The sequence below is a fragment of the Malania oleifera genome, chromosome 5, assembly GCF_029873635.1.
Source record: "Malania oleifera isolate guangnan ecotype guangnan chromosome 5, ASM2987363v1, whole genome shotgun sequence".
Lineage (NCBI taxonomy): Eukaryota > Viridiplantae > Streptophyta > Magnoliopsida > Santalales > Ximeniaceae > Malania > Malania oleifera.
In genome coordinates this window covers 14,304,271-14,375,152 of record NC_080421.1, presented here as the reverse complement: position 1 = coordinate 14,375,152, position 70,882 = coordinate 14,304,271, and the positions used below count along the sequence as shown (strand labels likewise).

General features: G+C 36.5%; 1 protein-coding gene across 1 annotated transcript; it reads right to left on the bottom strand.

The window, feature by feature from the left end:
- Nucleotides 1-27,532: 27,532 nt before the first annotated feature.
- LOC131155324 (la-related protein 6C) lies at nucleotides 27,533-37,529 on the bottom strand. The gene is made up of 10 exons (XM_058108376.1): nucleotides 36,888-37,529; nucleotides 29,880-29,961; nucleotides 29,693-29,787; nucleotides 29,491-29,562; nucleotides 29,287-29,366; nucleotides 29,110-29,188; nucleotides 28,949-28,996; nucleotides 28,788-28,856; nucleotides 28,553-28,681; nucleotides 27,533-28,059 (listed from the first exon to the last, which is right to left on the bottom strand). Exons 1-10 carry the CDS (start codon nucleotides 37,176-37,178, stop codon nucleotides 27,808-27,810), a joined length of 1,197 nt encoding a protein of 398 aa, XP_057964359.1. The 5' UTR covers nucleotides 37,179-37,529; the 3' UTR covers nucleotides 27,533-27,807.
- Between the last annotated feature and the right edge of the window lie 33,353 nt (nucleotides 37,530-70,882).

The following is a 70,882-nucleotide window of genomic DNA, read 5'->3' as shown; positions in this document are numbered from 1 at the left end:
TATACAATACCAAAAATCTATAAATCCCAATATATATATATATATATATATATTGATGATGTCATTTATATATATATATCTCGAAAATACCCAGTGACGTCATCAAAATCCTGGGATCTACCCCAAACCACTAACACCACAAAAACACCTACCCTTCCAGTAAGGGCAGCGCAAGAAGTCCTCTACCTGTGAGCCTGATCTGCTCACCTAACTAGATCACCTGAAAAATGGTAAGTCACTGGGATGAGACAACGCTCAGTAAGAGGAAATATGCTAATACTAGTGTGTGGCGGCTGAGTTACACATTCAATATACAGATATAATACTGATACTGTAAAATAGGTAGGCTGGTATATTGTACAAATCACATGTATTATAATTTAAAATGTAACTGTGTATTTGAGTTTTATAATCACATATACTTCTAATATTATAATATAACTACTATTGTATGGTATATCTGTATATATATATAAACTTCTGTGATATTACCCTGGGATCTGAATGTCATGATTTAACCCCTCATGATAGGGTTGTGCGGCCCGTAGGCAGGACTTACTCTGGTTGGCCTACCAGGTAAGTCAATATGAATCTCTATCAATCAACAATCTAGCCCACTGCAGTCTCTCTGGGCATGCTACTACTTTACTGCATCTAACCGACCATCTCAACCCAGCTTGCTGGGGAGACTGCAATCTCTCCTAGCGCGGTTAGATGAAATCCACATACTATCTGAAATAGCAACGGTACTGTGCTCTGCTGTCTGAATCTGACTGAAAATTTCCTTTGGGATCTGATACAGTGTAATACTAATATATACATACATACATATATATATATATATATATATATATATATTTATATTTATATTTATCTTGCTATTTTATCATGATTTCAAAATAACCATAACACTATAAATCTGATCTGAAATACTGTGATATCTGACCGTAATATCTGACTGAAATATTTGTAATGTCTGAGTGTTATGATTTTAGAAATCATGTCATACTGAAAAATACTATAAATCATATTTTCTGCTAATATACTATATAACAGGATATCTGTAAAATTGTATAGTCACCATACTAGACTGTAATGAACTCATGCCACACAATTGAGTATTTAAAATCTCATGCTCTAAAATCTGTATTGAAATTAGGAATAGCTTCCCAAGAGGGGGGGTGAATTGGCTTTTAAAAATTTCTTTTAATTCCTTTTGAGATACCTTAAACTTCCTTTATTTCTTTTAACCAATTCTTGACTTGTTTGTTTAATTCTTTAATCAATTGAGAACTTAGTTCCTTTATCCAATCAATAACACAATTAAACAACCAATCAATTAAACAATATCTTCAAGCCAAACAATCAATTTATTTGCCAAGTTCAAGTTAAACAACAAACAACCAAACCAAGATATAAAGTATTCAGCACTTTGGTAATATAACAACTCAAGATGGTTGTTTGTGTATATTTGTCAAATTTGAACCAAGCCCTGTAGTGAATGAAAATTTATGCTTGCTGATGTAAAGCCCTGTATAGATGAATCAAATCACTCTTTCCAAATATTTAGAACTCAAATAAACTCTTGGTAAATTTATCTTTGGGATGTTAACCAAGTAACGTACTCCCTTAAGGTTTCCGCAAGATATGGTGTAACCAACGTACTCCCTTTCGATTTCCGCAACCCGAATCAAAATTAAACCTTAAGTTTGTTTGATTTCCAAATATATGTAGTTTATATGACTTTCAAATTTTAAACCATCCACACAATTTAAATATACTGAAAATAAAGAGTAAGGGAAAGAGAGAATGAGACGGAGATTTTTACGAGGTTCGGCTTATACCCAGCCTACGTCCTCACCTTTGGCAAACCACTAAAGGATTCACTAGTTCAGTTCTGTTGACGAGTGGAACAATACTGATTACAACACTCCTTGGTTAAGGCTAGAGACCGCCTTCTCCAAACGATATCCCCTCGTTCGGTCACTCCTTACATAGGCTAGAGCCCGCCTCTCTAAGCGATATCCCCTTGCTTAGCCAACGATCCAAACACCTTGGAACGTCAATGAACTACAAGAAACACAAGATAAAATCTTCGTACAAGTATACTCTCTCAAAGAGCAAGTTAGTACAATTTCAGCACTATATACTTTGAATGTAAAATATCAATATGAAATACAATGAAGCACAAGTGTAGAATTCACCAATATCCTTCTTAGAAGAGGATTAACGGTAGGAACTCAAAGAAAGAAGGATCAGCATTTCAAAATTCTCAGCAAAATAATTTTTCAATGAGTGAACAAAAGAGCTTTGGAAGAACAAGAATACTTTCAGCTTTACAAGCAAAATTTTCAATTCTTGGATGTATTTTGATTTGCAAAAACATGTATTTATAGGCTTTCAAACTTGTTTCCATATTGAAAAAGTTTCCTTTGAGAGTTTCCCAAAATTTTAGAAAGTTTAGAGCTCAAATGGCTATATTTTAAAAACAAGAGTTTTAAAATTTTTGCCCGTTGAACAGTGTTCAGTCATCTGAAGTGTCGAGGTCAGTCGACTGAAGTTTCTTAACCCCTTAAAAAAATAGAATTGGATACAAGGTCAGTTGACTGAAATCAGGGTTCATTCAAATGATGTCGCAAGTTCAGTTGACTGAAGTTGCAAGTTCAGTCGTCTGAACTTGCTGCTGTAACTCTCTGCCTATTCTGTCTTGTTCTTTGTCAACAGTGACCCCACTTCAATATTTTGGCCATAACTTTTTTTATATAACTCCAAATTAGGTGTTCTTGGTGTCAAATGAAAGCTAAGATAAAATAGTACAACTTTTATGTTGACTACTTTTAAAAATAATGAGGTTTTGATAGTTAAAAATGCACCTTAATGTGACTATATAAAAACTGACAGCAAATAGAAAAACCCTTTTTGGTGCTTTTTATTCCAAAAATGATTCTAACCCTTTTAAAATAATTTTTAGTCTTAAAAATATTTTTCAGGTATTTTAAAAAGTATCTAGGTCTAAGTTAACCTAAGAGTTTCAAAATATTTCAAACGATATTTTAAACATTAAAAGTACTTACATGAAAACTTCTAAAATTTTTCTCATTCTTAAGTCTTCATGTTTTGTCCTTGAATTGAGTCCATCTTTTCTTCAAGCTTCCATATTCTTTGAGCTTTCTCACTTTTCCTTTCTTGGCTCTTTGGACTTTAATATGCCTTGACTTTCAACAACTCATTCATGTCCTCATATTCTTCAAGATTTCATATATCATCTTTAAATCCATGCTTTGACTCTTTTAAGCTTCATTTGATCATTGTGAGCACTTTGACCTTACTTTCTCATACATAAGCCCTGAAATATCATTACTCACACAAATACATTAAATTCCACTTGTTTGTTAGCATCAAAACACGATAACAAGATTTTAAGCCTTGTAAGACCAACATGTATTTCTACTGTAATAATAATAATATTCTAGAAAAAATTGAATAATAAGCTGATATATATATAAACATAACCTTCTGATATATTTTTTAAAATCCCTAACATAGCATATTTTCCTTACCTAATTATTGAAAAGCCCCTACTATGTCTGATCCAACACCCGCAGGGTTCCCCGCTCAACACCCTGAAAACAATATCTCTCAGAACAAAACTTCAGTATTTCTCCATGTACTACATTTCTTATAACTATAGAAAATCCAAATATTGAATAAAAAGTCTTACCTTGAAATTGGGATGAAATCCAAGGCAGTCCCACCAACGATCCACTCCAGCAGACTTGAAGAGAACTTCCCTGGGAATATCGTGGTGGCCTCGAATAGTCGAATCAACAAGAAATCGGCCCGAAATCCTGGAAAGAAGGGGGAAGGGGCGAACATGAGAGAGAAAGGAGAGTTTTTGCGTGAGAAATCTGTAGAAAATTTGAGTTTAGGTTATTTATACATTGGGCTTCATCGATGAACCACGTCACTTCATCGATGAGGTCAAGAAGGAAGTTCGTCGACGAATGCCTACTCCTCATCGACGAAATTCAGAACTGAAATATAGTCTCTCAGTATCTTCTTGTCAATGAGACATGTGTCCCCGTCGACGAACCCCTCAAGTGTCCCCGTCGACGAACCCCTCAAGTGTGCTCGTCGACGAACCCCTCAAGTGTGCTCGTCGACGAACTCCCTGTGTTCATCGACGAGACCCTATTAAAATTCCTTCTTTTCTCTCCTCCTCCTATTATTAAATTACGATAATTATTTGAGTCTCTACATTCTCCCCTCCTTATAAAATTTCTTCCTCGAAATTTACTATTTGTACCATACAATATTCTCTAAAGAAAATTGTCTACTTATTTTATTATTTACCCTCACTTATGGTAGAGAAATACTTTGGTTACATTCAAGGTCCTGGGAGATTACAAATATACCCAAAAATAAAATTCTCCCAAAACCAAAACATTACCTATCCTATAATCTAAAGTACAACATATAAATATCACTCTACATTAAACAAACTTTATCTTACTAATCATACTGACTAATACTATAATTCATTAAATAAATGTGGACATTTCTGTTTAATTTCTTCTTCATGTTCCTACAAAGCTTCTTCTATAGCATCATTTTTCCACAAAACTTTCACCAGCTAAATTTCTTTGGTGCACAATTCTTGTGTCTTTCGGTCTAAGATCTGTACTGGTGCTTCCTTGTAGGCTAATGAATCTTTAAGCTCTATTTCTGCATAACTAATAATGTGGGGCGGGTCTAGGACATATTTCCTTAGCATAGCAATATGGAACACATCATGTGTTCTAGACAAAGGTAGCGGCAAAGCTAGCCTGTAGGCAACTGAACCCACTCTCTCTAGTATCTCAAAAGGGCCAACAAACCTAGGGCTCAGCTTGCCCTTCTTCCCAAACCTCATAACCCCTCTCAGAGAAGCGACCTTCAAGAATACCCGATCCCCCACATCAAATTTTAACTCCCAGCGGCGAGTGTTCGCGTAGCTTTTCTACAGACTCTACAAGGTACTGATTCTTTCTTTAATTAGTCGGACCTTATCATACGCCTGTTGTACTATCTCTGGACCCAAAACTCATCTCTTGCTTACTTTATCCCAGAAAAGGGGAGAACGACACCTTCTACCATACAGTGCCTCGCAAGGTGCCATACCGATGTTAGCCTGATAGCTGTTATTGTAAGCAAACTCAACTAGCGGCATAAACTGGGTCCAACTACCCCCAAAATCTAACACGCATGCCCGAAGCATATCTTCTAATGTCTGGATCTTCCTCTCAGTCTGACCATCCATCTGAGGGTGAAAAGCAGTGCTGAATGCTAACTGTGTGCCCATAGCCTCCTGAAAGCTTTTCCAAAATCGTGAAGTAAATCGAGGATCTTGGTCTGAGACTATGGATATCGGTACACCATGGACGCGAACTATTTCCTGAACATATATTTCCACCAATCTGTCCATGGAATATCCTACTTTAATAGGGATGAAATGAGCGGTCTTTGTCAAACGATCAATAATCACCCAAATAGCATTCAATCCCTATCGCACTGGTGGTAACCCTGTGATAAAATCCATAGAGATGTTGTTAGCTTTGGTGCAATCCTAAGAGGGGGGGGGGGGGTGAATTGGTATTTTAAAATTTATTACCTTAGTTCAAACCACTAACAACAGTATTACACAAGCTTAAGGTCAATCTAGTGCATGTAACATAAATCAATGTAAATATACAATGGAATTTAAACTGCAATAAACGTTTAACCAGGCATGCACAATAAAGCAATAAAAGAGACGACACCCAAAAATGTTATCGAGGTTCAGCCAAATTGCTTACGTCCCCGCCTTGGCCAACAAGCACAAGGATTACCACTATAGGCTCACTTAACGGGTGGAGTGGCACCTAAACAACCAGATCAATTAGCACAGGGCTGACCTCAACCTTTACAACTAGGTCAATTAGCGGGGCTGACCTTAACCTACACGCCTTAGTAGGACGACGCACCTAACTTTCCTAACCGGGTCTAAGCCAATCCGGGACTATTCCAGGGCTAGTCTCCCTCTTCAGGACCGTGCCTGGATATACAATAGATTTGAAATACAACAAATGGTACAGTGATTGTGCTTTCGTGTAAAGTAGATATGTACCCAGTTACGCACAGTATAATCAATACACTACCAAAAGATAGGATTTGATAAGCTCGATGTAGTCTAAGTGTCTACTCTCAAATATTTATGCAAATATAGCAATCAGTGCATGAGAGTGTAAATGATAGGATCTTTGTGTCAAAATAATATTTTAATCACAATGCACCAACGAAGATCACAAGCACACTTCAAATATCTCAACAAATAATATTTCTCAATATAAACCACAAGAGATATTTAAAAATGATTTGCAAAAATTTATTTGATCTTTATATCAAGATAAAAAGATATAACAACAAAGATCTTCAATATGCTAACAAATATCTCAAAATATTTTTCTCAAGATAAATCACAAGAGATATTTGAAATTTGTTTGTAAAATATTTGATCTTTGTGTCAAGATAATATTATCAATCAAAAGGTGCAATAACAAAGATCTTCACAAGCAAAATATCCCAAAAGTTTTTTTCTCAAAAATAAGCACGCAGGATAGTTGAGAATGGTTCGTAAAAATTTATTTCACAAACAAGAAGCAATAAGAACTCTTGAGTATTGCAATGATTATGAAAAACTCACAAGCTCTACGAAGTTTTCTTACAAAAGACTTATTAATGAAGTCTCCTAGAAAAACTTCAAGCTTACTCTCGGATAAAAATATATATCAAAGATTCTAAAACTAGCGAGAGTGTAAGCTTTACTAGATACTCACAATAGCACTCTTACTTAGCAAGATTTGCAATAAGGATGAGTAAGAATGAAGAAATAAGGCTTGGATGTGAGAAATAGAGCTTTTGAGAATCAGATGATTTTTTGCTAATTGTTTTTCTAATCTTCTTGCTAATTTTTGCAAATGAAGCCCTATATATAGAGATAGGAAAAATTATAACTGTTAGGACATGTAGGGTATTATTAATATAGTTTTAAACCAATTTAACCCTAAATAACCCTGTTTTAAAAAGTTAACTGCGGTAAAAAATATGGGGCAACCCGAGAGGTCCGGTCGACCAGAACAAGTTCGGTCGACCAGGTCTCATCTGGTTCGGTCGACTAGGGGACTTTTGAACTGAGGTCTTGATCAACCAGGAGAAGAAGATTTCTCAATTTTCTAAGGTTCGGTCGACTAGGCCATTTTGAACTGGCTGGTTCGGTTGACCAGACCGCTGGGAGTTCTCCCGATGACCCTTCGGTCGACTAGGTAGTTGGAGTACAAAAAGGGTTGGTCGACCAGATGGTCAAACTTTTGACCCTAGGGGGTTTTGGTCGACCAGGGCCTTTTGAACTACCTGATTCGGTCGACCAGGTGGTCAAATGTTGACTAAAAAGGGTTTCGGTCGACCAGGGATCTGTGAACAAACTGGTTCGATCGACCAAATGGTCAAACTTTGACCCAGGGAGGTTTCGTTCGACTGAAAATTTTGAACTATAACAGTTCGGTCGACCGTACTGTGGTCAAACAGTTGACCAGGTCCGGGTTCAGTCGACCGAGAATATTTATACTGTGAAGTACGATCGACCGAAAGTACCCATTTAGAGCATTTTGGTCCCATTTAATCATGCAAACACCCTATTTAAATGACCATTCAAATATATGCATGAGTGAGTGTCCTAGGGTCATTTCTAGGCCTTTTTCAAGACACCAAAAAAAGCCGGTGTCGGTCGACCGAAGAGTGTTCCCTAAAGTCCATCTATGGTCTTGAGCTTATCGATCATTCCATGCAGGTAAGGCATTAATTATTAGACACCATGTTCTCCTAATTACTATTACAGACCCAAATGAATGATTAAATTACAATACAACATAAATAGGGTTTTCAGGTCTTCACTTCATGTGTCGTGTGCGTGCACCATATTATACGTTCGATCGGTCCTGCACACAAACTCATCAACTCATTAAATACCGTATTTTTCATAATCAAAACAGGGTATGACCCATAGGGTCAACAGACGTGATCCCATTTTCACTCTAGAATAAAGAGTGACTGCAACTGCCCCGCGGGTCTCTCGTGCTCAGCCTTTATTTGCTGGCACGTCAAACGCTGCTTTACAATTTTAGCAACATCCCTCTTCATACCACTCCACCAAAAGGATTCCCGTTGATCCCGATACATTTTAGTACTACTCGGATGTATGATGTATAGGGATCAGTGAGCCTCCTCCAATATAGTTCTCCTGATCTCGACATCTGTAGGAACACATAGTCTAGCACGGAACCGCAGGGCTTCATCATCTAATATGCTGAAATCCTCCTCATGTCTGTCTCGCACTTTCTCTATCAACTCTGCTAATTTTGGATCAACAATTTGGCCAGCTATAAATCATATTTTCTGCTAATATACTGTATAACAGGATATCTGTAAAAATGTATAATCACCAAACTAAACTGTAATGAACTCATGCCACACAATTGAGTATTTAAAATCTCATGCTCTAAAATCTATATTTCTACTGTAATAATAATAATAATAATAATAATAATAATAATAATCTAGAAAAACTGAATAATAAGCTTATATATATATATATATATATATATATATATAAACATAACCTTCTAATATATTTTCTAAAATCCCTAGCATAGCATATTTCCCTTACCTAATTATTGAAAAGCCCCTACTATGTCTGGTCCTATACCTGCAGGGTTCCCCACTCAACACCCTGAAAATAATTATGGGAAAGTCAAATATTAAATAAAAAGTCTTACCTTGAATTTGGGATGAAATCCAAAGCAACCCCACCAACGATCTACTCTAGCAGACTTAAAGAGAGCTTTCCCAGGAGTGTCGTGGTTGTCTCGGATCGTCGAACCGGCAAGAAACCGGACCAAAATCTTAGAGAGAAGGGGGAAGGGGCGAATAGGAAAGAGAAAGGAGAGTTTTTGCATGAGAAATCTGCAGAAAATTTGAGTTTAGGCTATTAATACATTGGCCTTCGTCGACGAGCCACGTCACTTCGTTGACGAGGTCAAGAAGGAAGTTCGTCGACGAATGCCTACTTCTCGTCAACGAAATTCAGAACTGAAATATAGCCTCTCGGTATCTTCTCATTGACGAGACACGTGTCCCCGTCGACGAACCCCTCGAGTGTGCTCATCGACGAACTCTCTGTGTTCATCGATGAGACCCTGTTTAAATTCCTTCTTTTCTCTCCTCCTCCTATTATTAAATTACGATAATTATTCGGGTCTCTATATGGTGGGTTCGGGGTGTTACACCACAAATATGCATAAATACATTACTTAATATTCAAATCCTCAATTATAAACATCAAACATCCAACTTGACCACAAACTGTCAAATCATAATACCTAAATTACCAAGATTCTCCTTTAAAGACTTTTCTCCACAAATCAACCAACCTAACCTTCGAGTTCAAATTTCAAGTTTCAGTCTCTCTGCTCAAAAAAATTACCATCGATGGATTTACCATGATTTTCTGAAACTCGCGACTGATTCAGAAAATCACAAAAGACCATAAAGGGGTTTCTGCCTCCAGGCCATGAAACAAAACTCAAAATTTCCTCCCAGTATTCTAATATACCCGTTCCTATCCTCGTCCTAACTCAAACCTATACTCTGGTATTAATCCGCCCTAGAGTCTGGAGAATCTATTTCCTAAACTCTAATACCACCTTGTAACACCCCAAACCCGAAACTGGGGTCCGAAGTGTTATTTTAAAAAAATAATAAATCTCTTATACCAAATAATTATACAGTGAAAGACGTCAATATTTATATACCAGAGTACTAAAAACCTTTTATTACAAGAATATCTTCAATAACAAATTTAAATACATTCTTAGAAATTCTAAGATAAACCATAAATAACAAATTTAATTATTAATCTAAACTACTATTTCTAACCCTACCCACGCTTCCGTTGTGCTATTTTGATTCCTGTCTCTCTCCACAGGGCATCTGAAAAATATTTGATAATGATGGGGTGAGACATTTCTCAGTAAGGATGAAATAAATTATTATCAGTGTGTGGCAGATGAGTTTTAGTGTATACAAAATATAATCATTTGTTAAACGATAACAATTGTTAAAACACTTATAGATTGTATTCACATATGCAACATTATTTTAAAACCAAGAGTTCCCTAGGATTGGGGAGATTACACGCTCATACATGTAACGCCCATTTGCTCTGATACCTTATGTAACCTTAACTATTTAGTTTGGGTGTGGTTACAACTGATATCTATTAGGGCACTCGCCTTTCTCAACAAGCCCTCGGGTGGAGAGTCTTATCTCATCATAATTTATTTATGCATTTTAATTCACATACATGTACTCACACACATTCATCATCAATCATACCACAAAATCTACATACACGTACTTTTCATAATAACACAGCATATCCAAAATCATAATGTAATCAATTCACCTACACATACTCACACCCACCAAGGATAATGCACAAGTACTTCAGTATTCATCATTCTCACTGCGTACCAAGTAGATCTCAATACGTGGCCCACACAGGGACTTTTACAGATACAATACACACAACACCATTCATAGCACATCGACAAAAACGAACTCCTCATCCATCCTACCAATGTTTTTGCCCCATTTATATAAATGACAATATAACGAACTCCTCATCCATCCTGCCAACGTTTTTGCCCCATTTATATAAATGATAATATAACGAACTCCTCATAATCCTGCCAACATTATATCGCAACTTATATCATGGACAATATAACGAACTCCTCATTTGCCTGCCAATGTTATATTGCGATATGCATGAAGGACATTAAATCACACAAACATATTATGAGTACTCACACCACAGCAATCACAACTGATTTATTAAAATAAAATATTAATCTCATGCCATACAATTTATGTATTTAACCATACTTTACTAAGCTGCCTGTAAATAATAAATCATACTTTAATAATCCAAGATCATTAATTTCATTCGTTTAATTTATTCAGAAAATTCGTTATAATCATCCAGAAATCAAATACTTTAGTTCAATCAATTCAACTTTAAAATAATTATCATTCTAAAATCCCTAGGCTCACAAACACCAATTTAATCAATTCATAATAATAATAATAATAATCCAAAATCTAATTTCCATATTCCAGAATATTCAGAAAAACGTATATATAATTCCTGCAATCTTATATTACAATTTAATCGGTTAAATTATAAAAATTCCTGACATAATTTATTCCCTTTACCTTACCCCAAGAGTGGTGCCTATGACGCTCTTACGATAAATCCATTCCGGTTAAAATGTTAGTGGTCGAATTTGGAACCCAAAGGTATTTTTCTTTATTTGATCGACACACGTTTAGCCGAGAAAATCGAGGAGAGAGGGAGAGATGGCGGAGAGAGAAAGTAGAGAGAGACGAAGCAGGGCTGAGAGAGAGCATAGAGAAGCTCTCTACAAATTTAAAACTTTAAGTTTCCTGAACTATCAGGAAACTTTAACTTACATGCACACACACACACACACACACACACACACACACACATATATATATATATATATATATATATATATATATTATTCTAATAAGACTTCTCTACCATTATAATATTATTCACTTAATTTGTTTATTCAATTAATTTAATACAATAATAATAAATTTTGTAATTATTTAATTAATTAATTTTTTTCCAGTTTACTACATTCTCCCTTATAAAAATTCGTCCTCGAAACTTACTAACCGATACTTTTACATAACCTTTGAAATCAACTAACCAACCTCATACCATACATTTCAATATACTCCACTATTGACCTTATTGGTCACACCCGATTTTGATAATGACAAATACTTGTTGTATTTGACGGCTATCTGAGGATATGTGTAGGTACACAATTGGCAAATCAATATAATGGCACAAGAAGTAGAAGTTGAAGACCCTGAAGACCGTATTTGTATTGTATTTCAATTCATTATTTAATATGGGTCTGTAATAGTAAATAGGATCTCGGTTGTAATAATTAAATGCATCACATGCATGATAGGATAGATCAGCTCAAACGAAAAAGACCTAGAATGACCCTAGGACACTCATGCATGCTTTAAATATATATATGCTCACATGAATAGGGTTATGTATAAGGGACTTGTAACGACCCGACCCTTTATATGAACCCAAGTGTCACTCACTTATACCAAATACCTGTACCTGTTCAAGATACGTAAACAACCCGCCCTAAACAGGGACATACGGGTATAAATTATACATAACTTCGATGTAAATGTTGCGGAAAAACATAAACATCCATTGGGATTTCTATCATTCTTATACCAGAGTTTACTAATACATCCACAATTACATAAAACCAGAAATAGAATAAATCTTGTTATTACAACCCTCCAAAAAGGACTTTCATCTAGGTTTAATACAAGATTCAAATGCTTACATAAGCTAACCAAAAATAATCTTCCGGTCCCTTTAGCTACTAGGACCGACGTACTGATGGACTTGAAAACAAAGGTTGTATGATAGGGTGAGACACCTCTCAGTAAGGAAGAAAGAGTTACAATAGTGTGTGACTGCATATATGCACATTTTCATACGAACTTATACATTTGAAACATTTGTTTATAATATTGTATCATATAACATTTATCTGCATATCAAGTATTTAAATTATGCATATGATTATTAGAACACCTCCAGCTTGATATGACAATTTTCCTGTTTACCCCATGGCACGGGTTGTGCACTAATTGCCTCTGACAGTGTCCTATTCGTGTAGACAAAGCAGAGCATCTTTTATGATCCGACCGCCCCTTGTTTTATTTTTACCACCAGCTTACTAACTCCTCGCAGGTCGACCATCTAATATACCCATACTGATTTTCTCATGTATGGTTGCACTGTCAGCATCGGTACCTAGCCCTATGAGTTTATTTCAACCCCCGAACTGGAGTATCTTTCAACCCCTTTTTCTGAAGTTTCTTTCAACTTCTTTTGGTCACAAGCTGTGGTTCCAGTATCATATATACAATTTATAGAAAAATAGTAACTTGTGCAATTCCAGTATTTTTCACAAATTCAGATAATCACATTGGGTTCAAACCGGCGCCTTCCCACTCAGTTTACCCTTTTTGTTTACTGATTCAGCTCGGTGTATCACCGACCTCCGTTTTTCACATTCTCAGTATAACAAATTGGAACTTCGTTCCCATATCTATATCAATAGTATAGAAAATTCATTCATTTCCATTTCAACATATTCAGTAATATAAATTGGAACTCCATTCCGATAATCTATATCAATAGTATAGAAAATTCATACATTTCCATTTCAACATATATCACAAAAGTTTAATCCCAAAACCCGCTAAAAGATAGAAATCCATTAAACATACTTTAAATGAATAAGTAAAGGATTCGAGCATCTCCTACTATAGTGTAAATACAAATAAATGATTTTTGTAAAGTTTGGAGATCATACGCCGAAATCCTTGTTTTTACCAAAAATTGTAAAATCATAAAATTGGCATTTCTACTCGATAGAATTTAGCAAATAAGCAGTTAAATCATACATAATAACATAAACTAGCTTTTTAGCGGTTTGGTTTTTCCAAAAAATGCTGTTGTAATCAAATTCCCCTTACCTTACACTCGAAACGAAACTTCGTACGAATACGGTCCAAATCGACAACCCGGGACCCTCAAAACCTAAACACCACAGAATATAATCTTACTATATTTTCTATTACTATCCAAATATACAATCAAAACTAAGATTAGATCCCTACCTGTATTTTTAGGAAAAACTCGAAAATCTCCGAAACGACGATCTGATCCGCTAAAATTGTAGAGTTTTCTCTTCTGATCCAAGCAGTACCCTCCGTTTTTTGGAAACGGATGATGAATGGCAAGAATCTTACAGAGAGAAAGAGATTCACAGGTTAGAGAGAGAGAGAGAGAGAGAGAGAGTTTTTGGGAGAAACTTAGCTCTTAAGCAACTCAAATTGGATATTTATAGGGCCTTTGACCAAGTCCAATTTGTCGATGAGGCGGCGTCTTCATTGACGAATCCGCCACACAGCTCGTCGACGAGGCCATCCCTTCGTCAGTTCAAGTTCCGAATATTTCTATGATCCACTCGGTATTTGCTCGTCGACGAGGCTCTGAATTTCGTTGACGAGGATCTGAAGGACTTCGTCGACGAATGTGACCCTTCGTCGACAAACCCAGCTTATATAGGTTTGGGTCTCTACAATCTCCCCTCCTTATAAGAATTTCGTCCTCGAAATTTACTAATAATTATTAACATAATCTTTTCTTATTATTCAGCTTTACCAAAAAGTCGACCGTCAATCCCAGAACAAAACATTACTATTTCTACGTCTATTACATTTCTTACAACTTCTAGAAACCCAAATTCCGAATGAAAGACCTTACCCTAGATTTGAGATGAATTTTGACTTCGTTCCACCAACGATCCGCTCCGACAGACTTGAAGAGAACTCCGCTAGGAGCGTTGTGGTGGCCTCAGATCGTCGATCCGGCAACTGACGGGACCAAAATCGAAGAAAGATAGAAGAGGGGCCATAGGAGAGAGAGAGGAGAGAGAGCGACACTGCATTTCTGAATTAATCCGAAGTTTTGCACTATTTATACTGTGGGATTTGTTGACGAGCCACGTCACCTCGTTGACGAGTCTTGTAGAAAGTTCATCGACAAACCTGCGCCTTCATCGATGAATTTCATACTTCTCAAAAATCCTCTCTTGGTATCTTTTTGTCAACAAGATGGAACCTCGTCGACGAGGTCCTCAAGAACCCTCGTCGACAAAACCCCTTTGTTCGTTGACGAGGCCTGGGAAATTTCTTGGAAATTTACCTCCAAAATGCAATGTCGTCAACAAAGTCGGCTGCCTCCTTCTGTTAATGTTTCCATTTTCCTTCCTTTTGATTATTTAAATACCATTATTATTAGGGTCGTTACATCTCGGCTTCTCCAGTCAACTTGAACGTCGCATAGAGCACCTTTTGCTCATCTGTGCAACATAGAACAACCAAGATCTTCTCGATCTCCCGAATCCAATTCTCTGCTCGGATCGGGTTTGTACTCCCTGCGAAGGTAAGAGGCTTCAGTTTGGTGAACTGATAAATAGAACCTCTCAGCTCAGCCATGGGACACTCCTACCTCCTAGCATTCCGCATAACCTCCGCCATAAACTACTAGGCGAAGTCCCGAAATTCTACTATAGAGTCACTACCACCCTCATGGGCAGCTCCCTCACTACTACTGCCACCATCGTTCGCAATATTATCCCTAGACTCCATCGTGAAGAGACAATTGAGAAAATTGTTTAGAATTTTGGTACCCTGCATATCTGCTACTACTAGAATACTATACGACTAATTTCAATCACTTAACGTCCCTAATAACGACATACTCTGCTAACTTGATACTCTCATTCTAGCTCAAGTTCTGCCCCTCCACTCAAAAACAAAATCGTCAATGGATTGCCGTGATTTTTTGAACCCGTCGACAGATCCAAAAAAACACAGAAATCTGCTAATGGATTTATGTCTCCAGGCTTATGAAGCTAAACCCAAAAGTTCTATCATACTCATTCCTATCCTTGTCTTACTCTGACTCCTATACTCTGGTAAGATCTCTTAACCTCGTATAACCAAGTCTACAAGACCTAACAACCTGGTTAGCTCTGATACCAACTGTAGTGCCCCGACCCTTTAGGTGGGCTCGAAGTGCTACTAAACATACATAACATGCATTTTTCTGATACCATACATATACATCCCACCCAAATACGGGAAAATCGGGTGTTCCATACTGAACTGCATAAACATATATAGTAGAAAACATACACCATCTAATACTTACTAGAGTCTCTAACTGTTTCCCATATACACCCATACATAACTTAAAACATAATCTACTATTTTAATCCCCAAAAGAAACATAGCTACCGTCTACGAATCACCGGCTCGGACAAAACAACCGTCGATCAACAACCAACCCGGTAGTACGCTAAACTCGTTCCCTCGAAGGACCTGAAACAACATTTGTATGTTAGGGTGAGACACCTCTCAGTAAGATGGATTATATTATTATCAGTGTGTGGCTAGCATGAGATTTTGTGTGTACATATACTGCTAACATTTAAATACATTTAATTGGCATTTTAAAATCTGTTTTGCTCTATAAATCTGAAAGTACATACTACTGGCTCAATATAGCCCTTTCTATATGCCCATATATGCCTAGAAGATACAACCTGGTTTGTAGGACTAGCGTCGTCACGCCATCACATACATCTTCGACATGCTTCCCCCCCATGACGGGTTGTGCGACTCGGAAGCTGGACCTAGCAAATAGTCGGTCGATTAATGCTAAGTCAAACATAAAGTAGAACGATGCTGCCTACTCAATCTATACCCGAAGGCTGAGTCATCTGGAATTACTCCGTCGAATGGAGCCCCGGAATTTCAACATCGGGGAGTACTTTACCCAGGTCACCAATTGCCTTTCCCATCCACACTTTATTTGAGACATGTGGTTGCACCCCTACATACATATAGCTACGGTACCATACTTTTACCATGAGATCATCATAACAGGACTCTGCTATCATATATGGCAATTTACATCATATAAAACTGTAATCATCATTCATTTCATAAAACTGTAATATAACATAATCTGTACATAATTCTATGAAAACATCTATTAGATACTGACTCAATAAAAACCGACGTATCACATCTGTCATAACTGGCTTGGTAAAAACTGGCATTTCATAAACTTGGCATTCAGCCGTCATATCTCATCTCTGGGTATATAGCCATCATATCTCTTATCTCGACTTATAACCATTACAATTCAGTATTACACAAATCTTGTTCATTTAATGCCAATTAAAACTATACTCATGCCACACAATTTTTATTTGGTAACTCATGCATGACTCATCTTCTCGAGAACATAAATACTGTTACTAAAACTGGGGTATGAATATCTCTAGGTCGTTATTTTACTAAAAATAAAGATATAGCTAAATACAGGAAAAATGGAGATAATCAACCCTACCATCTTTGGTTGGCTTTTAAAACAAGACTATAGTTTGAAATAACAACTTTCGAATCGGTGAAAACGTTTAGAAAGACCAATACCATACTTTAAAAATATCATACTTAAATTTAAACAGTTGGTTTTGAAAATAAAGTTGGTTAACCAAACCATAGGCCCGGAAATCCTAGAAAAGTCGTAACTGTTTATCTAAAAACTGTTTTAACATTTCATTCTGTTAAAACTCATAAACATAGCTGACATAATGTAATACCCTTACCTATTTCCTGAAAAACACCCGAGATGCTCGAAAATCGAACCCTAGCTTTTTCCTGAAATCAAGAATCCACTCCACTAGACTTGTAAATATTCACTCCTTGATCCTCGTGGTAACTTCCGATTGTTGAAACGGGCAATGAACGGAAAAAGATCGAAGAGAGAGAGAGAGAGAGTGTGTGTGTGGGCGCAGGTTCTTGAGAGAGAGAGAGAGAGAGAGAGAGAGAGATAGCGATATATAGCTGCTAGGAGATGGAGAGGGAGAGAGAGATATAATGTCTCTAGTGCAGTGATATAGAAGAGAGACAGAGAGAGAGAGAGAGAGATATATATTTTGATTTCTTAACAATGAAGCAATTGAAAATCTATTTATAGACCCCTTGACTCGATCAAATTTGCCGACAAAATGGGACCTCGTCGTTCATCGACAAACTACAGAAGGTCATTCATCGACGAAAGAAGGGCCTCGTCGACGAACCCTAAGCCAGATATTTTTTGAGCGTTCTAGATCTCTTCATCGATGATACTCTGAATTTCGATGATGAACCTCAGAAGGGCCATCATCAATGAGAATATAAAATTCATCGACGAAGCCTGCTAAAATCCTCTTTTTCCTTTTCTTATTTAATTTTCTTATTTTTCGGGTTCAGGTCTCTACATTCTGGCTGGTGCATGTAAATCTCCTCATCTAGATCACCATGAAGAATGTTGTCTTCACATCCAACTGCTTAAGATATAGGCGCTTTGAGGCAACAATGTTCAAGACTGATCAGATGGTTATTAGCTTCACAACTAGTGCAAAGATGTCAGTGTAGTCGATTCCTTCCTTCTGTTCGAAACCTTTAACTACCAACCGGGTCTTGTACCTCTTGGAGCCATCATGCTCCTCTTTAATCCTGTACACCCACTTGTTGTGAAGAGCCTTCTTACCTTTGGGCAACTTAGTTAGATCTCACATTTTGTTAGAGGTGAGGGACTTCATCTCGTCCTTCATCGCAAGCTCCCAGTTGCTCGAATCTCCCACCTGACATGCTTCATCATAGTATTCAGGCTCTCCCCCATCTGTAAGAAGTAAATAATCCATATAACTTTTATTTGGTACATAGGGCCGAGAAGATTTCCTAAGCTCCATATCTGGAGTTGGAGGTGGTGGTGTGACGATCTGCTCCATAGGTTCCTCCGCCTGAGAATTTTCGGCATTTTGTTGTTGTGTCCCGGCACCTTCTGGGACATCATCCATGTCTACATAGATTGTTTTATTCTAAACTAGTTCGGTGGGTTTTATTGTGTGTCTATCCTTGTACATCACTTTTTCATTGAAGATCACGTCTCTACTTCTGATCACCTTCTTGTTTTTATCGTCCCAAATGCTATGACGACCCCAAAAATATTTATATGAGATTAGTGTAATAATCTTAAAAAAATAATAATAATAATAATAAATAATTAATTAAAAATTAAAAAATAAATAAAAATAAAATAAATATTATTATTGGATTAAATAAATAAATAAATAAACAAACAAATAAAATAATATGTGTGTAAGTGTATTAAAATAATAATAATATTATTATTATTATTATATTATATTAATTAAATAAAAAAAAGAATAAAAAAGAGAATAAAATGAATAGTATTATAATATTAATAAAAATTTATTGGAATAAAGATATATATATATATATATATAATATTAATATAATATAATAATCTTATATATATATAAAAGTAATGAATCTTCGAGAGGAAGATTTCATTTTCATTCCAATTGCCCCTCCCCCCAATTCAGCCATGCTGCCTCCTTCTCTCTCCTCAACCCCTCTCCCTATTTCCTTGATTTTTTTCGGCAAATCGTGCGCCGATTGAAGAAGGAAAAATATCCTTAGATTCTAAATTCAACCACCAATATTTTAACCGGAGCAGATTCGTCATTTGGGCGTCGTAGGCACCACTCCTGGGATAAAATAAGAAAAATAGATTTTGTCAGACATATTTTAAAATATTCCCGATTAAATCTGAATATATGAATTTAATTATATTTATGTAATTTAAATATATGACTAGGTTTGGGAAATTTTGGAATTAGATTAAACTGCAGGGATTTGATCATATTGGTGTTTTTAAATATGTTAGAAATTAAATTTAAATTTGGGAAGTGGATCATACTTGCGTTTTTAGAATTTAACCAGTTAACGGGTGCGTGTGAGCTTAGGGATGTTAGGATAGTAATTATTTCTAGATTTAGCTGATTAAACTAAAATATGTGGTTACAGGATTTTGTGCTCCGAACACTGCAAGCATCTGTTTAGGATCCTTGCAGGAACATTTTCAGTAATCAGTTAAGGGGAATACATCATGTCAGCTTTTTAAAGATTTTGAACCGATTATATTTGAGTATATTATACGAATACGCCGTATTTGAATTTCTATATGATTTGGCCATATGGAATGGTTGTTTTTGAGTGTTATACATATTTGGGAATAACTAGAAGGATGGTTCGTGTGCCTCCATTTTAGGAAAAATTGCATGTTTAAATTAAATAGAATTTTCAAAAAAAAAAAATCAGACCAAATTTTAGTAATACGCGCTTTTTCCTGGCAGATTACTTAAATGGAAATTTTAAGGTATAACCGTGTGGCATGAAATTAATTAACAAATAATTTTATATAAATTTGTTGAAATTGTTATGGTATGATATTGTGAGTATGTGGCGTAATACTAGTTTATGGATATAAGTATATAGTGGGATATGATAGTTTAATTCCATTAATCATGAAATGGTAGGTTTGATGTGGATATGTGAATGTGACAGTTTAATTTTGTTTTATGGTAAGTTAGAATTAACATTTGATTGAGAAATATGAAGTGGTGATACTCAGTATAGAAACTCCGTGTGAAGTCTATACTGATGTCGAAAGCCTGTCTGGTGTATAAATTGAAGTGGTGATGTTCAGTATAGAAACTCTGTGTGAAGTCTATACTGATGCTGAAGGCCTGTGTGGCATGTAAATTGAAGTGGTGATCCTTAGTATAGAAACTCTGTGTGAAGTCTATACTGATGTCGAAGGCCTGTGTGGTGTATAAATATGAAGTGATGATGCTTAGTATAGAAACTCTGTGTGAAGTCTATACTGATGCCGAAGGCCTGTGTGGCGTATAAATTGAAGTGGTGATGCTCAGTACAGAAACTATATGTGAAGTCTGTATTGATGTGGAAGGCTTGTGTGGCGTATAAATCGAAGGGGAAGGCCTGTGTGGCATATAGAAGTGCTATAGAAGTATAAATTTAATTATCTGTGATATGTTGTAAAACCTATGTTAGTAGATGTAATTGAACTGCATTATATTGTTTGTGATATGTCGAAAACCTTACATTAGTAGATTTATTATAAACTGTTTTACCTTGTGTGTGATATGTCATAAAACTTACGTTAGTAGACTTATCTAACTGGATTATATTGATTATATTGATGTTGAGTATATTTAGGGGTAATATAAGAGACATATATAAATAATTGTCACAATAGAACTCATCTGCCATGCACTGACAATAATTTATTCCTTCTTACTGAGCGGTGTCTCATGTCATGATTATTTAATATTTTTTAGATGCCCTGTGGAGTATAACAGTGATCATTGTAGTGCAATGAAGTGCGTGGGTGGGATAGAAGGTTGTATTTAGAATAGATCTTTATTAAATTATGTTTTTGATGTATTTAGAATTTTAGGTGTATTAATTGTGATATTGGAAATGATATTGTTATATTGGGATTATTAGTACTCTAGTAATGTGTATTGGAGGTCTTCCGATGTATGAAAATATTTATTTCAGGTGGTATCAGAGCAAATGGGTAGTTACCCCCGATCTTCGAGAACTCTCGCTTATGAATGATTGTGGCAAAGTAAGACTCTCTGCTCGGAGGCTTACTGAATTGAGGGACGAAGATATGTAACACCTTAATCTCGGTGAGTGCTTTGATAGGTACCCATTGTTACCATGGGCGCAAGGCCCATTAGGTTAAGTGACAACACCCGAAAGGGGGATGCTACAAATGCGATACCCGTACTCATCTACACCGTAGCCGACGAAGGTGCATTTTCGGGACTTTAAATCAAACTTGTTCCCAACATGATCACTGATATGTACATATGCAATACAACCAAAAACTTTCAAATGTGAAAATCTCACCTCTTTTCCACTTCATACTTCTTCTGGTAGACTGTGGTCCACTGGTACTGATGGACTCCTATTAATCAAGTATGTTGTTGTGTTAACTGCTTCTGCCCAGAACTTCTTTAGTAAGCCTAACTGTATATGCATGCTTTTGGCTCTTTCAGTTAACGATCGATTCATCCGCTCAACTACGCCGTTGTGTTGGGGCATACTTGACATAGTTCTTTCCGTCTTGATACCATGCTCATAGAAAAATTTCTTGAACCTGGTGTCTTCATACTCACCACCATTGTCGGTTTTTAGCTTCTTGATTTTTAAACCCGTTTCATTTTCAACCATTGCTTTCCAAATCTTAAAAGCATCAAATACGTTTGACTTATATTTCAGAATGTAAACCCATACCTTCCGAGAATAATCGTCAATAAATGTCACGAAGTAATTCATTCCACTTGTGGATGAGACGCTCGTCGGTCCTCATACATCTAAGTGGACTAGTTGTAGTTTGTCATTCTTTAAAGTACGAGTGTATGTATGAAAACTGAGCCTCTTTTATTTCCCGAGTATGCAATCCTCGCACATGTCAATCTCTACCGACCGTAGATCACTCAATTTTCCCTTTGAGTGCATCACCCTAAGTCCTTTCTCACTCATGTGATTGAATCATTGGTGTAAAATGTTGCTATCATCATTTTTTGTAGCAACTAAAATAGACATGCAGACATTAGAGGTCAGATAAAGTGTTCCACTTTTCTTACCTCGCGCAATCGTCAGTGCACCCTTTGATATCTTCCATTCATCGCCAATGAATGTTGTGGTGTATCCCTCATCTGCCAGTTATCCAACTGAGATCAAGTTATTTCTCAAGTTTGTAATATATCTCACATCCTTCATGTAGTGATTCCAAAAAAAATAAAATTAAAAATTAATTAATTTATATAAAAATTATTAATTAAATAATATAATATAATATAATAATAATAATAATATATTAATAATATATATATATAATAAAGTAATCTGGATGCTTAGAAGGATCCAGATTACATTCCTTAAAAGAATCCCCCCAATTCACTCTCTCGTCTCTCTATTCTCACTCTCTCTCTGTTTCTCTCTACGCTCTCTCTCTCTCTCTCTCTCTCTCTCTCTCTCTCTCTCTCTCTCTCTCTCTCTCTCTCTCTCTCTCTCTCGACATTTCTCAGCCTAATAAAAAAACGAACACCATATCCGGGTCCCAGCTTCGCTCCTGAACATTTTAACTAGAGTGGATTCGTCATTAAGACATCGTAGGCACCACTCCAGGGCTAAGGTAAAGAGAATAGATTATGTTAGGTATTTTAGAAAATTTACCCGATTAAATTGAAGCACGTGAATTTAATTAGATTTGTGTTATTTAAACTATGTCTGATTTAAATTGAGTATGTGAAATTAATTATATTTATGTCCAGATTTTATTTTAAAAATATGTTTGAGTTAAGTTAAACTGTAGGGATTTAATTATATAAGATTTTTGGGAATATTTTAGAATTGAATTAAATAGGTGAAATTAAGTCTAACCTCGTTGTTAGAAAAAGTATATTTTTCCTAGGCAGTTATTATATTATAGATTATCACTCAAACTATGTGGCATGAGTATAATTATTTTTATCGCATAAATGAGTTTTTTAGAATATTTTATGTATATTTAGAAAAAGTATGATATGATAATGATTTTTAGAAAATGTTATAATTATTATGAAATTATGATATGACAGTTCAGCCGACTTAATGTCATGTTCAGTACGATATTACAATTTAGCCAGCTTAATGCAATGTTCAGTATATTATGATAATTCAGTCGACTTAATGTTGTGATCAGTATATTATGACAGTTTAGCCTACTTAATGCCGTGATTAGTTATGAAATGATGAGTTTATACAGAAATATGATATGACAGTTTTATGCAGAATTATAAAAATGTGATTTATGTTACATCTATATTATATGAATCGAATTATATGGTAGCAGAACCCTGATCGATTAGTTCAGATTCAGAGCACGGTACCGTAGCTATTATGTTAGATCAGTTCCACCACACTTCTTAGATAGAGTGTTAGTGAATGGTAGTCGATTGGGTCATTGAAGAGTAGGATATTTTTTATGGTAGTCCAAGCTAAGTTGGGGTGGCCAATCGTACTTACAAACGCGTTATGTTTCACTCAGCTAGTAGGTCAGTCATAGCTAAGTCTCACCTACGTGCTACACAACCCAATCATGTAAGGGTAATGTAATACATGATATCAGCTAACTATCCATCCAAGAAAAAAAAAAAGTAATAATATACAGATATATAAGATGATTTACATATATAGAGAAATTTATTATGATAAAGTATGCTTATGTTGAAAAGTATGTATTTAACAGACTTACATATGTATGAGTATAGATTTACATGATTTACCAGTTAAAGTAAATTATTTACAGAATATGTTTATGATACACTAGAACTCATGTTGCCACACACTGATGATAATCTATTCCTTCTTACTGAGAGGTGTCTCACCCCCAATATTCTTAACATTTCATGAAATACGAGAAACCAAGGTTAGAGAACTCCGGGGCGGGTTTAAGATAGTTTTGTCAAAAGTAATTGCCCGTGAGTACTGATATGTATATAATGATGTTTTTGTACACCATGGGTTGCAATTATGGTTATGGAAATATATTTGTGTGATGATTGATAGTATTAGAACTCTGGTATTGTATCTGGGATTTTATGTATATGTTTCCGCTGTTTGGATTAGATGAATTATGGACAGGTATACCCGTTATCCCACTTCGGGTTTGGGTCAATATAGTTATGGTATTAGAGATATATGTATGGAGAATAGCACTCCTGGCCCCATCGGATTCGGGGTGCTACAATATGGTATCAGAGTAGTAAAATTTTCGGGGCGTTACACTTTAGATTCCATACTGACTCGTTCATCTTGATCTTCACAATTCCTTTGTCGGTTATATCACAAGATTGATCATTGCCAAGGTATACCTTACCGAAATTACCTGGTATATACTCCTCTAGGCAATTTCTGCTACAAGTGGCATGAAATGAGACTCCAAAGTCTAAGACCCAAGACTCTTGTTTGCTCTTCAAAGAGCATATCAATGCATCTCCTTCTCTTGAAGAAGAGGCAAGATTTTCTTCGGTCTTATTTTCTAACTCCTTCTTCTGGGATCAGCATTGATTTTTGTAGTGGCAAGTCTTGCCACAATTCCAACACTGGATTTGCCTTTTGCTCTGAGGGTTGTTGGAATTTCCTGGAGCTCTTGATTTGGATCATCTGGTCCTAGATCTGCTGCGACAGTTTGATCGCCCATGCTTGCTTCCTTTCCCTTGGATTTCCATGTTCAAGACTGAACTTGAAGTGGAAGCAGTGTTTGACTGCATCTCGATCTCTTCCATCAAAATCATGTTGATGACCTTGTCAAACTTCAACTTTGATTTTCCTGCGGAGCTACTGATCGTCGTTTCGATACCTTTTCAATTCTTTGGCAACTAACTAAGAATCAGTAAGGCATGAATTTTACTGTCAAACGTAATTCCAACTGAGGCAAGTTAATCCAACAACTCGTTGAAATTGTTCAGATGTCTACTACTAAAACTTTCACCTACGAACATGTTCACGGTAAATAACATTTTCATTAAGTGTACCATACTGGCGGTTGATAGCTGCTCATACACGTTGGAGAGCGCATCCATAAGAGATTTGGTAGTTGTCATGTGCTTGATAATAAAGGCAACAGACTTTGCCAGCATCATCCTGCTAGCTTCGGGAGCTTTTTGATCAAGAAACTCCCACTTGCTCTCCTTCATGGATTCTGGGTTTCCCATCAATGGTAAGTGTAACTCCTTACCAAACAAGTAGTTCTCAATCTGCATCTTCCAGAAATCGAAATTGGTGTCGTCAAACATCTTGATCTTTGAACTCTTTTCGTTCGATATCTTGATTTGCCTATCTAGAGATGGAATCAGCTCAAACGGACAGCATGGTTAGACCCTGAATGGCCGAAAACTTTAGAAATGGTTCAAGTCGTTAAAAAAATAGACTTGTGATGGCTCCGAAAACTTGGTCAAACTAGTCAATTTTTTCGTTAAACTTAATGGAATATTCTCCTTCTTAATGGAATATAATGACGCCGTTAGCCGTTACTGATGTCGTTACTGCTAATGTGGCTGATGTCGTGGCAGGGTGGGTCCTAGCTGCTGACATGGAAGGGTGGGTCCCGATGCTAACGTGGCGTTTGTCGTGGCACGTTGGGCCCCACTATTGACGTGGCGAATGATGTGGCCCGATGGGCCCACTGCTGATGTGGCACCTGATGAGGCGTTGACACAAACGCTGACGTCTACTTTTCTTCAACCTTCAGTGCTCGCCGTGAGCTTGCCGGCGTGTGAGGGTGTATAAGGCTACGCGCTGACTATTAGGAGGCGCTTGGAGGCACGTGGTGTCACGGGCCGATAGGATCGTGCGGCGCTAGCTAAAACACTCTTGCTTAACTAGCCATCCTATCGTTTACCAATATTTATCCATGAAACACTTTCATTAGCATTCAATCAAATGGCAGCGGAAATAGTAAGCAATCATGAAAGCAGTGGCAAGCAAGCAGTATTCATTGAATCTACGCAATTCATTAACAACACCTATGTTGACATTGTGTGTTTTGCGAGGGAGGCAAGTAGGTTAAATACGTTGATAATAATTAGTGAGTTTTACAATGACTGATGAACACTCACCCTCCCCTAAAGAGGTTTTTACGTAATTATCATCCTGTCACTAGGAAACATCAAAGTGACCGAGGATTCATATTATCTTATTTGGCATACAAAGACACTACTAGCAGACAATAATCCTACACTAGTATTTACATGACTGTTGGAGGCGCGTGTTGGCGCGTGCGGGCTCATGGGACCTCTGTTTGAGCTCCAGTTTGCATCGTTGACTTCGTCTCGTTGAGAGGAACACGCTAGTGGGCTCAAAACTCAGTTTTGAGATACTCGGCAGAGGCTCCAATCTAGCGATTTTGCTCCGATCTGGCGATTTTGCGTCAATCTAGCACTGATACCAATTGTTGGGGGATCTAGGAACAACAATCACACACAAGAAAAATATAAATAAGCAAAAAATGGAACACTAGATTTAACGTGGTTCGGTCCAATCTAACCTATGTTTACGGAACATACCAATCTCACTATAAACTTGGAGAATAAATACAAGGAGGAGGAGGCACCGCTCAACTCAACTCTCTCTCTCTCTCTCAACACAATTTCTCTCTGTTCCTCACACTTCTTCCACACAATTACACACACATATACATCTCCTATAAGTAGTCATGGATTGGGGGTGGAGTAGTTGACATACTTTCAACTAAGATGTGTTGGGTTGGTGGAGGTGGCTGCCGGTCTCCTCTAGAAATCAATCAATTCAACAGAAGCAGTTAGGGGTTGGTGCTGCTAACGTCTCCACCTACTGCCACTCAACAGGAGTTGGCCTTTACCACCTATAGCCATTGGTTCTTCTTAAGTACTCTTTGGTTTTTGTTTGTTTTAATTTTTTTAAAAAAATTCCTGTCTGAAAATTCCCACCATACCACATTCATTTGTAAGAGAGGTACTAAAATATCCCTAAGAAAAAACCACTTATCCCCTATGCCTAATTATACCTTGAGCCCCAGTTAGTCGGGGGATGGGAAAGGTTAGTGTCTTTAGGCAAACTTCAAAGTAGGTTGCTAAAAAAAGAAAAAATAATATCTTTGCTTTTTCTATCACATTCAATGTTTATGCGTTATAACGATGCTGTAAATTATAAGAGTAACAACAAAATGAGAGAGAGAGAGAGAGAGAGAGAGAGAGAGAGAGAGAGATCTGTAAATGCATAATTCCATTATTCTCAAAAAAATTGTACGGTAACAACAGAGAGGCTGCCACAAGAAGGCAGAAAGTACAGGTCAGCAAATTTGATCAAATAGCTACAATCATTATGAACTCTATATTTAAAGGATTGGCAAATTTACTAATAGACAGACAATACGGGTCATCACAAAATTTACTAATAGAAGATACTGGTCAAAATTCTTTCACGATGACATAGGCCCATTCGTAGTAACTATTAGTTTGAAAACAGAAGGCCCATCGCCCATCACTCCGAAGGCAAACTGGCGAGAGCTGGGGTGCTTATTGGCTTCCCTCGTCCCATGGTGAAGCCCCTCGTCCCGTCTGGCATTCTTGGTCCCCTGTTAACCTGCTTGGTGGATGCTTCAGACAGGATGGAGCTGCCCAGTTGAGGAGATGGAGCAAGGAGCCCACGCCCATTGTGACTCAGGCTGCGTCCTCGGGACTTCCCACGGCCACGAGCCCATCCTTTTTTCGATGTTGCAGAATTTTCTTCAGCCTGCCAAATGGTTTATATAAGATTATGAAACATTTTTCCTGGTCTGATGCTTCTTTTTCAACAAAAATCTTATAAAAATAGCTATGGGATAGCTGGCAATTGGCATGCTATTTTTGATGAAGCAATGCATGCTCCAAGATGGCAAAGGTGCAAGCCTCTTCTCATGAAAGTGAGTTAATTGCAGCAGGAGGAGTTAGTTACCCTCATTAAGAGATAAAATTGTCTCTTATTGTGACAAATAATGGTATTGATTTAGATCATCACTGGAATTTTTGTCCATAGTATCAGAACTCAGAAGAAGGCTTACCCCCATGTTTGGGAGGTTGGAGTTCATATCTTAAATTTGGATAATAGAATACAAAATTGTGCTAAGTTTCATCCAAATGCACATAATTTCAAATATAAGATATGAAATCCATGTTCCCAAACACAATTTTAATAAAATGTAGTGGGATTATCAAACCAAACCAGTCAAAATAGAAAGATCACCTACATTATTTTCGGCCGCCAGGTCTATGTTATTAGACTGAGAAGAGTCTTCAGAAGTTTCGGGGCCCCATGCATCATCATCATCATAAATCCCATCAAAATCAGACTTCCGGCTCTTTAAAACAGATTTTGGCTGGACATTTTAATATTAAAAAACTATAAGATCTTCTACCAAGCATACTGGAGGTGCAGAAGACATAAGGAAACATCAAATGACATTCATGCTGGAGTATACATACCGATCGTCTAAGCAATAGTCTTACTCGAAGGCCTTTTCTCCAATTCCTTTCATCATTTAACTTGTCAACCTAAAATTTCATAAGCTTTTAGTGTAGTTGCAAGATGAGTGAAAAAAATGACAGTAGGTTTGCACTAAAAAAGTTCCCAAGTGATAACATACTGCTTTCTCAGCTGTTTCAGTAGTCTCATACTCCACAAGTGCATGAAGCTTAAAAGAGAGCAAAATAGAGTAAATAAGAAAGGAAATCTACGAAATAGACGAATTTTAACTACTCTTTGGGTCAATGAAGGAACAAATTCAATTTAGGTTGTTCTCCATACCTTATTACTAATAAAAATATCACTTTTTGGACGGGAAGAATTAGACTCCTGGGGATGGCATATTCGGATGGTTTTCACACTGTTAAAGACAGCATATTATCTGTTAGCTGGATGGGAAGATCTTCATAACATATAAGAAACTAGAAAGAGAATTTAGCAAGCAGTTACAGATACAACCTTCCAACAACACCAAATATTTTCTCAAGATTTTGATGGGAGTGATCTTCAGGTAAGTTTTCTGCCACGACAGTACGAGACTGGAAAATAAATAAGAAATGGTCAAATGCACTGAGCTTGGACAAACATTTTTGAAGATGTCCTAAAAAATGAGCAAATCATCCATGTCATTAGAAAAATACTCTTAACTCTTCCATGTTATACCTGCACGTCCTCTTTGTCCCTATCAGAGAAAAGGTGTTTTCGCCTGACCTTCTTTCCATCTTCACTGACAAGCTTCCACATGCAAGAAAAAAAATAGGATAATGTGGTGATATATAATCATGAAATATGAATAATATTGCTGGATTACTTTTAGTAGTTCCATATAAATTAAAAATTAAAGTCATCCAACCAAAAATCTTACAAGCTTTGAAGAGGACCGCAATGCTTGGGCCAACAAATGGTTATTATTCACAAGGGACTTGATTTTCTTTGAAGAAGCAATAACAGATATTGGAACTGTTTCAATGGACATACTTCAATTAAAACCATGACAAAAATTTTATATATATATAGGGATTGCCCCATGTAAGATTCTCTAATGGTCCTACCGTAACCCTCGGGATCTCTATTCATGTGCTTCACCAAGGTATCATTTGCAAGCAAACTCACATCGCCAAGCTGATATTCCACCTGTTTTACATCGAGATGTGTTTTAGATTCATAGGTGCTGGACAGCAAATTAAGAGTCCTCACAAGGACTAGTCCATTATCAAAATAGAAAGCTTAAAATGTGTTACAATATTTATTTATCACATTCTAAACCCCTTTTTTAGTAGATATGGTACTTAACTACTCATGCTCGGAAATTTTCATTTCAAGGCAGAAATGATAGTAAGGATCATTGTTACCAGATGAGAGTGCATAGAACAAGGGAAGTCTGGGACATGAATGGAGAAAAGTGATTTCGATTTTTGTAGTACAAAAATTGCTTCTATACTAAAACAACCCAATTTAGTTGGAAAGTATTGTTGGGTTTCCCTCTTGTGGAGCCCAACAATTGGAAAATGGTTTCTTTAATGTTTGTTGGCTTCCCAGAAAAAAAAAGAAGCTGCAGCATGCTTTTTGAATTAGAAACAAAGGTCTCATGCACAGGAACAGCAAGCTGCCCCTTCATCTCCTTTTTTTTTTTTTTTTCTACTTACAGCAGCTAGCAGCTCCTTAGTTTTTTTTCTCCATTCTGTTTGACTCACGTCTGCAGCTCCAACACCCTCACTCCAGCAACTGCGCCGATCGTCTTCTCTGCTGCAGCAACCTACTACTAATATTCCAACTGTGTATTTACAGTATATTGGTATTTCTCTGATTGTGCTGATTTTAGTTGGTACTTTGGAGATTTGTTCAGAATATTTGGTGAGGCATTTCCATCTTACTATATTTGTTTATACACTCTTGTGTATTTGTAAGGCTTATGCCTTTTGTATCCACTTTGTACAACATATTTGGTGATAGTGGATTTGGACCGCCGTGCCCTGTGGACGTACCTCAACATTTGAGGGAACCACGTTAAATTTCTTGTGTCTTATTTTTTATTTATCATTTGCATTATTCAATTGATTTACTTGTGAGAATTGTTCGTATATAAATTTTTTCCCAACAAGTGGTATCAGAGCCGTGTTATTTGTACGCATTAAATTTGTGTAAATCATGGATGGTAATGTTGGCCGTATGATTAGCTTCAATGGAAGCAATTTGGTAACTTGGAAAACAAAAATGCAAGATCTTTTATTTTGCAAAGATTTGGATAGGCCTATTGAGAGTGATAGCCAAAAGCCTAAAGACATAAGTGATGATGAGTGGAATAGGCTTAATAGGAAAACCGTTAGTGTTATCCGGCAATGAATTGATGATAGTATTTTTCATCATGTTTCTACCAAAACTTCGGCACATGAATTGTGGAAAAAACTAGAGGGTCTTTATGATAGAAAGTTGGCTACAAATCTTTTCTTTTCGAAAAATTGGTGAATTTAAAATATAAAGATGGTGGTCTTATTACCGAACATTTGAATGAGATAAAAAATATTATTAATCAGCTTACTACTATGAAAATAGTTTTTGATGATGAATTGCAGGCCTTAATGCTTCTTAGCTCTTTACCGAAAAGTTGGGAGACTTTGGTTGTGACAGTTAGATTCGGCTCCCGATGGAATTGTTACTATGAACCAAGTAACTAGCAGCTTGTTGAATGAAGAAATTAGAAGAAAATCAGTTGACTCTTCTCATTCAGAAGCACTTGTGACAGAAAACAGGGGGAGAGGCAAAAGTAAAAGCAGATATTCTCACCGCAATGATAAATCAAGAGGCCAGTCCAGCTCAGTTTCGAAAAAAGATATTGAGTGCCACTATTGTCATAAAAAGGGGCATATGAGGCGGGAGTGTAAAAAATTGAAATTCAAGGAGCAAAACAAAGAGAAAAATTTCGAGAAAAAACATGAAGACACAACTTCAGTTGCATCTGATGGTGATCTCATGGTTGTTTGTGATGAAAGTTGCATTAATTTGACAAGTCAAGAGACTGATTGGGTTATTGATTCCGGTGCGTCATTCCATGTCACTTCTCGAGGAGATTTCTTCACTTCTTATTCCAAAGGAAATTATGGAGTTGTTCGAATGGGAAATGAAGGTCTGTCGAAAATTGTTGGCATAGGAAATGTTTGTTTGGAAACAAATTTGGGATGCAAGTTGGTGCTCAAAGATGTGAGACATGTACTCGATATTCAACTAAATTTGATATCTACCGAAAAGCTTGATGATGAAGGGTTTGACAACCATTTTGGTGATGGAAAATGGAAGCTCACAAAGGGTAATTTGGTAGTGGCTAAAGGCAAGAAAATTGGTACACTTTATATGATGCAAGGTAAAATTAGTAATGGTGTTTTGAATACAATTGGTAATGGCTTGGGCACATGAGTGAAAAAGGAATGCAGTTTTTGTTCAAAAAGAAGCTCCTACCCGGGATGAAAGGTACCTCTCTTAAAGCTTGTATTCATTGTTTGGCCAGTAAGCAAGATAGAGTTTCTTTTCGTACAAAGTTTGTTACTAAAAAATCTAATGTTTTAGATTTGATACATTCAGATGTATGTGGTCCTTTGAAAGTTAAATCTCATGGTGGTGCACTTTATTTTGTTACCTTTATTGATGATTGTTCAAGAAAAGTTTGGGCTTACACTTTTGAAGACTAAAGATCAAGTTTTAGATGTGTTTAAGCATTTTCAGGTTAAAGTTGAAAGGGAGACTGGAAAGAAGGTGAAATGTGTGCGCTCGGATAATGGTGGAGAGTACATTGGCCCATTTGATGCATATTGTTACAGCCAAGGAATTAGACATCAAAAGACCGTCAAGAAAACCCCTCAACAAAATGGTATTACCGAAAGGATGAACCGCACTATACTGGAGAGAATGAGATGTATGCTCTTTCATGCGAAGTTGCCAAAATCATTTTGGGGTGAAGCAATGAGGACGGCGGTGGACTTGATTAATTTGTCTCCTTCAACTCCTTTACTTGGTGAAGTTCTCGAAAAAATTTGGAAAGGTAAGGATGTCACTTATGATCACTTGAAAGTGTTTGGTTTTCTTGCATTTGTTCACATTTCAAAAGATGAAGATCCAAACTTGATGACAAGACAATGCAATGTATTTTTCTTAACTATAGGCATGATGAATTTGGATACAGATTATGGGATCTGGTTGACAAAAAAATTGTTAGAAGCCGAGATGTTATATTTTTTGAAGATCAAACAATTGAAGATTTTGGCACGGTTGAGCAACCACAATCTAATGGGAATGATTTTGTTGACTTAGACTTACTTTCTCCACCTTTGGCACATGATGAAAATTTAGAAGATATTCTTCCACCTCTTGAAGATGTTGGAAATGATGAAATTCCTAATGATGTTGAAGATGAAAATGAGGGGAGGAACAAGTTCGAGAGCAAGTTCTATTGAGAAGATCTTCAAGAGAACCAAGACCTTCAACAAAATATCCATCAAGTGAATATGTTACTCTAACGGATCAAGGGGAACCTGAAAGCTATCAAGAAGCCATGAACCATGAAAACAAAGTTGAATATATGGAGGCTATGCATGAGGAAATGAATTCCATTGTTGACAATCACACTTATGATTTGGTAAACTTCCTCCTAAAAAGAAAGCTTTGAAAAATAAATGGGTGTTTAGGCTGAAAAATGATGGAAAGAATCTTTTCTACAAGGCTAGGCTTGTGGTAAAAGACTTTGGTCAGAAAAAGGGAATTGACTTTGATGAAATATTCTCACCGGTTATGAAAATGTCATCTATTCGGGTTGTTCTTGGCGTGACAGCATACTTGAATTTAGAAATTGAGCAACTAGATGTGAAAACCACTTTCTTACACGGTAACTTGGAAAATGAAATTTACATGGAACAACCAGAAGGTTTCAAACAAAAAGGGAAAGAGAATTTAGTGTGTAAATTAAAGAAAAGTTTGTATGGGTTGAAGCAAGCACCATGGAGATGGTACAAGAAATTTGATTCTTTCATGATTGATCATGGTTACTCAAAAACCTCTTCAGATGATTGTGTGTTTGTGAAAAAATTTTCGGATGGTATTTATATTATTCTCTTACTCTATGTTGATGATATGCTCATTGTAGGACAAGACTTCTCCAAGATTGACAAGTTGAAGTTGGAGTTGAGCAAGTCTTTTGCTATGAAAGACTTGGGACCAGCAAAGCAAATTCTTGGCATGAGAATTGTTCGTGATCGTGGAAAAGGGAAAATTTGATTGTCTCAAGAAAGTTACATTGAAAAAGTGTTTGAGAGGTTCAATATGGATAAAGTAAAACCCGTTGGTTTCCCACTTGCTACTCACTTCAAACTTTGTACAAAACAAAGTCCTACAAGTGAGAAAGACAAGGAAGAGATGAACAAAATTCCTTATACTTCGGCCGTTGGTTCCTTAATGTATGTAATGTTTGCACAAGACCGGATTTAGCTTATGATGTTGGAGTTGTTAGTCGGTTTCTCTCTAATCCAGGAAAGGAGCATTGGTTAGCAGTAAAATGGATTTTCCGATACCTTAGAGGCACTTCAAAGGTGTGTTTGTACTTTGGAAATGGTAAATCTACGCTCCATGGATTCACAGATGCCGACATGGCCGGTGATGTTGATTCTAGAAAATCCACTTCGGGTTATTTGACGACTTTTGCAGGGGGAGCTGTGGCATGGCCATCTAAATTACAGAAATGTGTTGCTCTACCTACTATGGAAGCCGAGTTTATAGTTATTATGGAAGCTTGCAAAGAATTGCTTTTGTTGAAGAGATTCTTGAAAGAGTTGAGCATAAAACAAGAAGGGCATGTTCTTTATTGTGATAGCCAAAGTGCAATTCATTTGGGTAAGAATTTTATCTTCCATTCAAAGTCAAAACATATTGATGTTAGATATCATTGGATTTGGGATGTGTTGGATAAGAAATTATTGCAGTTTGACAAAATTCACACTAACGATAATGGTTCGGATATGATGACAAAAGCATTGTGTAGAGACAAGCATGTGCAGTGTCGAGTTTTGGCCGGATTGGTAGAGTTGTCCCCATAAGTCGGGAGGGGGAGATTTGTTGGGTTTCCCTCCTTGTGGGGCCCAACAATTGGAAAATGAATTCTTTAATGTTTGTTGGCTTCCCAGAAATAAAAAAAAAAAAAGAGCTGCAGCATGCTTTTTGAATTAGAAACAATGGTCTCACACACAGGAATAGCAAGCTGCCCCTTCATCTCCTTTTTTTTTTTTCTTTTCTACTTACAGCTGCTAGCAGCTCCTTAGTTTTTTTTCTCCATTCTGTTTCACTCACGTCTGCAGCTCCAACACTCTCACTCCAACAACTGCGCCGATCGTCTTCTCTGCTGCAGCAACCTACTACTGATATTCCAACTGTGTATTTTCAGCATATTGGTATTTCTCTGATTGTGCTCATTTTGGTTGGTTATTTGGAGCTTTGTTCAGAATATTTGGTGAGGCATTTCCATCTTGCTACATTTGTTTATACACTCTTGTGTATTTGTAAGGCTTATGTCTTTTGTATCCACTTTGTACAACATATTTGGTGATAGTGGATTTGGATCGTCGTGCCCTGTGGACGTACCTCAACATTTGAGGGAACCACGTTAAATTTCTTGTGTCTTATTTTTTATTTATCATTTTCATTACTCCATTGATTTACTTGTGGGAATTGTTCGAATATAAATTTTTTCCCAACAAGTATATCAATCTAAAATAAAAATTTAAAGAAGCTTCAACAATCAACAAATTTGACAGTAATTTGAGGCTCAAAATCAATTCCAGTTACACTAATGTGACCTACATGCCAAGTTATTGTAGGCTAGCCAAGAACTAATTGTGTACTATAAAATTACTTTTAATTGAAAACTGTCCTAATTGTTGTAAATTATTAAAGAAATTAATACTGCTAACAGGATGTAGGGAAAAAAATGAAAGAGGACTTATTGGCCGAGGTGTGCTAAGGGCTGCACTTAGGGTAGATTTCACCCCTCCAAAAGGTGCGGAGATGGACACAAAAGGGACAGGGGAAGCCAGAAACAAAACAAAAAAGGGATACCAGAATAGTAAAGCCACAAGGAGACTGGGGAAAGTAGAGAAAAAATCAAATAAGAAAGCAAATTGAGTCGGAAAGAAAGCATCAAGATAGGAAGAACCCAAATGATGAGGGATCTTGAAAAAATGCTATGACAACATTGAGAAGCCCCTTGATTCATGGCCATGAGAAAACATTAAAATAGCTGAAAACTTCTGAACTGAATTCCAACAAGATGCTAGCCTAAATCTTTGAAAGAGGTTTCCCATCAAACATTCAAAATAAGGAATGCGTGAAGGATGTTTCAAATAAGAAAGCATATTGAGTTGGGAAGAAAGCATCAAGATAGGAAAAACCCAAATGACGAGGGATCTTGAACAAATGCTATGACAACATCGAGAAGCCCCTTACTTGATTCATGGCCATGGGAAAACATTAAACGGGCTGAAAACTTCAGAACTGAATTCCAACAATGTGATGGATGCTAGCCTAAATCTTTGAAAGAGGTTTCCGATCAAACATTCAAAATAAGGAATGCGTGAAGGATGTTTCAAGATTTCCTCCCAAAACAAGTAAAATGAATAAATACAAGTAGAACCTATTGTAAGAAACAGAATGCCACTGAAAACTCTGGCAACCCAAGTCAAACTATCATATTCTATCTTACAATTCTATAAGTAGTCGAAAAAATATCAGTTTAGCGTAGTTTATAGATGCCAAAATTGGTAAAAATAATCAGATTCATGACAGCATAAATAGTCCCTTGTTTTGAAAGGAAAGAGAGAATGCAACTAAGGAAGAATCAAGTGCGTTCTTCAAGAAGAACAAAAGAAGAACAAACACGAGCAATAGAAACTTTTACTCCAGACAATAGCCAGACTACTCGAGCATCAGAAAGGATGGTGAAAGCCAAAACACAAGTTATGAATTGTGAATAAACTGTCAAACAAAAAACACACGCGCAAGAAAGGGGAAAACAATGAAAAAGGGACCTGCTTGACGATCTTTAGCCGGAGATCGTCAGTGAGGACATTCTTCGAACAGTTGGATACCGCAAAATTTGAACCAGAGATCAAATTGAGCGGCTCTTGATCCTCAATGAAAAACCAATCAGGCCCAAACTGGAAGCAGGGGTAGTAGTAGCCCGAAATGGGCATCTGTGCATGCGATCTTGGAACGAATTCAGGTGCTTGAGCGTTGAATTTGAAGGAAGCGCTTGCGTCTCTCCCCTCCATTTCTTGGGTTTCTTCATGACGCTTATCCTCAGGCTGCGCTTGCGCCATTTTGTTTCTCTCTTTCCTTCTATCACTTTCTATCTCTCCCTGGCTCTCTCTCTCTCTCTCTCTCTCTCTCTCTCTCTCTCTCTCTCTCTCTGTTTCTTTGATGATTATCAATTGCGTTGGGCAACGGCTCTCTCCCTCTCCCTCTCTCTCTCTCTCGTTCTTGGTTTAGGAGAGTTGCAGGGGAGCGGGGAAGTAGGTGTTCTCCTGAAGTTTAGTAACTGTATTTTGATATTGAATCCACATTCCGCGCCCAAACATGGGCGTCTTTGTCCTAGATGAGAGAGAGAGAGAGAGAGAGAGAGAGAGAGAGAGAGAGAGAGAGACTTCATCAACTCTTCCTTACACATGACCGTTGCTTGTGGGGGTTTGACCCCTTGTTTTAAGGTTGGATATTGCTTTGCCACAAAGGAAATTATGGGGTCCTGTCCAAAAAATTATTGAACAAGAAGGGTAGGAGTGGAAATTTCACCGTTCCACAAAATATTGGGCACAACCAAAATTTAATTCATCCATATCATAAATATATTAATTTTCAGCTATTTGTTTAGTAATTAACTCATAAGACTTTCAAAAGATGCTCCTTAATCTCGATTAGACACATATAAAACGTAAATTCCACCATATATTTGTACTATTTTAAATCTATCGTAAATATCTTTCTCCACGTCTACCTTATTTAGTAGGATCTGTTTACTTTTCTCAATCAAAAAATAACTAACAAAGTAAGTTAAAAAAATGCATGTAGAGCACTCCTTTTAAATGCAATATTCTCAACCTCTCAAAACGCATTACTCCTTTTAAATGCAATATTTTCAATGTCATCATGCTATTAGTCATAAGTCAATTAAAATGCTGACATCATACCTACCTAACTTGTGCTCAATGTTTTTCCAGCTTACCTCACTCTGATCCTCACAAAACATGTTTAGTCACAACCATCATTATAATTCAAGAGAATTTCATACATTCATATAATAGAAAATCATAAACTACTTCACTTCATATTTTTCAACCATCTCAAATGTATTTTTCTTATAAAAAATTAACTTGAAAAAAAAAATTTATATAAAAGTTCTCGCACTTCTCCAGATCAAATAAATCAATCTAAACCTACTTGAATATGAACAAAATTTACGTACCTATTCATCAATGAATAGCCTTTTTCCAAATTTATATTAAAATTTGTTTAAATTCACTCAAATCTAAATTGAAAGCCCAAAATAATGCATTGTAAAAGTAAACATTCATCAGTTAAATAGCTTCTATAAGAAGAACTTAATCGGAAGCTACTTTTAGCTCATTTGATTTGGCGGAATAGATATTTCTTAGAATAAGATGGAATATAATTTAAATTTTAGAAATCGAGACATTAGTTATTCCTTATATATTCTTAGTTATTTCATTTTACATATAATAAGAAATGAATATACAACCCCATGGTGAAATTTTAGAATTGTTATTTCATTTCTATTCCATATTATGGATTCCATAAAAGCTTTCACATTTTTATTTGTTTTACAGTAACAACATAATTAATTATAGCTAACCAACTAAAATTAATTTATTCTTATGAATAGACATTCTCTGAACCAAACATAACTTTAGTGGATACTAGTTCTAAAAATTTTAAAAACTTAACCTATTCGATAACAAGTAAACCTAAAGTCGTACCAAGCCTATTGATTTAAGCTGTTGCTCTAAATTAGTTCTAAGTACTATTCTAAAACCCATGAAAAATATAAATAATTTTCAAGTTATACTTTATTTGAAGCTTGTAAGAACATTTATTGAAGCATGTAACAACTTATAAATATTTTTTTAAAATTTTCTTTAAGAATATTTCTTGTAAAATAATTTTTTAAATTAAAACTAGAAGGCATAAAAATATTAATTCTCGAACAAAAATTCAACATGCATTGTTTTACTTAATACTTGAATTAAACAACCATTACACATATTTTACAAATAAGAACCGAACCTATAAAGATCGGTTACTCAGTGATTTTTAGGGATTAATTCTTACAACTTGTAAATACCAATTATTAAAAAAAAAATTGAAACTGAAATTGTATAGGCAAACCTGAGAACCATGCTGAATTTACCCTCCAAAATAATTAGTTTCAAATGAATCCTTGCATTTGCAAACTGCGATTGAACCTATTGAACCAAGGAATTAATAAATAAATAAATAATAAAGTAAAAAGAAACATTTAGGGTGAGTGGAGTTAAGCGTGTAGGGTAAGTTATAAATTGGGCTAGCCCGAATTAAAGCTGGCTACGGGTTGGGCCCGGCCCGCTTGGAATATATATTACCGGCCCTCTCTAAAATTCTGACAGGATATCAAGGCCTTCTTTTTCCTTTCTTCCTTTTTTTTTTTTTTGTTTTTAATTTAATTTTTAAAATTTTTTTTACTATTAAAGGTTCATGTTCCAAACAATTCGTCCACATTACAAAGTGTACTCATCTCTCATCCTTGATCTCTTCTTACCATTTTCAAGATTCGAATTCAAAATGTTAAATATTAAAGTTTCTAAGCTTTAACTTCAACTATTGATTAATATACTTCGACCTTTTTCTTGTGTATTTTTAGTGTTTATATATTTCTTTATAAAATTCAATAGTATAACTATCATTTTCGATTCACGAATTATAACAGATTTAGGTGTTTGTTCTTGAAGTGTGAGATAGGACTAGTTAAAGAAAAACTTTTTAATCATTTCACATAAGATAGAGCTGGTCGGCTTTACTGTGCAGTAGGTTAATAAAGGCATAAGAAAGAAGAAAATTCTACTTATATCTTGTAGGTGTTATCTTGCTTTTATAAATGGCAAATTAAATACAAAAATAGAAAATTATCCTCCTAAATTTAGCCTAACATTTTGCACCTAATCCAATCACAAAAATCTTAGCACACAAAATAAACACTTATAAATTCATTTAAGTTTAGCTCCACTGTAATCTCTTGAAGTTTTTTTTTTTTAACTTATATATATATATATGGCAAATTGAAGGTCTATTATAAAAGATAGTCTATCTCCTATCTCACGTATCCTTTCCATATTATTCATTTGATTTAATTATGTTAGTAGCTCATTCATAATTTTGTTTATAACTCTTAAGGCGCACAATACTTCTCAGAATTTTGTTCTTCCACTTTCTTTTTCTCTTTTTCCCTTGTTCTATGATCAAAGAAAAAGTAGGTAATTCATGATAAGCTTACAATTCCAGTTTAGTAAGGATGTGTTTGGATAAAGGATGTGAGAAAATAAACTGAGATCAATTATGTAGAGTGAAAGAGAAAGAAGCTGCAAGAAAGAAGAAATATACTTTGCATTTTTGATGAAAATTCAGTAGTACAAAACAATTGTTAACTGAACTTTTATATACAAGGAATAAAATTAAATAACTTCTTAACTGACAAGCTAACTTCATGACTAATTAACTAATATATCTAACTTCACATATCCAACACTCCCCCTCAAGATGGAGTGTATATGTTTATCACTCTCACCTTGGAAAGGAAAAATATAAACTGTGGTGATGTCAAAGCCTTGGTAAAGAAATCTGCTAATTGATGCTTTGAATTCACATTAAGAGTATGTAGTATTCCAACTTGGATTTTCTCCCTAATCAAATGACAATCAATATCAATGTGTTTTGTTCTCTCATGAAACACTGGGTTGACTGCTATATGTAGAGCAGCTTTGCTGTCACAGAAAAGTAAAGCTAGTGAGGTATAATGGATACCAAAGTCTTTAAGCAAAACAAGCAACCAAGTTAATTCACATGTTGTAGAACCAAGAGCCCTGTATTCGGCTTCAGTTGATGATCTTGATACAGTGTTTTGTTTCTTTGATTTTCAAGGAATAAGAGAATCACCCAAGAAAATATAAAATCCCATAATTGATTTTCTTGTTTCACAACATGTTGCCCAATCCGAATCTGTGAAAGCCTTCAACTGCAAGGATGAAGATGCGGATAAGAATATGCCTTGCCTTGGAGTCCCTTTTAAGTATCTCAACACCTGATATGTAGCATCCAAATGAGGTCGTGCTGGCTTATCCATAAACTGAGCCAGAATATGAACTAAATATGCCAAGTTTGGTCTAGTAATAGTAAGATAAAGCAACCTCCCTATTAACCTTCGATAGATAGTAGGATCTTCCAATAAACCATAATCTGTATTAGTAAGGCACAAGTTAGAGTTCATAGGTAGTTTAGCTGGTTTACAACCAATGAAACCTGAATCAATTAACACTTCAAGAGCATAGTGCCTTTGACAAACAAAAATTCCTTTAGATGCTCGAGCCACATCCAATCCAAGGAAGTATTTCAATTCTCCAAGATCTTTAATCTTAAACTCTGCATGAAGAACATTCTTGATATCTTGCACAACTTGAATATCATTGGTTGGTATTATCACATCATCCACATAAACAAACAAAACAATAAAGGAACTTGTAGTAACTTTAGTAAACAAAGAGTAGTCACACTTAGATTGTGAAAAACCATGAGTCAAAAGACAATGTGATAACTTGTGAAACCATTGGCGAAAAGCTTGCTTGAGTTCATATAAGGACTTAGTCAATTTACATATTCATGTCTCCCCCTCACTTCCATAACCTGGAGGAAGTGACATGTACACCTCTTCATCTAAATCTCCTTGGAGAAAAGCATTATTGACATCTAATTGATGTAAAAACCAACCTTTCACAGTAGCAATTGCAAGCAAATAACGAACACTAGTGAGTTTAGCAACAGGACAAAAAGTATCAAGAAAATCCAAACCTTCTTGTTGAGTGTACCCCTTAGCTACAAGTCGAGCTTTGTATCTTTCAATGGTGCCATTTGACTTATATTTAATTTTGTACACCCATTTGCATCCAATAGGATGTTTGAGAATCCAAGTATAATTTTCTTCAAGAGCAGCTAATTCAACTGACATAGCATGACGCCAATGAGGAAATTGCATGGCATGTGAAAAAGTCTTAGGTTCGATATTGGAAGACAAGGAAACACTAAAGGCTTTGTATGCAGAGGACAACTTGGAGTAAGGAAGATAAGAAGACAAAGGATAAGCACATACCTTGGAAGGAGCAGCTGCTGCAAGAGAACCAAGGTTTGAAGCAGAACTACTGAGATGACAATGATACTATTGCAAATAATTTGGGGTGTAACGATCCCAAAAATAGTATGCATGGAAGTGTAAAAAAATTATTGTTATTAATTAATTAATTAATTAAATATTTTAAAATTGAATTAATTAAATACATAATATTATATATAATATTAATATATATATATATATATATATATATATATGTAAGTAGTTCAGCAAGTATCCTGAATAAAAAATTTCAATTGAAGATTGAAACAGAGACCCCCCCTCCCAACCGAATGCTCTCTCTCTCTCTCTCTCTCTCTCTCTCTCTCTCTCTCTCTCTCTCTCTCTCTCTCTCCTCACGCCTTCTCACTCTCTCTCCTCAATTTCTCCCAAATTCTCGGCCAAATCAACGATTAGACACCACCACGAGGTACCGACTTCAATCCTCTTCATTTTAATCGGAACAAATTTTTGATTTGGGGATCTTAGGCACCACTCCAAGGCTAAGGTGAGAAGTACAAATTATGTCTGTTGTTTAAAAAAAAAATTAATCGATTAAATTTTAGTATTTAATTATTAAATTGTATTATTTGATTATATTAGATTTTTGGAAAAATTCTTGGAATTAAATTAAACTACAGGATTGGATTATATTAGATTTTTGGAAATATTCATGGGATTGAGTTAAACTGCAGGGATTTGATTAAATAGAATTTTTTTTGGGAATATTTTGAAATTAAGTTAAATTGCGAGGATTTGATTAAAATAGATTTTTGGGGATATTTTGGAATTAGATTAAACTGCGGGGATTTGATCATATTGATGTTTTTAATATGTTAGAAATTAAATTTAAATATGAGAAGTGGATTAAACCCGCGTTTTTAGAATTTAACAAGTTAATGGGAGCATGTGAGCCTAGGAATATTAAGATAATTATAATTCTACGGTTGAGTTGATTAAATTGGAAAAATATGATTTCAGAGTTTTGACCTCCCAACGCCATGGACGTTGGTTTAGAGATCTTAGCAAGCACCCTCTCAGTAAACAAGTAAGGCGAATAAATTATAATAGATATTTTTGGGAAATTAACCGGTTGACCTAATGTATGTGAAAATTGAGAATATTATATATGGTTTTAGAAAATTATGATATGGATATTTTGCCTGTAATTATTACATTCTGATTATCAGTCTAAAATTGTGTGGCACGAGGAATATGAAATAATAATTTTATTTTGGGAATGTGACTGATCCTGAAATATATGATTTGCACTGAGAAATGATGTATGAGAAACACAAATATGATTTTATGCAGTAATGAAGTTATGAGTTATACGGATATGTTTTTATGCAGATATGATAATATGAGATATATTGATATGTTTTATACACAGATATGTTTTATATAGAAATGATGATATGAAAAATATAGATATTTTTTATACTGAAATGATGATACGTGATATACACAGATGTGTTTATATAGAAATGATGATATGTGATATACACAATGATGTTTTATATAGAAATGATGAAATGAGATATACACACACATGAAATGAAATATAAATAGATATAATGAGAATTATACAAATATGATGAGATATACAGACATGATGAAATATGAATACAGAAATGTGGAAATGAGAACCCTGATGGACTAGAGACATACAGAGAGCACGATACTATTGCTAGTATATGTGTTAGTGCAACCACACGTCTTGTATAGAGTGTGGTGAGACAGTCGATTGGGCTTGAGAAGAGTAGAGTTATCCCCTAAAGTCCAGACCAGGATTGGGTAAGCCAATCGTACTATAGACGCATTTAGTTTTGATCTAACCTAGTAAGCCAGCCACGGTTAGGTCCTGCCTAGAGGCCGCACAACCTAGTCATATGGGGTGAATACATGACAACATGACATGAATATCCTCAAGATGATTCCTCATTATAGACGCGATAATTGTATGTTATAATATGATGAACAACCATGAGTTACAGACGCATTGTGCTACATGCTGGTGGATACTCATGGGTTAGAATATGAAAATGAGAAATGAAATGAAAAAAATGAACAGTTATGAGTTACAGACGCATTGCGTTATATACTGGTGGATACTCATGAGTTAGGATATGATTATGAGAAATGAAAGCTTATGAAACTGTGTTTATATATATGATTATGAGTACAAATCTGAGTGTTTTTCCCAGTTGATATAATTATTTAAATAAATGTATTATGATATATATCAAAACTCATGTTGCCACACATTGTCAATAATTTATTCCGTCTTACTAAGAGGTGTCTCACCCAGAATTTAAACATTTCAGGAAATCAGGATAGGCAAGTGGAGCGAGCTTTGAGATAGTGGAGATATAGTACCCTAGTATTCAGGGTAAGTGTTTTAGAGTTGGGGATATGTTCTGTATAGCCCTAGAGTACTTTATGGATTTATAGAGATTTTTATGTATATGTGTGGAGATTATAGCACTCTGGTATTGTATATGGGACTCAGACACTTTATGTATTCCGTTGCATGGATAGTACGTGTAAGAACCCGATCCGAGATAAGAGTATTAAATAAATGAGGAAAAAAGAAGGAAAGTTTAAAAGGTAAAAAATATGTAGGGGTCGTCGACAAGGCTTCTTTGCTCGTCAACAAATCCTCTTGTCTAGCTCGGCAATGAGATTTAGTAGCTCGTCAACGAGGATATGCCGAGAGATTTTGGTAAATCCTGAAATCTCAGGCTTGTCGATGAGGCCACCTTGGCGTCGATGAGGCCACCTTGGCGTCGACGAACTTCCTTCGCCATCTCGTCGACGAGGATGCCATCTCGTCGACGAGGCTGTCCAAGTCAAAGGGTTATAAATATCTTTTTCATTTTCTTAATGGTTAAGAAACCAAAAACCTCTCTCTCTCTCTCTCTCTCTCTCTCTCTCTCTCTCTCAAACTCGAATCCTCCCTCTCTCTCTCTCTCTAGGATTTCAGGTCGTCAGTTGTCGGAATCAACGATCCAACATTACCACATGGATCAGGAGGAGAAGCTCTACGTTTATAGCGGATCATAAATTCGTTTCGAGGATTTTCAGGTTTTGACCCTAAACTGAGGTAATAGTCCAATTTCAGTTTCATTTCAGTATATATGTAGTAGTAAGAATTATAGTGAAGTATAGTTCTTGGATGTTTAAGTTTTGGGAATTCAGTTCGTAGTTTTGGAGCCGTAGAGTTCGTGTTTTGGTATTCGGGAAAAGGTAAGGGGATTCTGTTTATATCAGTTATATTTTGAAATCAGAATCAGTAAACATGTAGTTTACAATTGTATGTATGTTTTGGTTTTTTATTTGAGAAAATCTATCAAGTGAAAATGCGGGATTTTTGGCTTACATTTTTTTTGGGAAAATTGGGGGTATCGGGTATCATCCTTATTTTTGTTGGAAAATCGTATATTGTATAAAACTGTAGTAATGAGATGACCGTACCTATATTTGTATTAAACTGTATTTCTCGAATTGAAAACGATATGATTGTTGTATACTCAAATAAGTGTGGAATGAAATGTTGTATATAAAATGTTCCAGGTTTTGTAAAATAGCTAGGGATGGCTAATTACCGTACGTTGATGGATATAGGAACATGAGTTCCAAAATTGTTCCAAGTTTTTGTAAAATAGCTAGGAGCGGCTAATTACCGTACGCTGACGCCATGTCTCGGCTAATTACCGTGGGCGAGAGTGTCCGACTCTATATCTGAGGGTGTGAAATATCACTTGTTTGCTCCGACTAGTCACCGATGGGTGTGAGTGTGTTAGCTTTGGTGTATTCCCAAGAGGGGGGTGAATTGGAATTTTAAAACTTATTCCTAGGTTAAACCAGATGTTAGTATAATATCACAACCTAGGGTCTTTCTATGCAATCCCAAATGCGCAGATAAATATAATATGCGGAAATTTAAATCATGCGCATTATTCACAGTATAACATACATGTGCGGTAAATATAAAGTGCATAAATATAAACAGACACATGATATGTTATTGGGGTTCGGCCAATACTACCTACGTCCCCGCCTCTAGCTCGCAAGCCCAAGGATTCCACTAATGCTCACTTAATGGGTGGAGCAACACCGGTTACAACCAGGTTAATTATCGGGGCTGACCTCAACCTATACCTTACCAAGATGGTGCACCTAGCTTTCCTAACTGAGTCTAAGTCAATCTAGGACTATTCAACAAGGCTAATCTCCCTCTTCAGGCCCACGCCTGGAATACAATAATTGATATAAAATTTACGTACAAACAAATTCTTTTTACACAAGATGATATATACCACTACGCACAATATAATCAATGCACCTTAATAATGTATGAACTATAAGTTCGGTGCTCTACGTGTGCAATCAACACTCAATAAGATGTATAATCTCAAATATGCACAGAGTATTCTAACAAGCTAATCTTTGAAAGCAAAGTATATCAAATCTCAATATTAGATTAGTGTTTCAAAGATGCTAGCAATAATATTCAAACGAACTCAAAAATATTTTCTCAAATGTATTTAGCACGAGAGTTGTTTGAAATCTAGTTTTGTAAAATATTTTTGCACACGAAAGTATAACTTCAAATGAGTATTGCAATGATAATGCAAACTCACTTAGCTATATGATTTTTCCCAACCAAAAATTTATCAAATGAAATCAAGGGGAAAAATCTAGCTCAACCCTCAATATGAAAATCAAATGTGTAATATACAAGTGAGAGTTTCTAGCACAATATAACAAACAATAAACACTCACAAGGCAAGATTTCTCAAAGGAATGAAGGTATTTGAGTGTTATGGGGTTGGAATAAAAAAACTAGGTTTAGGAAATTTGAGACAATTTTTGGCTAATCCTATTTACTAATCACCTCTAATTTTTGCAAATGAGCCCCTATATATAGAGAATGGAAAAATTATGACCATTGGGGACTTTATGGGTATTATTAGATTTGTTTTAAAACCAATTAAGCAAATTAACCCAGTTTACTTAATTTTAACCCTGGTAAAAAATAATTTAACCCGCAAGATTTGAGTGCCCAGTTTGAGGTTCGGGTGCCCGAATAGACTCGGTCAAAAAATCAATTTTTAAAGGTTCGGGTGCCCAAAGTTAGGGTCCGTTAGCTGAACAAAAGTCAGAAACATTATGTCCGAGGCTCAGGTGCCCGAAACTAAGTTCGGTTAATCGAAAGATCCACTTCGGTCACCCGAGCCCTTTTTGAAAGCGAACGTTCGAGCGCTTGGGTTGGTGAAAAGCACTCTGACATGGGTTTCGTGTGACCGAGGAAGATACGTTCAAATTGGTTTGATCACCTGAACACAAGTCAACATGTTGACCTGTCTAGGGTTCGGTCGCCCGAGGCGTTTTAAATGCCACAGGTTCGGTCTACCCGCCCATACAAGTAGGTTCCCTCTGCCCTAGTATGTTATGCAGCTACTGCCACATCTAAAACTACTAGTGCACTCACCTTTCTCAGCAAGCCCTCGGGCGAAGAGTACGCCCCACATAATCACTACGTGTTCTACATATATAGATACTTCTAATATCATAATATATTATTCTTTCTGTCATTATTCAACAATACACTTCTATTCATGTTCATAGTTTAAACATTGCATTGCATTTCACTTTACGTAATCTTCAACATTTCATCATTCACATTTGTCATTTCATTCCATTGTCGTTTCATTGTCATTTTATTGCATTTTCCTTTCTTTCATTCATACTATAGCTAGTCTTTAGTCATCATCAGTTAGTCTACAGTTCCTTTTAGCTGTCATTGGTTAGTCTACATATAAATGTGCTAGAATATGCTAACATGGCTCTTTTTAGCTGTCTTACATTTATATGGTTGCATTTAACATACACAAGTAACATAGTTCATATCATATTTTATTCTCAATGCTTTACTTACTTAGCCTGCATTTCATACATTTAACATATATTTACACAGAATCTCATGTCACACAATTTAACAGTTAAATTTATACAAATTCTTGTAAAATAGGTCAACCCACATTTAACATTTATATGCTGAAAATACATTTTGTTTCTTACTTAATTCCTCAGAAAATCCCTTTCACTTTCCTCAGTTCATTTCCACATATACATAGCTAAATAAGTGGTCCTAGGCTCAGAAAACACAGTTTTACATGGCTGACATTTTATAATTCACACCAAAACATACATATAATATAATATAATATAATTTATTACCTTTAATTTCATAAAATCTAATTTAATATATAATTTCCCCTTACCTGATTTTTGAACTACGTCGGTAGGATTCTCGAACTGATACCCACAGCGTTCACTTGGACCCTGAATCCAAAAATCTTAGTTTAATTAAAATAAACTCCAACTAACTTAAATCTTAAGAAAAATACTTATTTAATACTTCCTAGTCTCCAACTAACAATATTCATTAAGAAAATCCAAAAATAATTCACTTACCTTGATTTTGGGATGTTTCCCAAACCTCTCAAACCAACGATCAGCTCCTACAGCCTTGTAGAGAACATTCCTACGAACCTCCGGGTGGTTCCGGATCGTCAAACTGGGTCAAATCTAGCCCAAAATCGAAGAGAGAAGGCTAGAAAACCGTTTTAGAGAGAGAAAGGGAGAGAAGAAAAAGAAGGTTCGCGAATTCCCTCGCTGAAATGAAGAAAACTCTATTTATAGGCAGGACTTCGTCGACAAGACACGTAGGTTCGTCGACGAGGTACTATAGAGACTTCGTTGACGAGAAGATACCTTCGTCGACGAAATTCAGAGTTTCAAAATTACTCTCTCGGGATTCCTTCATCAACGAGGAACTGGAGCTCGTCAACGATTTTTAGAAGAACACTCTTCGACGAAGACAGGACATTCGTCGACGAGGCCTGGTACTTCTTCTTCTAATTTCATTCTTTTTCTCCTTATTATCCTTTGATCCATATCATTTATTATACTTCCTAATTATTTTATAATTTTAAATTTTTAGATCATTATACGTAACCTGTCTCTATATCATACAAACATTCATAATACTACACAAAACAAAGGTTTGACCTCGTAGGGCTCGCAGATACCTTATACACAATCACATACACATGATATATGCAGCGAAATAATTCAACCTATTACATTCCTTATACCATACCATACTAGAGTCTACGTTCAACACAATACAAAACATAACTCTCGGGTGTCTACATAACCAAAATGACGCCCCAGCTACAGTTTAGTACTTGCACAAGTACTTATACAACGCTAACCAAAGCCACACTCCCAAATCACTAGAACTCTAGGTTTGACTACCTGAAGGACCTGAAACACATTTGTAGGATTGGGGTGAGACACTTCTCAGTAGGGGCGAATCAGGTTATATCAGTGTGTGAGCATATGAGTGTTATTTCAACATTAAAACATAACCTTTCACAATTCCAGTATGTTCACAAACACTTGTCCACATCGGTAATTAAACTAGATTACAACACTTGTCCACATTGGAATTAAACCAGATGTCTCGATTCATCGGTATTAAACCATGTCTTGACTAGTCAGAATTAAAACTAGATTACACACTTGTCCACATCGGAATTAAACTGGATGTCTCGATTCATTGGTATTAAACTAGATATCTCGGCTCGTCGGAATTAAAATCAGATTATACACTTGTCCATATCGGAATTAAACCAGATGTCTCGATTCATCGGTATTAAACCAGATGTCTCGACTTATCGGAATTAAAATTGGATTACACACTTGTCGACATCGAAATTAAATCGGATGTCTCGATTCATCGGTATTAAACTAGATGTCTTGACTCGTCAGAATTAAAACTGGATTACACACTTTTCCACATCAAAATTAAACAGGATGTCTTGATTCATCAGTATTAAATCAGATGTCTCAACTCGTCGAAATTAAAATCGAATTTGAGACCCATTGAAATTTAACTGGATGTCCCGGCTCATCTCTAGCGAACCGGATGCCACAACTCGTTGGTAATTAAACCTGATGCTAATCACATAGTAACAATCATCACATAGAACCTCGGTATTTAACCGGCATTAGTTTTCCATAGTTTCCTGAAAACAATTTGGAACGACAGTTCCTATATCTCATTTCAACAATTCACAACTCAAATCATTTCAAATATACCAACTCATGCCACACTTATTTGGGTACATAAATAATCACACAACATTTGACCCAAGGATACATAAATGAAGGTACGGTCATCTCTATATTATAATTTATTCAAATATATGATTTTCCAACAGAAACTGAGATGATACCCGAAACCCCAATTTTCCTAAAAATCGTAAACCCAAAAATCCCGTAATTTCACCTAGTAGAATTTCCCAAATAAGTATTCAAAACGTACATATCATCGTAAATCACAATTTTACCGATTCAGATTTAAAAATAACTGATATAAATGGTCCAAAATAGCGACACGGGATCCCCAAAACCTAAAAATCGAAGAACATAACTTCAATACAATCCTATTTACCATAGATCTACTGAACCGAAAACGGATTTAGACCCTTACCTCGATTTTAGGGTAAAACCCAAAAATCCTTAAAACAAAGATCTGATTCGTTATAATCGTTGAGATTCTCCGCCCGATCCACGTAGTAACATCGGATCATTGATTCGGGTAACAGGCGACCCGAAATCTTAGAGAGAGAGTCCAATTAGAGTCTAGAGAGAGAGAGAGAGAGAGAGAGAGAGAGAGAGAGAATTTGAGTTTTATTAACCAAGCAACAAAAATTCAACTTATAGACCTTTGACTTAGCCAGCCTCGTCGATGAGCAAAAGAAGGGCATTCGTCGACGACGGAGTTGGCCTCATCGACAAACCTGAGATTCTAAAATTCCAAAAATCTCTCGGTATCATCTCGTCAACTAGCCTTTGAATTTCACTGACGAGCCACAGAAGAAACTTCGTCGACGAGCCCTACTGTTTTCACCTTTTCAAATTCCTTTCCCTTTTCTTATTTATTTAATCCATATTTCTCGAGTCGGGTTCTTACATATGTGAACCTAAAAAAATCATCCACAATGACAAAGACATACAATTTTCCACCTAGACTTTGAACTTGATTAGGACCAAATAAATCTAAGTGTAGCATTTCAAGTGGTCTAATGGTATATATGAATTTATTTTTCTTAAAACTTGATTTTATTTGCTTACCCATTTGACATGCATCACAAATTTTATCTTTTAAAAAATGTGTTTTAGGTAAGCCTTTAACCAAATCCTTTTTCACAAGTTTTGATAACAAATCCATACTAACATGTCCTAAATGTCTATGTCATAACCAACTAGCTTCATTTATAGCAGAAAAACATGTAACCTGTTGAGATGCTAAGTTATCAAAGCTAGTTGTATACACATTTTTATGACGTTAAACAGTAAAATGTACTTTGTTTAGATTTACTCTCAACAATGCATTTATCATTTTCAAAAGATACTTTATACCCTTTATCATATAATTAGCTAATACTCAACAAATTATGTTTCAAACCATCAACAAGAAGTACATTATCCATAACCAGGGAAGGCTCCTTACCGACCTTACCTACGCCGATGATTCGCCCCTTTGTATTGTCACCAAATGTCACGTATTCTCCATCCTTGGGAGTGATGGATGTGAACTTAACCTTGTCACCGGTCATATGCCATGAGCACCTACTATCCAGGTACCACTTGTCCTTGGAGGAGGACGATCTCAAGCACACCTGCAAGAAAAACTAAGTGACTGACGTTGATCCCCATATTTTGTTAAGTCCACAAGGGTTAGTGTCTGGGTCACCTTTGACTCTCCACACCTTTTTAATTTTTATGTGCTTATTTCTAAGTGGATAGTCAAACTGGATATGACCAATTTGTTTACATTTGAAGCATATCATTCGACACCGAGGATCTTTAGGTGGAATTTGGAATTTTGATTCTTGTGTAAAATGTCCCAAATACATATTAGGTCGTATCACATTTTCAATACCATTAAATCCAAGATCTTCTTTGCTAAGAGAGTTTTTTTGGGCCCAAAGGAGTTTTTCAAAATTTTGTTGGCCCTCAGTAAATTTAAAAACAATTTTGGAGCTATCCTTCAATTTTCTTTCAAGCTCGGCAATTTTCAAATCTTTTTCTTTAAGAATCGATGCATGAGAATTCTTTGCAATTTCAAATAGTTTTGACCAATTTTCACACTTCTTTTTCAAAACATCATTTTCCTTGGTCATTTTGTTCAACAATTTAAATACACAAATATATTCATATTGCAATTCTTTAAAAGTATACATGCTATTAGAATCACAATCATTATCAGAATAATACGAGGATAAGGAACAAGAAAATAATACCTCATCATCCTGTGCCATCAGGCACAAGTTTGCAATCTCAGAGTCACTATAATCTGAATCTGAATCGCTACTGTTTTGTCTATCCCACGAGGCACTTGCTTTCATGGCTTTCTTCTTTTCCCTAGACTCCTTTTTCAGCAACAGGCAATCAAGTTTGATATGCCCAACTTTGTTGCAATTATAGCACGTGGGATCATTCGATTTTTCTTTTCTTCTACTAGGCTCTCTCTTCTCATATACAGAATCCCTAGACTTTCTGTATGGCCTACTGTTCTTCCTGAAGAACCTACTGAATTTCCTAGTAAGCATAGCCATGTCATCTCCAGATTCAGGTTCACTGCACTCACTAGAAGTATTAGTAGATGTTTTTAATATAGTCACCTTTTTCATCCTATTGTGCTCATTCAGTCTCTCATTAATAGCCAAGTCATAGGTGATAAGTGAACCTATCAATTTATCTAATGACATAGTCGTAAGGTCTCTACCCTCAGATATGGCTGTAGCCTTTGTGTAACGACCTGCTTATCTTAATATAAAGTGAAATATAATAAATAAAATGGTCAAACCAAACCCATGGGTATCGAAGACACCTGTCAAACATGCGGAAACCTAAGCAACAGTAAATTTAAATCATATTTTCGTAACCATAAAATCCAAACACCAGAGTTAACTACATTACCAAATACCTGTGATTATATACAATCTCCCAAAAATACCAAAATAAACCTAGAATCTCACAACAAAAATCTCCTGATCCTAGATCAGAACTTACCCTTCTAGCAGGGAAGCTCAACTCACTCAACGGCGGCCCTGACCTGCCGGTCCCGTTTCCTGAAAAATCATTTAATATGCGGGGTGAGACACCTCTCTGTAAGGGTAGATAAATTAAAATCAGCTGTGTGGCAACATGAATATTTAATGTTGTAATACATATACCATACGTTTCAAATACCATAAACATAAATCATAATATGATTAAATAAACATATAATTTTATACTTTCAAGTAATCATACTAATCATGTGTTATCTGATATAATCTATAATACTGAAAACTGTCTAGGATGTATAGTTAGCTGATGTCATGTATTACCCCCCATGACGGGTTGTGCAGCCCGAAGGTAGGACCCAAGAATGGCTGGCCGACCACTACAAAATCAAAAATGTCTGTAAATATGATGGGCCCGCCACACCTTGGTCCGGACTGCCAAGTGAACGTCTACACTCTACACTGAAAGCCACATCGACTATCCATCTCCCACCCCCTCGTGGGGTGGTTAGCACCAATCTAATCATAGATATCTGATCTATAAGCTATGGTACCGTGCTTCTAAAACTAAACTAAACTAACATCCGGGTTCTGATAACATATAGTACATGAACATATATTGTTTATCATAAATCAACTAATAGCATTTTCTGAATCTTACATTTTCTGAATCTTACATTAACATAATAATTACGGCCTTGCGCCGAAAGCATGAATAAATACGGCCTCGCGCCGAATAAAATGAGTAAATACGGTCTCGTGCCAAACATCAATTACAGCCTTGCGCCGAACATATCCTATATTCTGAAAACATAATTTATTGTGTTTACCATGTTATTCCCGAAAATACTTATCAACATGCTTTATCTTGTAAATCTAACTTAACATGGTATAATACATATATAAAATAATATTCATGCCACACAAATTGAAGAAAACTGTATATTCCATTCTGAAAACACATTTCCTGTACAATTGCAGTATTTTCCCAAACTTACCTTTTCTCAATTATGCTCATATATAATCACATGATTTCTGAAAATTATTCTACTATTAAATAATAATAATTCAATGAAAAATAACTGTTTTAAATTTATCCCCTTACCTGGCAACTGAAAAGTCCCTCTATAATACTAGTCTTAGACCCATAGGAAACCCTAAGTAGTACCCTGAAAATGATAATTCCCAGAACTAAATTTAAGTATTTATTCGAGTACATCATTTCCTTCAATTGTGGAAAGACTAGATTTCGAATAAAAAGTCTTATCTCAACTCAAGGATGAATTGCAACTTGCTTCCACCAACGATCCGCTTCGACAGATTGGAGAAAACTTCCTTAGGAGCATCGTGGTGACCTCAGATCGTCGATCAGGAAAACGATGGAGCTGAAATTGAAGAGAGAGGAGAGAGAAACCATAGGGAGAGAGAGAGAGAGAGAGAGAGTGAGTGATTTTTTTCTAAATATTTGGGTTTAAAAATATGAATTTTACTATTTATGGGCTCGAATTCGTCGATGAGACACGTCACCTCGTCGACGAGTCCTATAGAAAATTCGTCGACGAACCTGCTCCTTCGTCGACGAATTTCAGATTTCCCCAAAATCCTCTCTTGGTATCTTCTCGTCGACAAAACTTGTCTTCGTCAACGAGGCCCTCTTGTACCCTCGTCAACAAATCCCTTAGGTTCGTCGACGAGAACTTGATGAATTCCCTCGGTTAATACTCCCCAAGTGCAATATCGTCAACGAAGTCTACTGCCTCCTTCTATTACTTTTTCCATTTCCCTTCCTCTCTATTATTTAAATGTCATTATTATTCGGCTCATCACATTCTCCCCTCCTTATAAAATTTCGTCCTTGAAATTTACTATTCATATAATTCATCATCCCTTATTAGGCATAATGGTTTACTTATTTTATTACTTACCCTCACTTATGGCGGAGGAATACCGTGGTTACATTCCAAGTCCTGGGAGATTACATATATCGAAAGAAAATTTCCCCCAAAACTAAAATACCACTTACTAACTAAAGCATTACATGTACTTGCAAAAGAAATACTACATATTTATTCACATCTCCTAATCACATCTGATCTTCCTGGAACAGTTGCGTGTATTTTTTTCTGATCTGCTCCTTGAACTCCCAAGAAGCCTATTCTATTGCATGATTCCTCCATAGAACCTTTACCTGAGGAATTTCATTATTATGCAGTTCCTGTTCCTTTCGATCCAGAATCTGCACCGGTACCTCCTCATAAACTAGCGAATCACCGAGCTCCAACTCACCATAACTGATAATATGAGAAGGATTTGGGACGTATTTTCTCAACATGGATACGTGGAATACGTCGTGCATCCTGGATAGTGTAGGTGGCAAAACTAGCCTGTAGGCAACCGGTCCCACTTTCTCTAAAATCTCAAACGGACCGATAAACCTAAGGCTAAGTTTACCCTTCCTACCAAACCTCATAACTCCTTTTAATGGAGCTATTTTCAAAAATACATGATCACCCGCATCGAACTCCAAACTCCTGCGGTGATGGTCGGCATAACTCTTCTGTTGGCTCTAAACTGCACTGATTCTATCCCTAATGAGCCGAACTTTATCGTATGCCTGCTGTACCAGCTCTAGCCCCACAACTCACCCCTCACCCTTTTTGTCCCAATACAAAGGAAATCGACATATCCTACCATACAAAGCCTTAAATGGTGTCATGCCAATATTGGACTGAAAGTTATTATTATATGCGAACTCTACCAGTGACATGAACTGAGTCCATCTACCCCCAAAATCTAATACACATGCTCGGAGCATATCTTCTAGCATCTGTATCATCCTCTCAATATGCCTGTCTAATTGAAGATGGAATGTCGCGCTAAACGATAGCTGAGACCCTAAAGCTTCCTACAAGTTTCTCCAGAACCGTGACGTGAAACACGGGTCTCGATCTGACACTATAGATACTAGCACCCCATGAGAACGAACTATCTCCTGGACGTAAATCTTTGTCAAACGGCTGAGGGAATAGCTGATATTGATAGGGAGAAAATGGGCGGACTTAGTCAACCGGTCTACTGTCACCCAAATCGCATTCTAGCCATGCGATGTCAACGGTAGCCCTGAAACGAAGTCCATGGATATATGATCCCACTTCCACTCCAGGATAAATAACGACTGCAACTGACCCACTGGCCTCAAGTGCTCAGTTTTTACCTGCTGGCACGTCAAACACTAGGCTACATACTCGAAAATCTCTCTCTTCATACCACTCCACCAATAAAACTCTCACAAATCCCTTTACATTTTCGTATTGCCGGGATGAACTGTATACAAAGATCCGTGAGCCTCCTCCAAAATAGTCTTCCTAATGTCAGTATTGGCAGGAACACATAGTCTGGAATAGAACCGTAAAGCTCCATTATCTAAAATGCAGAATTCCTCTCCCTAACTAGTCTGCACTCTGTCCATCACCTCTACTAATTATAGGTCTTCTTTCTGTGCGGCTTTAATTATTTCCTGCAGAGTAGGCTGTACTACTAGGTTGGCAATACATACTGAAGGATTACTCTCAATCAATTCAATGCCAAGTTTCTCTAGATCCATCATGGTCAAACGCTGGATCTCCATAGCCGTCGATGCTGATTCCCCAGACTTCCTGCTCAGTGTATCAACTACCACGTTTTCTTTCCCTAAGTGGTAACCGATTGTACAGTAAAAATCCTTAATCAACTCTAACCACCTTCTCTGTTTCATATTCAATTCCTTCTGGATGAAGAAATACTTTAAGCTCTTGTGGTCGAAGAAAATCTCGCACTGCTCGCCGTACAGGTAATGCCTCCAAATTTTCAATGCGTGTACGACTAAAGCCAATTCAAGATCATGGGTAGGGTAGTTTTTCTTATATTCTTTCAACTGTCTGGATGCATACGCACCACCCTACCATGCTGCATCAATACATAGCCAAGTCCTTTCAAGGACGCATCACTGTAGATAGTATAACCCTCACCCCCTGACGGGATGACCAATACAAGTGCTGTGACTAGCCTCTGCTTTAATTCCTGAAAACTCTGTTAACAGTTGTCATCCCATTCAAATCTGGCATTCTTCCTAGTCAATCGTGTCAGAGGGCCTGATAAAGCTGAGAATCCCTTAACGAAACGACAGTAATAATCAGCTAATCCCAAGAAACTCCTAATCTCCTGGACATTCTTCAGTCTAACACAATTCACTACCACATCAATCTTATTGTGATCCACAGAAATTCCATCTCCTCAGATAACATGCCCCAAAAACACAACTTTCTCGAGCCAAAAGTCGCATTTACTGAAGTTTGCATACAACTTCTTTCCCCTGAGCATCTGCAAAACCTACCTCAAATGTATCTCGTGCTTCTCATAGCTCCTCAAATAGACTAGTACATCATCAATAAAAACAACTACAAACTAATCTAAATATGGATGAAAATACTATTCATCAAATCCATAAATATCGCAAGAGCATTCGTTAGACCAAATGACATAACAAGGAACTTGTAATGCCCATACCTGGTCCTAAAAGCCGTATTCGATACATCTTCTGCTCTCACCTTTACCTGATGGTAGCCTGACCTGAGATCGATCTTAGAATACACCCGTGTACCCTGGAGCTGGTAAAAAAAATCATCGATACGGGTAGAGGATACTTGTTCTTGATTGTCACTTTATTAATCTCCCTGTAGTCTATACACATCCTCATAGACCCGTCTTTCTTCTTCACGAACAGTACTGGAGCTCCCCATGGAGACACACTAGGTTGTATGAAACCCTTATCAAGCAAATCCTGCAACTAATCTTTCAGTTCTGCCAACTCTGCTGGCGCCATTTGATACGGTGCTTTAGAGATCGGCGTTGTACCTGAAAGTAGATCAATGGAAAAATCTACCTCAAGATCAAGTGGCAAACCTGGAAATTCATCTGGAAACACATCAGTAAACTCCTTTACTAATGGCGTACTAGTGAGTTTCACTTCATTCCCTGTTGTTTCCTTCACGAAGGCCACGAATCCCTAGAAACCACTCAAGAGAAGTCTCCTTGCCTAAACAGCTGAAACCATCTAAGGTAGAGATTGCACTCATGACCCTGTAAATCTGAATTTTGGTCTTCCGGGAGGTCTATGAATTACTTCTCTCGCATGGCAGTCTATACTGGCAAAATTAGCTGCATGTCCAGCACTACCAAATCAACAGATAGAATCCTCCCCTGGACATCAACTGAACAACCACGGAGTACCCTACTACATCTCACAGTTGACCCGGTCGGTGTAGCTACTAATAATTCAACATCTAGTGCTTGTGTTTCAGCCCCATATAATTTAACACACCCCAAAGATACAAATGAGTGTGTGTGTAATATCCTCAAAATTCTTTCCATTTTATTTATTTATGTGTATCTACATCCATACCTAAGCAGCGGAAACACAAATCATACAACCATTTACATATATACTATACAATACCAGAATCCAGTATATACAGACCATAGCCATACAAAATTACTCCTCCAGCATCATTTACCCCAAAAATAGAAAACTCTATTATAACTCACCCTACAACCGAGGTAATCAAGTAAACTTCCTATCCGCGAGCTTGATCTGCTCGCCTAACTGGCTCACCTAAAAAATGTTAAAGTAATGGGGTGAGTCGACGCTCAGTAAGTGAAAATATGCTATTACTAATGTGTGGCAACCAAGTTAAGAATAATTTTTAAATAACAACTGAATTGTAATACAATAAATAATCTGTAAAATATATCTTCTTTTTCACAATTTAAAAACATAACTGTATCATCTGTATTTTCTACTTTTCATACTGCTAATATCATACTATACTCATCATATACTGTAAAACTGTATACATATACATAACTGTGCTTTATCCCTGGAACTCTATATGTCATGATTTGACCCCTCATGATAGGGTTGTGTGGCCCGTAAGCGGGACTTAATCTGGTCGGCTCTCCAGATAAGTCAATATACTCTACACTACCTCAGCCCGGCCAAACTACATCCACTCCTAGGCTCGAGACTAGCTACTACCTCGTCAAACTGGTCCCCTCCACCCAGTGAACTGGGGAGCTGCATACTCTCTGAGCACGATCGATGGTACCCACATACTATAACGACCTGCTTAATTTCCATGTTGTTGTTTTTTTTTTTTATACCATGATACTTAGCATGCTCTGATACCATACTGAGGGTAAACCCAATCATTAGCCTAAGCAGCAAGAAGCAGCATCAAATAAACATGTCCATATATAATTATATACAATACAATACCATACAATACCAGAGTACTGCATGTTTCCCAAAATACCCTCAACTATACTAGGATATACAAAAATTCTCCGCAAACATACCCACTCTCTACTGACAGGGTAGTATTATGGCCCCTCTATTTGCGAGCCTGGTCTACTCGCCTATCTGGATCACTTGAAAAATGATTTAATACTGGGCTGAGTCAACGCTCAGTAAGACGAAATATGCTATTACTAGTGTGTGGCAAATGAGCTACAATATGATGAAAATTTGTTTCTACATAATCATGTATAACTGGATATGTAAATACAACACAAGTAATAAAATTCACCACCCTTTCCATGTTGCTTAACATAACAGTATTGTAGGTTACTATTTAAAATACTTCTAATGTACATAAGTATATTCCCTGTTTTTGTAAATCTGTATATACATAATAGTAACTCAAAACTTTCCCTGTGAATAACTGTGTGTTATGATTTAAGCCCTCATGACAGGGTTGTGCGGCCCGTAGGCGGGATCTACACTAGCTGGCCGACCAGGGTAAATCACTATACTCCATCGGTTTGATCTGCCCACCTCAACCCATATCCGATGGGGAGCCTGTCCACGTCAAGGGCCTAGGTGATCGACCTACTACTACGTATTATCTAAATAGGTGGTTGCACTCATAACATAAATATTTGTAGCAACGGTACTGTGCTCTGTAACTGTATAGTCCAATAGAGTCTGATACTATATAATATATTTCTATATACAACTATCTGATTTACCATGATTCTGAAATAACTGTAATAATCATGATACTGAATAAACTGTAATTGTAATCCATATGTCATAGTACTGAGAACTGTATAATCATAACACTGAAAACTGCATAATCATAGTACTGAAATTCGTATAATCATGGTACTGAGATTCGTATAATCATGGTACTAGAATTCGTATCATGGTACTAAAATTTGTAAAACATATCTCCGTACTATATTCATATTCTCAAGCCACACCATACTTTTATACATAATATTCATAATTTGATAAACTGTATAATATTTTAAAATTACCTAACATAACATATTTCACTTACCTGTTTAATGAAAAGCTCCTATGGTACACTAGCATAACACCCGTAGGGCCTCCTACATAACACCCTGAAAATGAGATTTTTCAGAACAAAATATTAGAATTTCTTTGCCTACATCATTTCCTATAACTGTCATAGGGCCAAAAATGGACTAAAAGGTCTTACCCTGAATTTAGGATGAAATCCAACCTCGTTTCACCAACGATCCGCTCTGGCAGATTTGCAAAGAACTTCGCCAGGAGCGTTGTGGAGGCTTCGGATCGTCGATCCGGCGACTGGGGAGGCCAAAATTGAAGAGAGAAGGGAGAGAGATCGTAAGAGAGAGAGAGAGAGCACTGAAATTTGATAAAAATCTGAGTTTTCACTATTTATAGGGCCAAATTCGTCCACGAGACACGTCACCTCGTCGACGAGTCCTTTAGTAAATTCGTCGACAAATCTTACCCTTCATCAACGAAATTAAGAGTAGCCCAAAATCCTTCGCTCAGTATTTTCTCGTCGACGAAACGGGACTTCGTCGACGAGATCCTGAAGACCTTCGTCGACGAACCCCTGTATTCATCGACGAAGCTTGGAAATTCTTGAAATTATTATTACCTTTAAAATGCAATGTTGTCAACTGCCTCCTTCTGTTCCTGTTTCCATTTTCCTCCCTCTTTATTATTTAAATACTATTCTTCTTCAGATCACTACACATACTATCTGAGATATGTGGTTGCCCTCGATCCATATCTAGCAACGGTACCATGCTCTGTATTCTTTATCTATATCTGTTTATATTCTTTCCTCAAGAATTTGATACTATATATATATATACTCTTTTAGTGTTTTCATCATGTTCCCAAAATTACCATAACGCTATCTTTCTGTACTGTAAATACTGTAATCTCTGTATACTGTATCTGTAGTATCTTGATGCTATTTCTGTATATCTATCTGTATACTCTGTCTATATACTCTGTATTTTATGGTAATAGGAAACATGACATGCTATAAACACTGTATATACTGTTCTGTATAAAATTGTAATATATACTAATCTGAGTAAAACTGTATACATGTATATGTGTGTGTGTGTGTGTGTGTGTATATATATATATATATATATATCTATTTTATGAAACTATTCGAATAAAAGTTGTATATGTATGCATATCTCTGTGTATAATCTCTATGAATATATAACTATATCTGTATATTCTGTATGATTCCATATACTGGGAAAAACTATATAAATGGTATATACTGTCTATATCTGTGTATTCAGTATACTATGATATACTGTAAAAGCTATATAAGTTCTTCATCACATGAAAATCTACTCAGACCACACAAGCATTTAAACTCATATTCTGTAAAAACTATATAATAAACTGGTATATATATATATATATATGTGTGTGTGTGTGTGTCTATGAAATCTCTGTTAACATTCTTAAAACTCCTAGCATAGCATATTTCCCTTACCTTAACTTTGAAAAGCCCCTATAAAATTCTGGCTTTATACTTGCAGGGTTCCTAGCTCAATATCCTGAAAACAAAATCCCCCAGAACAAAATATCAATATTTTCTTACCTACAACATTTCTTATAACTAAGGGAAAGACAAATACTGAATAAAATGTCTTACCCTGAGATTGGGACGAAATCCAAACTAACTTTTCCAACGATCAGCTCCGGTAGACTTGCAAAGAACTTCGCCAGGAGCATCATGGTAGCCTCAGATCTTCAATCCAGCGAGAAACGGGCCTGAAAAAGAATAGAGAAGTGAGAGAAACCGTATGAGGGAGAGAGGAGATAGAGAGGAGCACTGAAATTAGATAAAACTATGAGTTTTTCACTATTTATAGGGCCAGATTCGTCGACGAGACATGTCACCATGTTGATGAGTTCTTCAATAATTTCATCGACAAACTTCCTCCCTCGTCGAAGAATTTTAGGCTGCCCCAAAACCTCTCTCGGTATTTTCTCGTCGACGAGACGTGGCTTCATTGACGAGGTCCCTTATGCGCTCGTCGACGAATCCCCTGTATTCATTGACGAGACCCTGTTCAAAAATCCCGGGTTGTTACAGTGTGGCCCCCGAGTCAAAAGGTGCAATAACTTTAAATGAAAACATATTAACCGTACCTGTCACCAAGTCGTCGGCTGTCTCAGCATTACTCGACGTCAAAGCAAAGACCTTGGCTGGGGCCATATTACGTTGCTGGCCTCCACGTGGCACCTGGTAGCCTCCTCGAGTAGGTCTAGAAGCAGAAGCAGCACCAATCTGAGCCAGACACTCCCTCATCATATGTCCTGGCTCCCCACACCTGTCGCAAACACCTCACCCGCCACGACACCCCCCCAGGTGTCTCTTCCCACAAGATGGGCAAGTTGGAGATGGCTGCACACCCTGAAAACCACAATTCCCGGTCTCCTGGCTTCGGTCTCTATAATAGCCACCTCTCTTCCATGAACCACGGCCGACTCCCTGCTGGGAATTGGAAGGTGCGGATCTCTTCTTCTGTCTCTGCTCCTCAGCCTCCAACCGTTCCCCAATCTCCGCTATAGTGACTTTATTCACTAGCTCAGCAAAATCCTGCAACTTTAATATCATTACCTGCTTATATATTTCTCTCCTCAGGCCTCTCTCAAACTACCATACTTTCTTTACTTCATCTGGTATGATGTACGGGGCGAAATGAGATAATTTGATGAACCTTGCCGCGTACTGTTGTACAGTCTGTTGCCCCTGCTTCAAATTCAGCAATTCCTCAATCTTCGCTTCCCTCGATGAGGTTAGAAAATATATGTCGAAGAATGTCTCCTTAAATCGCTCCTATATCACCTCCACAGGTACTATCCTCTGCTGCTCTAGAAGTTTCACCGCTAACCACCATCTCTCAGCCTCCCCAGTCAGTCTGTAGGTAGCAAATAGCACCCTCTATTCCTCAGAACACTGCAGCACTGCAAATATTTTCTCGATCTCCTGCACCCAGTTTTTCGCGACTACAGGATCTGTTCCCCCTAAGAAAGCTAGAGGATTCATCTTTATGAATTTCTCTATCGAGCTACCATGGTCTGCCAATGGACCACCTTGTTTCTTCAAGCTCCTAGAAATTTCAACCATGACTTGTTGTGCCACGTTGTGTAAGACGACATCTGAATCACTACCTGCAGTGCCTGAGGGTCCAGCACCCTCACTCCCACTAGCGTGGGCACTATTACCACCAGTGTCCATCCTGAAAATCAAGTAACTTAACTTAGAACCCCTTTTCTATTCATATCACCCAACCAATATAATATATACTTCTAATTAATTCATCCCTCCTGATCTTAATTCAAGGTTCAATCCTGCAACCTAGATACCCAATCCGACGATAGTTTACCATGACTTTCCTAAAATCGTCAGCCTAGGAAAATCACACAAACCACCATGAAAGTCCTGCATCTAGACTACAAAACTAGACCTCAAATTCCCTTATCCTATACTCTAGTATTATTACTGTTGCACTCTAAAGTCTACAAAACCTAGTATCCTAGGCTCTAATACCAAATTGTAACGACCTGTTTATCTTAATATAAAGTGAAATATAATAAATAAAATGGTCAACCCGAACCCATGGGTATCAGAGACACTTGTCAAACACAGCGAAAACCTAAACAGCAGTAAATTTAAATCACATTTTCGTAACCATAAAATCCAAACACAAGAGTTAACTACATTACCAAATACCTGTGTTTTTATACAATCTCCCAAAAATACCAAAATAAACCTAGAATCTCACAAAAAAAATCTCCTGATCCTAGATCAGAACTTACCCTTCTAGCAAGGAAGCTCAACTCACTCAGCGGCAGCCCTGACCCGTCGGTCCTTTCGGGTTTCCTAAAAAATTATTTAATATGCGGGGTGAGACACCTCTTAGTAAGGGTAGATAAATTAAAATTAGCTGTATGGCAACATGAATATTTAATGTTGTAGTACATATACCATACGTTTCACATACCATAAACATAAATCATAATATGATTAAATAAACATATAATTTCATACTTTCAAGTAATCATACTAATCATGTGTTATCTGATATAATCTGTAATACTGAAAACTGCCCAAGATGTATAGCTAGCTGATGTCATGTATTACCCCCCATGATGGGTTGTGCAGCCCGAAGGCGGGACTCGATAATGGCTGGCCGACCACTGCCGAGTAAAAAATGTCTGTAAGTACGATGGGCGTGCCACACCCTGGTCCGGACTGCCAAGTGGACGTCTACACTCTACACTGAAAGCCACATCAACTATCCATCTCCCACCCCCTCGTGGGGTGGTTATCACCAACCTGATCATAGATATCTGATCTATAAGCTACAGTACCATGCTCCTGAAACTGAACTAAACTAACATCCGAATTCTGATAAGATATAGTACATTAACATATACTGTTTATCATAAATCAACTAATAGCATTTTCTGAATCTTACATTAACATAATAATTACAGCCTTGCGCTGAAAACAAGAATAAATATGGCCTCGAGCCGAATAACATGAGTAAATACGGCCTCGCGCCAAACATCAATTATGGCATTGCGCCAAACATATCATATATTTCGAAAACATAATTTACTGTGTTTACCATGTTATTCCTGAAAATACTTATCAACATGCTTTATCTTGTAAATCTAACTTAAAATGGTAAAATATATATATAATAATAATATTCACACCACACGAATTGAAGAAAACTGTATATTCCGTTCTGAAAACACATTTCCTGTACAATTGTAGTATTTTCCCAAACTTACCTTTTCTCAATTATGCTCATATATAATCACATGATTTCTGAAAATTATTCTACTATTAATTAATAATAATTTCAATGAAAAATAACTGTTTTAATTTATCCTCTTACCTAGTAACTGAAAAGTCCTTCTATAATACTGGTCTTATACCCGTAGGAAACCCTAAGGTACTACCTAAAAATGATAATTCTCAGAACTAAACATCAGTATTTATTCGAGTACATCATTTTCTTCAACTGTGGAAATACCAGATTTCGAATAAAAAGTCTTACCTCAACTCAGGGATGAATTCCAACTTACTTACACCAAGGATCCGCTCCGGCAGATTTGGAGAGAACTTCCCTAGGAGCGTTGTGGTGGCCTCAGATCGTCGATCTGGCGAACGACGGAGCTGAAATTGAAGAGAAAGGAGAGAGAAACTGTAGGGAGAGAGAGAGAGAGAGAGAGAGAGAGAGAGAGAGAGAGAGAGAGAGAGAGAGAGAGAGAGAGAGTGTGTGTGTGTGTGATTTTTTTCTAAATATCTGTGTTAAAAATCTAAGTTTTACTATTTATAGGGCCGGATTTTTCAGTGAGACACGTCACCTCGTCGACAAGTCCTGTAGAAACTTCATCGACGAACCTGCACCTTCGTCAACGAATTTTAAATTTCCCCAAAATCCTTTCTCAGTATCTTCTCGTTGATGAAACTTGTCTTCATTGACGAGACCCTCTTGTACCCTTGTCAACGAATCCCCTATGTTCGTCGACGAGAACTTGATGAATTCCCTTGGTTAATACTCCCAAAGTGCAATGTCGTCGACGAAGTTTGCTGCCTCCTTCTGTTGCTGTTTGCATTTCCCTTCCTCTTTATTATTTAAATACCATTATTATTAGGGTCATCACACTTTGCTTCCCAAATAGGAGGCAAACCCCCAAGGACTTTCTTAATCATCTCATACGTAGGGTAGGTTTTACCTAATGCATGCAGTGAATTAATGATATGTGTGAATCCAGTGTACGTGCTCTAAATGGACTCACCAGTGTTCATCCTAAATGCTTCATACTCACCAGTCAACATATCAATCCTACTATCTTTTACATCTCTAGTACCCTAATAGGTGACCTCTAACTTATCTCAAATTTCTTTAGCAAAAGAACATGCCATAACTCTATTAAATTTATTAACATCAAGACCACAATACAAATTATTCGTGGCAGTAGCATTTATACTAAGAGCTTTCATATTATCATCAGTATATTTCTCTTCAGTCTTAGGAACTCTAGTTTCACCTTCAGTTTTCATAGGAACATAGTTTCCCTTAGAGATAACTCTCCACACCTTCTAGTCAATATTATGAAGATACATGCGCATCCTTTGTTTCTAGAAAGTGTAATTGACACCACTAAAAACCAGAGGGCGTGTGGAAGAGGGTCCCTTAGGGAAAAGGGTTATAGTACTATGAGCCATCTAGATATTTTGCAAAATAATTATTAAGTCTAAACTACTAGGCTTTGATACCAATTGTTAGCTTTACTGTAATCCCAAAAGGGGGGTGAATTGGTATTTTAAAAATAATCCCCTAAGTCAATCCACTAGCAGCAGTATTACACAAGCCTAAGGTCAATCTAGTGCAGATAAAATAAATCAATAAATATATTCGGTGGAAATTAAACTACATGTGTAATCTAATTAAGCATGCAAAGGAAAGCAATAAAGAGAAACAATACCAGAAATGTTATCGAGGTTCGGCAAACTGCCTACATCCCCGCCTTGGCTCATCAGTACAAGGATTACACTATGGGTTCACTTAATGGGTGGAGCGGCACCTAAATACAATCAGGTCAATTAGCACAGGGCTGACCTCAACCTTCACAACCAATCCTTCCAGACTGGATTACCGCTCCCTCAGGCCATGCCTAGAATACAACAGTATTTCAATACAAGATGCGTACAAATATAATGTTTCTTAATCAAACAGATTTGCACCGGTAATAATCAAAGTACACCGATCATGTAAGAACAATAAGCTCAAAGGTGTATATGTGCAATCAACACTCGTAATAGTGATTATCTAAAATCAAGCACAAGAGTGTATCTACAAGCAAATCTTTAAAACTAAGTAATGATAAAATCTCAATCTTAGTTTAGGGTTTCAAAGATTCAAACCAATGGAAATTTAGAATATCTCAAAAATAGTTTTCTTAATATCAAAGAACAAGGAGATATTCAGATCTAAGCTTGTAAAAATATTTTTGCACACAAAAAATACAAGCCCTAATGAGTTTTACAATAATAATACAAAGACCCACAAATTTATAAGATTTTTCCCAACCAAAGACTTATTAAATAAAATCAAGGGGAAAGATCAAGCTAAACCCTCAATTCAAAAATCAAGTGAACACTACACAAGTGAAGGTTTCTAGCAATATAGAACAATGAATAAAACACTCACAATGCTAGATTTCTCAAGGGAATGGAAGTATATGAGTGTATGGACTTAGTATGAGAGAATGGAATTTGGAAATTTTCAGAGAGTTTTTTACTAATCAAAATGGCTAATCACTCCTTAATCCAAGCAAATGAACCCTTATATATAGAATAGGTTAAAATTATAATCGTTTGGGGGTATGTAGGGTATTATTAAATTTGTTTTAAAAATATTTAGAAAAATTAACTCTATTTAACCCTTCTTAACCACAGTAAAAATTAAAACAACTCGAGATTTTCAAGCGCCTGACCCATGGTTTGGTTGCCTGAACAGACACAATACAAAAAGTTAATTTTTGAAGTTCGGGTGCCTGAGTGTGGGTTTGGTTTGCTGACTGAAGACAATTTCTATTATGTCCGAGGTTAAGCCGCCTGGTCCAAAGTTTGGTTTACCGAACTCATGTGTTCTGTAGCCCGAGGCATTTTTGAACGTGAAGTTCAAGCAGCCGAGTTGGTGGGAAAATTCAAAATTGTCGTTTGGTTGACTGGGGATGTTACGTTCCTTTTGGTTCGGTCACACGAAACCAAGTCAACACTCTGACTGGTCAATGATTTGGTCGCCCAAAGTGTTTTGAACACAACTATTCGGTCGCCCAAAGCCTCACTGATTTTACCCTATAAGTCTAATTTTACTTCAATTAATTTCCCTGATAATATATGTGTTTTTTAGGACATCTTATGTGAATGAGCAAGGACCTAAGGTTTTTTGAGCTTATTGCATTTACATGCATGATATGCAATGATTATTACAGACCTTATCCTATATTACTATTATAGACCCAAATGAGCATAAAATAAATTACAATAAGAATAAATCTTCTCGGTCTTTAGACTTTAAGTCCTCTCATGCCATCAAGTGATCTTACAAATATGAACCTGCACACAAACTTGATAGACATCAAATACCTGAATATTTGTTATAATCAAAACCGGGTATGACCAATAGGGTCAACAGTAACACTGGATTTGTGACCATTTGGAAGGGTCACAAAAGTATATTGAACAGGTAAAGGTGAATGTAAGCAAGAAACAGAGCTGACCATGTGGTTAGTTGCACCAGTATCAATGATCCAAGGTGCATTAGAAGAATTGTGTTCAGCCTTGTTAATGAATGAAGAGAAATGTTAAAAATTAATAGCTGTGAAGATACTATGTTGAGGAGAAGGAAAAATCCCTGCTTGGTTAAGGAGTGTTTGAGAATTTTGTTGAGTACCTACTTGATGAACCATAGTAGGTTTGATTGAAGAATTGTGTGAATCAAGCATAGAGAGGAGTTGTTGACACTGCTCTCGAGTAAAAGGCAATGAGGATCCTTCAGGAATTTGTGCTCCCTGTGAAATAGTATCAGAAAAATTACCATTAACATAATTAATTCGAGACTTTGTAGACTTGCAACCAGGAGGATATCCATGAAGTTTATAGCATTTATCCTTGGTATGCCCCCATCATGCCACAGTGGCTACACACAGGTTTGGGTTTCGAAGGGGCCTTATATCTTGAATTGTTTTTCTTAAAAAAATTTTTGTTGAGTAGTAGAAACCAGAGCAGCTAAATTAAGATTGGAAAATTTGCCATTAGGTTGAATACCACGTTGTCTTTCATCTTGCAGGATCAAAGAAAAAACTTTGTTCATATCAGGAAGTGGTTTTATCAGAAAAATCTGAGATTGAACACTTGCATAAGTGTCATTAAGTCCCATCATGAAGCGAATCACATATTCTTGTTGTCGATATTCAAGAACAGCCTTTAAGACTTCACAATTGCAATTTCTTGAACAACCACAAGGAAGCAAGGACATGTAATTCATCAATTCATCCCAAAGAGTCTTCAAACGAGTGAAGTATGCACTTACAGAGAGATCATCTTGTACCAGATTTCCAATTTCCTTTTGAATCTAAAAAATTTGTGATGCATTAGTTTGTAGGTAAGGTTGCTACAAATCACACCAAAGTTCTCTTGTAGTATCAATGTAGATAGAACTTGCTGCTATCTCTTTTGATACAGAATTGAGTAACCATGAGAACACCATATCATTACACTGTAACCAAGCATTATGTGCTGGGTCTGAAACATTAGATGGCAAGGTAAAACTTTCATTGATGAAACCAAGCTTATTCTTTGATTGTAGAGCAATTTGCATTGATCGACTCCAAGCATGATAATTCTCTCCAATTAAAAGTTGTGTAACCAACTGAATGTCAGGATTATCAGCATTATTAAGATGATAAGGACTTGAAGAATCATCTGCAAGATTGACAAAGGAGGCAGAGGAGGAGGACGCCATTAATGAAAAACAAGTTACCTTCTTTCGAGTTTCAAGAAACTCCTGAGATCTTCAATTGAGGAGGCTGGCTTCAATCGCCAGAATTCATTACTTCAGAATTGAGGAAGGACAACAATTGATCTCAGAATTTCTTTGATACCTTGTGAGAAAATGAACTAAGATCAATCATGTAGAGGGAAAAAGAAAGAAGCTGCAAGAAAGAAGAAATATACTCTGCATTCTTGATTAAAATTCAGTAGTACAAAACAACTGTTAACTGAGCTTTTATATACGAGGAATAAAATGAAATAACTTATTAACTAACAAGCTAACTTCATAATTAATTAACTAATATATCTAACTTCACAAATCCAACAGTTTGAGAACAGAAAAAGAAAGGAAAATAAGAAGAAAATTCATTGTTTGTTTTATATGACTAACAATTAGGAAAGCCTAGATATTAATGATGTGCTAAATCAAAATTTTGTTCATAGTTTTGGTATTTTAAAAATTTTTTTTTTTACTTTCTTTACACCAAACATGAAAATTTGGATTT

Coding starts and splice junctions, on each gene's coding strand:
- LOC131155324 (XM_058108376.1), bottom strand. CDS start 37,178: ATGGCGCAAGCGCAGCCTGAGGATAAGCGTCATGAAGAAACCCAAGAA. Junction 29,563..29,692: donor TGCGGTCCTCTTCAAAGCTT/GTAAGATTTTTG, acceptor TGCATGTGGAAG/CTTGTCAGTGAAGATGGAAA. Junction 28,682..28,787: donor GACTATTGCTTAGACGATCG/GTATGTATACTC, acceptor TAAAATGTCCAG/CCAAAATCTGTTTTAAAGAG.